Here is a 72089-nt window from a genome sequence, read left to right as displayed (position 1 = left end):
GAGGCAGCAATGAGGTTCACAACTGAAATGAGGTGGCAAAACCCACCAAGTATAGACATTTTTTTTTTTTTTGGCTGCGTTGGGTCTTCGTTGCTGCTCACGGGCTTTCTCTAGTTGCGGCGAGCGGAGGCTACTCTTCGTTGTGGTGCACGGGCTTCTCACTGCGGTGGCTTCTCTTGTTGCGGAGCATGGGCCCTGGGCACGCAGGCTCAGTAGTAGTGGCACACGGTCTTAGTTGCACCGCGGCATTCCAGGACCAGGGATAGAACCCGTGTCCCCTGCATTGGCAGGCAGATTCTTAACCACTGCACCACCAGGGAAGTCCCCAGACATTTAAAAATATCCAAATTCACCCTGTGAGTTGTCATCTGTAAAAGATACATGCTTTGAGAGCTGTGAGACACGTTGAATTTGAGACTGAAATGACTCACAGCTGGTAGCTTGTTGATGGGACAATATTGAGCTGGGCTTGGCAACTGCAGACTCAATCAGTGGGTCTCAAAAGCCTTCTGGGCACAGGTGCTACCTTCCTACTTAGATCATGGTGAGGGCTCTAAGGCTGGAGATGTGGTTGGAGATTTGGGTAAGGAGTAAGGCACGGTGGGTGGGTTGCTGAACAGATACGAGCTTGGGAAGCTCCTACCCATTCTGACACATTTTTTTACTTTGCTAAATCTTTAAAAAATAATCGAAAGTCAAAAACCTCCAGCCAATATGATGTCACAGTTGTACATCTTGATAAGAAAATTTGAACATACATAAGCCAAAAACTAGTGAATAACTCTGCACACTCTCTGCACTGCTTTGAGAATTAGATCAGTGTCACATCAAAAAATACTTTTATTTTAAAATAATAAAATTTAAAATAATAAAAATTTAAAATATAATAAAATAAGACATTTTATTTATTTATATTTTTGGTATGCGGGCCTCTCCCTGTCGTGGCCTCTCCTGTTGCGGAGCACAGGCTCCGGACGCGCAGGCTCAGCGGCCATGGCTCACGGGCCCAGCCGCTCCACGGCATGTGGGATCTTCCCGGACCGGGGCACGAACCCGCGTCCCCTGCATCAGCAGGCGGACTCTCAACCACTGCACCACCAGGGAAGCCCTAAAATAAGACATTTTAAAATAAAAGAAATCGTGGATGAAATCCTTCTGTTCCTGCCATGCAGCTGGAGTATAGGAGAAAGGTGTTGACCTGGAATTTTATATGGGATGATCAATGTAACTTTTAAATTTTATTTCTCATGGCTATATTTTTCTTGGCTCACTTCCATTTTGCAAACGCTTGAAGTACAGTACATTTGATGTGGAGGTAATAGGTAAGGATTCAGTTAGATTTAAAATCTACATCGTAGATTCCTTGGCATCTTGGCACTTGTTCAAATGAAAATGTATGGCAAAATGTGTTTTTCAAAGTGAGCTTTTGAAGGAACAGAGACCTGAAATGTAATGCATCTTGTGGAGAACAAATGGTTTAACAACTTTGCAAATTAATAAAATAAATTTGTTTCTTGATCATTAGGGTGGTTAAAAAAAGAAAAGGGGAAAGAAAAAACGAAATCTCAAACCATTTACAGATGCAGGCAGACAGGTCCACTTGGGACTCTCTGAAGCTATTTTAATATCTTACTATTCAAAGCGTGATAGGAGGACCAGCTGCAAAGAATCACCCAGAATTTTGTTAGAAATGCTGGATCTTAGCTCCTACCCCAGACCTTCTGGACCAGAAGCTTCATTTAGCAAGATACCTAGGTGGCTTCTATGAACATTATGGTTCCCTTGGCTTTGGTACTTTCAGTTCTCAGGGCTGAACTTTGGGAGCAATCCTAAACTAGATGCCAGACTAGACCTCTTGAGTCCTAAGGAGCCAGACCACTGATGTTCGGAATGATGGTTTAGTTCCCAAACACACAGGAGACATAGTTCTGTGAGTGACCAACTGTCCTTTTGTATAAGCGACTGCCTCTGGCGCAGGGCTGTGCGTGAATCAGAGCATGTGATTTATTGGACATATATTTAGAAAGAAAACGATTGCCCAAAGAAGGAGGGCGTGGGACTTCCCTGATGACACAGTGGTTAGGTATCTGCCTGCCAATGCAGGGGACACGGGTTGGATCCCTGGTCTGGGAAGATACCACATACCATGGAGCAACTAAGTCCATGTGCCACAACTACTGAGCCTGTGCTCTAGAGCCTGTGAGCCACAACTACTGAGCCCACGTGCCATGACTGCTGAAGTCCACGTGCCTAGAGCCTGTGCTCCACAACAAGAAAAGCCACTGCAATGAGAAGCCCACACACCGCAAGGAAGAGTCACCCCTGCTCGCTGTAACTAGAGAAGCCCGCACGCAGCAACAAAGACCCAAATGCATCCCAAATAAATAAATAAATAAAACAACCTTTCTTTGGCTTAAAAAAAAAAAAAGAAAGAAGAAACATGAAGAAACAATATCACTCATATCTGTTTTTCACTATAAAATAATATTGCTGGTTTGCAGGCTTTCTAGACTCCTTAGGGTATTCTATTGCCAATCTGAGGGGTTTTTTTCTTTTTACATATTTAGAAGCTATGTAATAGAAATGTTGCTGCATGAGAACAAAAATATTTGTCTCACAAAATGTTCCCATTCAATCAGTTGCCACATATTTTTGTTCCATGCGGCCCTTCATAAACTAACAGTATCTGTAGGCAATGCAATTGACATAGCATCAGAGGAGTAGGTTTATATGTTTAAAGTGGGTATATGATTTCATGTCCAGGGATTTATTTTTAGACAAAAGATCATTGATTTAAAAAAATTTTTTTAACATCTTTATTGGAGTATAATTGCTTTAAAATGGTGTATTAGTTTCTGGTATATAACAAAGTGAATCAGCTATATGTATACATATAACCTCATGTCCTCTCCCTCTTGCATCTCCCTCCCACCTTTCCTATCCCACCCCTTTAGGTGGTCCCAAAGCACCGAGCTGATGTCCCCATATGATGCAGCTGCTTCCCACTAGCTATCTATTTTACATTTGGTAGTGTATATATGTCAATGCTACTCTCTCACTTCGTCCCAGCTTACCCTCCCACCTCCCTGTGTCCGAAAGTCCATTCTCTACATCTGCATCTTTATTCCTGTCATGCCCTTAGGTTCATTGGAACCTTTTTTTTTTTTTTTTTTAGATTCCATAGATATGTGTTACCATACGGTATTTGTTTTTCTCTTTCTGACGTACTTCTCTCTGTATGACAGACTCTAGGTCCATCCATCTCACTATAAATAACTCAGTTTTGTTTCTTTTTATGGCTGAGTAATATTCCATTGTATATATGTGCCACATCTTCTTTATCCATTCATCTGTTGATGGACACATAGGTTGCTTCCATGTCCCGGCTATTGTAAATACTACTGCAATGAACATTGGGGTGCATGTGTCTTTTTGAATTATGGTTTTCTCAGGGTATATGCCCAGTAGTGGCATTGCTGGGTCGTATGGTAGTTCTATTTTTAGTTTTTTAAGGAACCTCCATACTGTTTTTCCATAGTGGCTGTATCAGTTTACATTCCCACCAACAGGGCAAGAGGGTTCCCTATTCTCCACACCTTCTCCAGCATTTATTGTTTGTAGATTTTTTGATGATGGCCATTCTGACTGGTGTGAGGTGATACCTCATTGTAGTTTTGATTTGCATTTCTCTAATGATTAGTGATGTTGAGCATCTTTTCATGTGTTTGTTGGCAATCTGTATATCTTCTTTGAAGACATGTCTATTTAGATCTTTCGCCCATTTTTGGATTGGGTTGTTTTATTGTTTGATATTGAGCTGCATGAGCTGCTTGTATAGTTTGGAGATTAATCCTTTGTCAGTTACTTAGTTTGCAAATATTTTCTCCCATTCTGAGGGCTGTCTTTTCGTCTTCTCCTTTGCTGTGCAAAAGCTTTTAAGATTCATTAGGTCCCATTTGTTTGTTTTTGTTTTTATTTCCATCTCTCCAAGTGGTGGGTCAAAAAGAATCTTGCTGTGATTTATGTCATAGAGTGTTCTGCCTATGTTTTCCTCTAAGAGTTTGATAGTGTCTGGCCTTACATTTAGGTCTTTAATCCATTTTGAGTTTATTTTTGTGTATGGTGTTAGGGAGTGTTCTAATTTCATTCTTTTACATGTAGCTGTCCAGTTTTCCCAGCACCACTTATTGAAGAGACTGTCTTTTCTCCATTGTATATTCTTGCCTCCTTTATCAAAGATATGGTGACCATATGTGCATGGGTTTATCTCTGGGCTTTCTATCCTGTTCCATTGATCTATATTTCTGGTTTTGTGCCAGTCCCATACTGTCTTGATTACTGTAGCTTTGTAGTATAGTCTGAAGTCAGGGAGCCTGATTCCTCCAGCTCCGTTTTTCTTTCTCAAGATTGCTTGGTTATTCGGGGTCTTTTGTGTTTCCATACAAATTGTGCAATTTTTTGTTCTGGTTCTGTGAAAAATGCCATTGGTAATTTGATAGGATTGCATTGAATCTGTAGATTGCTTTATAGTCATTTTCACAATATTGATTCTTCCAATCCAAGAGCATGGTATATCTCTCCATCAGTTTGTATCATCTTTAATTTCTTTCACCAGTATCTTATACTTTTCTGCATACACGTCTTTGTCTCCTTAGGTAAGTTTAACCTAGGTATTTTATTCTTTTTGTTGCAATGGTAAATGGGAGTGTTTCCTTAATCTCACTGTCAGATTTTTCATCATTAGTGTATAGGAATGCAAGAGATTTCTGTGCATTAATTTTGTATCCTGCTACTTTACCAAATTCATTGATTAGCTCTAGTAGTTTTCTGGTAGCATCCTTAGGATTCTCTATGTATAGTATCCTATGTACATAGTATCATCATTTGCAAACAGTGACAGGTTTACTTCTTCTTTTCCGGTTTGAATTCCATTTATTTCTTTTTCTTCTCTGATTGCTGTGGCTAAAACTTCCAAAACTATGTTGAATAATAGTAGTGAGAGTGGGCAACCTTGTCTTGTTCCTGATCTTAGAGGAAATGGTTTCAGTTTTTCACCATTGAGAACGATGTTGGCTTGTCATATATGGCCTTTATTATGTTGAGGTAAGTTCCCTCTATGCCTACTTTCTGCAGGGTTTTTATCATAAATGGGTGTGGAATTCTGTCAAAAGCTTTCTCTGCATCTATTGAGATTATCATATGGTTTTTCTCCTTCAATTTGTTAATATGGTGTATCACATTGATTGATTTGCACATACTGAAGAATCCTTGCATTCCTGAGATAAACCCCACTTGATCATGGTGTATGATCCTTTTAATGTGCTGTTGGATTCTGTTTGCTAGTATTTTGTTGAGGATTTTTGCATCTATGTTCATCAGTGATATTGGTCTGTAGCTTTCTCTCTTTGTGACATCTTTGTCTGGTTTGGGGATCTGGGTGATGGTGGCCTTGTGTAATGACTTTGGGGGTGTTCCTCCCTCTGCTGTATTTTGGAAGAGTTTGAGAAGGATAGGTGTTAGCTCTTCTCTAAATGTTTGATAGAATTCACCTGTGAAGCCATCTGGTCCTGGGCTTTTGCTTGTTGGAAGATTTTTAATCGCAGTTTCAATTTCAGTGCTTGTGTTTGGTCTGTTTATAATTTCGGCTTCTTCCTGGTTCAGTTTTGGAAGGTTGTGCTTTTCTAAGAATTTGTCCATTTCTTCCAGGTTGTCCATTTTATTGGCATATAGTTGCTTGTCGTAATCTCTCATGGTCCTTTGTATTTCTGCAGTGTCAGTTGTTACTTCCCCTTTTCCATTTCTAATTCTATTGATTTGAGTCTTCTCCCTTTTTTTCTTGATGAGTCTGGCTAATGGTTTATCAATTTTGTTTATCTTCTCAGAGAACCAGCTTTTAGTTTTATTGATCTTTGCTATTATTTCCTTCATTTCTTTTTCTTTTATTTCTGATCTGATCTTTATGATTTCTTTCTTTCTGCCAACTTTGGGGTTTTTGTTTTTCTTTCTCTAATTGCTTTAGGTGTAAGGTTACGGTGTTTATTTGAGATGTTTGTTGTTTATTGAGACAGGCTTGTATTGCTATAAACTTCCCTCTTAGACCTGCTTTTGCTACATCCCATAGGTTTTGGTTCATCATGTTTTCATTGTCATTTGTTTCTAGGCATTTTTTGTTTTCGTCTTGGATTTTTTCAGTGATCTCTTGGTTATTTAGTAGTGTACTGTTTAGCCTTCATGTGTTTGTATTTTTTACAGATCTTTTCCTGTAATTGATATCTAGTTTCATAGCATTGTGGTCAGAAAAGATACTTCATGTAATTTTAATTTTCTTAAATTTACCAAGGCTTGATTTTTGACCCAAGATATGATCTATCCTGGAGAATGTTCCATGAGTACTTGGGAAGAAAGTGTATTCTGTTGTTTTTGGATTGAATGTCCTATAAATATCAATTAAGTCCATCTTGTTTAATGTATCATTTAAAGCTTGTGTTTCCTTATTTATTTTCATTTTGGATGATCTGTCCATTGGTGTAAGTGGGGAGTTAAAGTCCCCTACTATGATTGTGTTAGTATCGATTTCCCCTTTTATGCCTCTTAGCATTTACCTTATGTATTGAGGTGTTCCTATGTTGGGTGCATAAATATTTACAACTGTTATATCTTCTTCTTGGATCGATCCCTTGATCATTATGTAGTGTCCTTCTTTGTCTCTTGTAATAGTCTTTATTTTAAAGTCTATTTTGTCTGATATGAGAATTGCTACTCCAGCTTTCTTTTGATTTCCATTTGCATGGAATATCCTTTTTCATCCCCTCACTTTCAGTCTGTATGTGTCCCTGAGTCTGAAGTGGGTCTCTTGTAGACAGCATATGTATGGGTCTTGTTTTTGTATCCATTCAGCCAGTGTATGTCTTTTGGTTGGAGCATTTAATCCATTTACATTTAAGGTAATTATTGATAGGTATGTTCCTATTACCATTTTCTTAATTATTTTGGGTTTGTTATTGCAGGTCTTTTCCTTCTCTTGTGTTTCCTGCCTAGAGACGTTCCTTTAGCATTTGTTGTAAAGCAGGTTTGGTGGTGCTGAATTCTCGTAACTTTTGCTTGTCTGTAAAGGTTTTAATTTCTTCATCGAATCTGAATGAGAAACTTGTTGGGTAGAGTAATCTTGGCTCTAGGTTTTTCCGTTTCATCACTTTAAATATGTCCTGCCACTCCCTTGTGGCTTGCAGAGTTTCTGCTGAAAGATTAACCTTATGGGGATTCCCGTGTATGTTATTTGTTGATTTTCCCTTGCTGCTTTTAATATTTTTTCTCTGTATTTAATTTTTGATAGTTTGATTAATATGTGTCTTGCCATGTTTCTCCTTGTATTTATCCTGTATGGGACTCTCTGTGCTTCCTGGGTTTGATTGACTATTTCCTTTCCCCTGTTAGGGAAGTTTTCAACTATAACCTCTTCAAATATTTTCTCAGACCCTTTCTTTTTCTTCTTCTTCTGGGACCCCTATGATTCTAATGTTGGTGCATTTAATGTTGTCCCAGAGGTGTCTGAGACTTCCTCAATTATTTTCATTCTTTTTTCTTTATTCTGTCTTGCAGTCGTTATTTCCACTATTTTATCTTCCAGGTCAGTTATCTGTTCTTCTGCCTCAGTTATTCTGCTTCTGACTCCTTCTAGAGAATTTTTAATTTCATTTTTTGTGTTGTTTATCATTGTTTTTATTTTCTTTAGTTCTTCTAGGTCCTTGTTAAATGTTTCTTGTATTTTCTCCATTCTATTTCCAAGATCTGGATCATCTTTACTATCATTACTCTGAATTCTTTTTCAGGTAGACTGCCTGTTTCCTCTTCATTTGTTTGGTCTGGTGGGTTTTTACCTTGCTCCTTCATCTGCTGCATATTTCTCTGTCTTCTCATTTTGCTTAACTTACTGTGTTTGGGGTCTCCTTTTTGCAGGTTGCAGGTTTGTAATTCTCGTTGTTTTTGGTGTCTGCCCCTAGTGGGTAAGGTTGGTTCAGTGGCTTGTGTAGGGTTCCTGGTGGAGGGGACTTGTATCTGTGTTCTGGTGGGTGGGGCTAGATCTTGTCTTTCTGGCGGGTAGGGCTGCATCCAGTGGTGTGTTTTGGGGTGTCTGTGAAATTATTATGATTTTAGGCAGCCTCTCTGCTAATGGGTGAGGTTCTGTTCCTGTCTTGCTAGTTGTTTGGCATGGGGCATCCAGCACTGGAGCTTGCTGGATGTTGGGTGGAGCTGGGTCTTAGCGTTGAGACGTATATCTCTGGAAGAGCTCTTGCTGATTGATATTACATGGGGCTGGGAGGTCTCTGGTGGTCCAGTGTCCTGAACTCGGTTCTCCTACCTCAGAAACTCAGGCCTCACACCAGCCCAGAGCACCAAGACCATGTCAGCCACACAGCTCAGAAGAAAAGGGAGAGAAAAAGGAAGAAAAAAAAATAGAGAAATAAAAATTTTAAAATTAAAATTAAAAAATATTATTAAAATTAAAAAATTAATAAAAAGAAGAAGAGAGCAACCAAACCAATAAAGAAATCCACCAATGATAACAAGTGCTAAAAACTATACTAAGATAAACATAAAAATCAGAAACAAGTCAGTTGCAGACAGCAAACCCCAAGTCTACAGTTGCTCCCAAAGTCCACCACCTCAATTTTGGGTGGATTCGTTGTCTGTTCAGGTATTCCACAGATGCAGGGTACCTCAAGTTGACTGTGGGGATTTCATTCACCACTCCTGAGGCTGCTGGGAGAAATTTCCCTTTCTCTTCTTTGTTCGCACATCTCCCGGGGTTCAGCTTTGGTTTTGGCCCTGCAGCTGGGTGTAGGTCTCCGTCAGGCTTCTGTTCCCACCCAGACAGGATAGGTTAAAGGGGCAGCTGATTAGAGGTCTCTGGCTCACTCAGGCTGGGGGGAGGGAGGGGTATGGTATGCATGGTGAGCCTACGCAGAGGCCAGTGTGACATTGCAACCGCCTGAGGCGTACCATGTGTTCTCCCGGGGAAGTTGTCCCTGGATCCTGGGACCCTGGCAGTGGCGGGCTGCACAGGCTCCCAGGAGGGGAGGTGTGGAGAGTGACTTGTGCTCGCACACAGGCTTCTTGGTGGCTGCAGCAGCAGCGTTAGCATTTCATGCCCATTTCTGCTGTCTGAGCTGATAGCCGTGGCTTGTGCCAGTCTCTAGAGCTTGTATAGGCGGTGCTCTGCCTCCTGTGGGCAGACAGGAAAGGAATCCCCTCTCTTCAGCACCCTGAAACAATGGTCTCTTGCTTCTTAGTCAGGTCCAGACTTTTTCCCGGATTCCCTCCCAGCTAGCTGGGGCGCACTAGCCCCATTGTTCACGCAGCCATCCCCAGTCGTCTCCCTGGGATCTCACCTCCAAAGCTGGAGCCTCAGCTCCCAGCCCCCACCCACCCCGCTGGGTGAGCAGACAAGCGTCTCAGGCCTGTGAGTGGTGGTCGGCACCGATCCTCTGTGCGGGAATCTCTCCGCTTTGCCCTCCGCACCCCTGTTGCTGTGCTCTCCTCCGTGGCTCTGAAGTTCCCCCTCCTCCGCCACCCGCAGTCTCCGCCCATGAAGGGGCTTCCTTGTGTGTAAACTTTTCCTCCTTCGCAGCTCCCTCCTTCTGGTGCAGGTCCCGTCCCTATTCTTTGTCTCTCTTTTTTCTTTTGGCCTACCCAGGTAAGTGGGGATTTTCTTGCCTTTTGGGAGGTCTGAGGTCTTCTGCCAGCATTCGGTAGGTGTTCTGTACCTGAGTTGTTCCACATGTAGATGTATTTTTGATGTATTTGTGGGGCAGAAGGTCTTACTCCTCCACCATCTTGGAAGTCCCCCAATCATTGATGTTTAATTTTTAAAAAACATACAGTGTTAAAGAGGAGTTCAAACTAAATTCCCCAAAAAAGCCTGCAGAGGAAGTAAATTTATTCATTCACTTTATTGACTCATCAAATTTACTGATTTTTTACTGGGGATACAAAGATGAATAAAACACTGTCCATGGCACTGAAGAACTCACGCTCTAGTGGCAGAGAAAGAAAGAAGACACCACAGGGTGATGAGAGCTTTCAGAGAGTACACGTGGGTGCTCTGGGAGCACACAGTAGGGGTTCTTAGTGAAACTGATGGGTGGGGCAGGAGCTGAGGGAAGTCTTTCCCGGAAAAGGTGACCTCTAGGTGGAAGCCACAAAGCTACTCCCTCAGTTCCTTCAAATCTTTTCTCTGTATCAGTGAAGTCATCTGACCATCTGTATCAAGAACAATAGTCACTCCAAACACTGTCTTCCTCCCCACGCTTTTACCCTGCTTTGTATCCTCCATGGCACTTATTACCATCCATAGTAGCCAGCCTCCAAGACAGACCGAAGATCCCTCTATCCTGGTATCCGTGCCCCCAGGTATTCCCCTCCCATATTTGATCATGGTTAAGAACGATATGGCAGAGGAAAAGGTATGCCGCTTCCAAGGTTAGGTTATAAAGGATACCATGGCTTCCATCTTGACCACTCTTTCTCCTGGGTCACTCACTCCAGGGGAAGCCAAGTGCCAGGTTGTGAATAGGTCTCCGGGGAGGTCCACATGGTGAGGAACAGAGCCTCATGAAGATGCCACATGAGTGAACTTGGAAGCAGATCCCCCAAAGCCAGACACATCTTCAGATCAACCCCCATGACGACTTGACTACAACCTCATGAGAGACCCTAAGCCAAATCACCCAACAGTCTCCTGACTCTCAGAAGCTATGAGATAATATACCTTTGTTGTTTTAGGGTACTAAATTTGAGGTAATTTGTTACACAGGAATATCTAACTAATATGTCATTATAAAAGTTTACTTACTTACTTGTCTCTCTTCCTCCGTAGGCTGTGACCTACGTGAGGAGAATCACTTTGCTTTGTTCACTGCTATACCTCTAGTGCATGGAACCCAAGCTAGATCACAGTGGGTGCCGAGTACACATTTGTTACATGAATGACTGAAACCTGCTGACGCTCATTCTAGTGACTTGAGTGAGGATTCATCATGTTTCCATGTATACGGGAGGTCCTCAGGATGGGAAGAACTAGCTTTATTTCTCTTCTGATCTAACTGGTTGGGCGTTTTGTAAGTGAGGAACCCCACAACTAACAGAAAGAACCCAATCAAGCTCTCCAGAGAGCAAAAGCAGAGGCATGATTTCAGCTTTCATGTTTCACATGTTTTTATTCAGTGACAATGCACAGGATAACTGACTTTTCCTGTTTGGGTTCTCTTCAAAGCCAGTGACAGCAAACCACTGTTGGGACTGGCCATCAACACAAAGTGGTAATGGAGCACCAGAGCTGGCTGCTTCCAGGGAAATATGGTCCCTGAATTATGAACCAAAACAGACTCCATGGAAACCAGAATCCAATCCCTCTCCTCTAACTGCCCAGCCTTGGGTCCGGTAGAGCTAGCGAGGGCCAGAGTTCCTCAAAGCTGGGGGAATGCATGGGCCAAATCTAAGCCGTAACTGTGGGAACCCAAAGGCCAAGAGTCCAAAGGAAAACATGGAAACTGAAGAAGCAGGGTGATAATGGGCAAGTTGAACTGACTAGGGTCTGGGGCAAAACGAAAGCAAACCAGGAATGCCTAGGACAGTCCTAAATCCAAACTTCCCATAGTCAGTAGTTCTTAACACTGCCTTCCCAATAGAATCACCTGGGGCAAACAGTTCTGGTTATTAATGCTTATTTCTTACCTCAAATTCACCCTTCTGTGCTTCACTTTGAAATGCTAGGACTGGGATTCAGCCAACAGTATTACTCCTTTGTCAGCTCTGCCAACAGGGGGCGCTAAAGGAGACTGAAATGATGGACTATGGAGAAAGGATTTTGCTCCATCCCCTTTGCTTTCTGTTCCTATCAGTGTCACCCTGGCCACAGCAGTTGGTTCTAGTAGCAAAAACTGGTTTCAGCTTCAAGTTTTGCCACAATCCCAGAACCATTTGTATCTGAGATACAAGCTCTAGCAAACCAGATACAAGCCCTTCTGAAGTCTGGGTTGTTTCATTCAGCTCCACGTGAGCTCAGACACCAGCAACAAGTGACAGCACCCACTCTTCCCAGAGGCCAGGGTCTCTGCACTGCAGGGACCCTCCTCTACACTCTAAGTTTTAATAGCCCTGACTTCATTCCTTTGTTTCTCCCACCTGTAGCGGTAATAGCTGCTTCCTGCATTCCTCACTAACTGGTTAAATTTTTAAAAAAATATTTTAATTAAGTTCTTTGTTTCTGGTTTTTGCGTCCTGAAAGGACCCTGATTGTAGGCACATAAAAATATATACAGTTGTCTGGATTCTCCCATAACCAAATGTTGATTTAATTCATCTGTGTGATCAGGCACGGGCATCTTAAAAGTCCACAGCTAACTTTAAAGTACAGACAGGGTAGGAAACCACTATACTAGACTGTTCTTGTGGACCTCTGTGGAATGGTCCAACTGACTTAAAGATAGAGGATCAAAGCAAGACTCTGAACTGTCCCCACTCTAAACAATTCCTTCAGCTGCCTATACTCATGTTTAGCAGAAACCACCTTCTTTTTAATTTGATGGAGTCCACTCATCCATGGAAGAGTAAGGGCCCTTTGGCTATTCACACATCCTACTCCTTAGCAGATGGTACCAACCATCTGGGGGGGGGGGGTTCCACCCTTTGGTTTCCATATTCAGAATGTCCCTGGACTTCAAAAATACCTCTGGATATCCCATTCTGTGTGGAATCAACTGAGGCAGGAAATTACTAAATGACTGTTTCCCTGTCACTAAAAACAAAACAAGGGACAGCTCTTGGGTATATGCAAAGGTCCCAATGTTCACAGAAGCATTATTTACAATTGCCAAGATATGGAAGCAACCAAAGTGCCCATCAACAGATGAATGGATAAAGAAGATGTGGTATGTATATACAGTGGAATACTACTCAGCCATAAAAAAGAATGAAATTCTGCCATTTGCAGCAACATGGATGGACTTGGAGGGCATTATGCTAAATGAAATAAGTCAGACACACAAAGACAAATACTGTATGATATCACTTACATGTGGAACCTAAAAAATAAGACAAACTAGTGAGTACAACAAAAAAGAAGTGGACTCACAGATATAGAGAACTAACTACTGGTTACCAGTGGGGAGGGGCAGAAGGGCCAATATAGGGATAGGGTAGTAAGAGGTACAAACTATAAAGAATAAAATAAGCTACAAGGATATATTGTACAACACAAGGAATATAGCCAATATTTTGTAATAGCTGTAAATGGTTAAGTAAACTTTAATAAAAAAGGGTCTTTAGAAAAAAACAGCAACAAACTTGCATTAGCATTCAGAGAATATCCATCTTACATAGGTTCTTTGCCCTGTGCAAATTCAATTCCCTAGCTCCTGATTTTCATTAAATAGTTCGTGTGTGTGGGGAATATTGTCAACATTACGAATGGGGTTTCTGTTTAATTCCTTTATATAACATCGCCAAATAAACTCCCAGAAAGGCATTCTGACCAACTGGATGGGACCTCACAAAGAAGGATAGGTTGTTTCTGCAAAGGGAATGATTTCAATTTCCAACAAGCAGGAGCTTGGGAATGTCTGGATCTGGTGACTTGGCAGGAAGAACTATGGAATGCAGTTAAAAGGATGTTCCCACCACAAAGGCTCCCTGTTTCAGGTTTCTGCATAATGTATCTCCTTGAGTCAGACAGGGAGATGTACTTCATGAAAATTACCACCTTCCCTCTGAATGAACTTTTGTCTGCTTGGTTGTCTTGCACCAGACCATGGAATGATGCTGATCTCAGATGGCATACATCTCAACAGATAGGAAGAGCATCCCCCCGCCTCACCCTATCTCAAATAACCATCTAACAGTTCAGAATAAAAGGCAATGAAAGGGAATAAACAGACTCACAGGAAATTGGTAAAATAACAAAAGATGTGCATACACACTCTAAATCATGCCACATGACACATTTTTTGACAGGCTTCTGCTCTCATCTCTCAGGGAGAAGCCTAGATCCAGCACCTGCTCTACTTGTTATTTCTTTAAGAAAATGAGATTTGAGGTATAATAGGCTATAAAAGAAGTGTGTTTACGCAAAACCACGTACAGCCTTTCAAGTACTTCTAGTTTCTGCTATTGAGAGAAACTTGGGAAAAATACTATCCAGTAAAGGAAAAAAATCTTGAAATGAATTGGGGATAGGAGGACATTTCTTTGATCTTCCAAAAGCTTTCTTTGGTTTGTTTGTGGTTTGGGAGAAGTAGCCTTAAGTGGGGTAAGGTTGTAGATTTCTAGAGATAGGAAGAGTGGCTGAACAAATCATTGATTTGAACTGTTGCTTTGGTGCCATGAATGTCAAATTAATCAGGAAAGCTTCCACCATGTTCTACTACTCAGAAACCTTCAATGACTCTTAAGTACCCACAGGAAAAATCCTTGGATTTGGATCCCACCACAATTTTGTACCAACTTCCTTTTTTCATTTCGGTCACTTGGAGCTATGCCATAAAAACGTTCCATTTTAGCCTAAGGATTCATGTCTTGCATTAATAATTAGGAGCACTCTTTTTCATATCTCAGCTCCCCGTATAGTAGCAACTGTGCCATCTTGGATAAGTTCCTCTGCCTCCTAACCATCCATCCCCTCCTCTGTAAACTGAGAATGTTAGTAAGATAGATCTCATAAGGTCATTGTAAGGAATGCATGTAGGTGACCAGTAGGCCCAGTTTGTATGCGGGACTCATGCTAAAATGGGAAAAACCCCCACACGCTGGGATGGGTTGGTCACTCTACACAACTTATTGTAAATGAAACATTTAGCACTGTGCCTGGTGCATAATAAATGTGATGATAGCAATCATTATATATATTTACTTCCTCTTTTCTAAACATCGCTTGTATTCCACCTCTCCAAGCCTTTGTCCCCTCCCTCCCCCCTGCGCCCCATGCCTGCCATTGGCATCTCTTATCATCTTTCCTTTGCTTATCAAAATCCTATTCATCTCATTTCCCTGACCAGACTGGACACTAGTGAGGGTGGGGCAGTCTTACTTAGACTTGTGTTTCCTGTAGCTCTTGGCAGAGTGCCTGCCACGTGGTCAGGGGGTGACCCATACATGTTTGTTGGTATATTAACTAATGTCTATTCTTCACCTTAGGAAAAAATCCACATCGGTAACTATATCACATGAGCAGAAAACACACTTGCCTGGAAGGTATTGTTGCCTAAGAAGTAAACTCATGCCACAGTGGAAAGATCTAATGTCAAAGTATCAAGTAATAAATGTATAGTTGCTGTATATTCACTTTCACAATTGCTATTGAGATGTTTCAATATTTCCTCAACCATCGCACTTGAAAGGGACAGACATATCATTCAGAGGAATCAGACTTCCTTTTTAGTTCCTTGTAAAATAGCTCAAGGAGTTTTTGTTGGCATCACCAGGAGAAATTCTGACACTGCAGGGTCATGCTTTTGCACTCAGTGGAATGTTTTAGAATGTTCTTTTTGGAAGAGATTGTATTTCACTATTTCCTTTGTGTAAATATAACAATTACCAACACAAAGAAACTATTCTCTGATGAGTAAATTGCTTATTAACAAAAGATTTGAAATGGACTTGAATTTCAAAAGGAAACAGAAGAAATTGAAGACATGTATCTTTTTTTTTTAACATCTTTATTGGAGTATAATTGCTTTCAAATGGTGTGTTAGTTTCTGCTTTATAACAAAGTGAATCAGCTATACCTATACACATATCCCCATATCTCCTCCCTCTTGCATCTCCCTCCCACCCTCCCTTTCCCACGCCTGCTGGAAGATTTTTAATCACAGTTTCAGTTCTTGTGATTTGTCTGTTCATATTTTCTATTTCTTCCTGGTTCAGTCTTGGAAGGTTGTGCTTTTCTAAGAATTTGTCCCGTTCTTCCAGGTTGTCCATTTTGTTGGCATACAGTTGTTTGTAGTAGTCTCTCATGATCCTTTGTATTTCTGCAGTGTCAGTTGTTACTTCTCCTTTTTTGTTTCTAGTTCTGTTGATTTGAGTCTTCTCCCTTTTTTTCCTGATGAGTCTGGCTAACGGCTTATCAATTTTATTTATCTTCTTTATTTTTCATTTTAACATCTTTATTGGAGTATAATTGCTTTACAATGGTGTGTTAGCTTCAGCTTCACAACAAAATGAATCAGTTATACATATACATATGTTCCCATATCTCTTCCCGCTTGCATCTCCCTCCCTCCCACCCTCCCTATCCCACTCCTCCAGGCGGTCACAAAGCACCGAGCTGATCTCCCTGTACTATGCAGCTGCTTCCCACTAGCTATCTACCTTACGTTTGGTAGTGTACATATGTCCATGCCTCTCTCTCGCTTTGTCACAGCTTACCCTTCCCCCTCCCCATAGCCTCAAGTCCATTCTCTAGTAAGTCTGTGTCTTTATTCCTGTTTCACCCCTAGGTTTTTCATGACATTTTTTTTCTTAAATTCCATATATATGTGTTAGCATACGGTATTTGTCTCTCTCTTTCTGACTTACTTCATTCTGTATGACAGACTCTAGGTCTATCCACCTCATTACAAATAGCTCAGTTTCGTTTCTTTTTATGGCTGAGTAATATTCCATTGTATATATGTGCCACATCTTCTTTATCCATTCATCCGATGATGGGCACTTAGGTTGTTTCCATCTCCGGACTATTGTAAATAGAGCTGCAATGAACATTTTGGTACATGACTCTTTTTGAATTATGGTTTTCTCAGGGTATATGCCCAGTAGTGGGATTGCTGGGTCATATGGTAGTTCTATTTGTAGTTTTTTAAGGAACCTCCATACTGTTCTCCACAGTGGCTGTATCAATTTACATTCCCACCAACAGTGTAAGAGGGTTCCCTTTTCTCCACACCCTCTCCAGCATTTATTGTTTCTAGATTTTTTCATGATGGCCATTCTGACTGGTGTGAGATGATATCTCATTGTAGTTTTGATTTGCATTTCTCTAATGATTAGTGATGTTGAGCATTCTTTAATGTGTTTGTTGGCAGTCTGTATATCTTCTTTGGAGAAATGTCTATTTAGGTCTTCTGCCCATTTTTGGATTGGGTTTTTTTTTTTTTGTTATTAAGCTGCATGAGCTGCTTATAAATTTTGGAGATTAATCCTTTGTCAGTTGCTTCATTTGCAAATATTTTCACTTGCAAATATTGTCTTTTGGTCTTGTTTATGGTTTCCTTTGCTGCGCAAAAGCTTTTAAGTTTCATTAGGTCCCATTTGTTTATTTTTGTTTTTATTTCCATTTCTCTAGGAGGTGGATCAAAAAGGATCTTGCTGTGATTCATGTCATAGAGTGTTCTGCCTATGTTTTCCTCTAAGAGTTTGATAGCGTCTGGCCTTACATTTAGGTCTTTAATCCATTATGAGCTAATTTTTGTGTATGGTGTTAGGGAGTGATCTAATCTCATACTTTTACATGTACCTGTCCAGTTTTCCCAGCACCACTTATTGAAGAGGCTGTCCTTTCTCCACTGTACATTCCTGCCTCCTTTATCAAAGGTAAGGTGACCATGTGTGCGTGGGTTTATCTCTGGGCTTTCTATCCTGTTCCATTGATCTATATTTCTGTTTTTGTGCCAGTACCATACTGTCTTGATTACTGTAGCTTTGTAGTATAATCTGAAGTCAGGGAGCCTGATTCCTCCAGCTCTGTTTTTCGTTCTCAAGATTGCTTTGGCTATTCGGGGTCTTTTGTGTTTCCATACAAATTGTGAAATTTTTTGTTCTAGTTCTGTGAAAAATGCCAGTGGTAGTTTGATAGGGATTGCATTGAATCTGTAGATTGCTTTGGGTAGTAGAGTCATTTTCACAATGTTGATTCTTCCAATCCAAGAACATGGTATATCTCTCCATCTATTTGTATCATCTTTAATTTCTTTTATCAGTGTCTTATAATTTTCTGCATACAGGTCTTTTGTCTCCTTAGGTAGGTTTATTCCTAGATATTTTATTCTTTTTGTTGCAATGGTAAATGGGAGTGTTTTCTTGATTTCACTTTCAGATTTTTCATCCTTAGTGTATAGGAATGCCAGAGATTTCTGTGCATTAATTTTGTATCCTGCTACTTTACCAAATTCATTGATTAGCTCTAGTAGTTTTCTGGTAGCATCTTTAGGATTCTCTATGTATAGTATCATGTCATCTGCAAACAGTGACAGCTTTACTTCTTCTTTTCCGATTTGGATTCCTTTTATTTCCTTTTCTTCTCTGATTGCTGTGGCTAAAACTTCCAAAACTATGTTGAATAAGAGTGGTGAGAGTGGGCAACCTTGTCTTGTTCCTGATCTTAGTGGAAATGCTTTCAGTTTTTCACCATTGAGGACGATGTTGGCTGTGGGTTTGTCATATATGGCCTTTATTATGTTGAGGAAAGTTCCCTCTATGCCTCCTTTCTGCAGTGTTTTTATCATAATGGGTGTTGAATTTTGTTGAAAGCTTTCTCTGCATCTATTGAGATGATCATATGGTTTTTCTCCTTCAATTTGTTAATATGGTGTATCACGTTGATTGATTTGCGTATATTGAAGAATCCTTGCATTCCTGGAATAAACCCCACTTGATCATGGTGGATGATCCATTTAATGTGCTGTTGAATTCTGTTTGCTTGTATTTTGTTGAGGATTTTTGTATCTATGTTCATCAGTGATATTGGCCTGTAGTTTTCTTTCTTTGTGACGTCCTTGTCTGGTTTTGGTATCAGGGTGATGGTGGCCTCGTAGAATGAGTTGGGGAGTGTTCCTCCCTCTGCTATATTTTGGAAGAGTTTGAGAAGGATAGGTGATAGCTCTTCTCTAAAGGTTTGATAGAATTCGCCTGTGAAGACATCTGGTCCTGGGCTTTTGCTTGTTGGAAGATTTTAAATCACAGTTTCAATTTCAGTGCTTGTGATTGGTCTGTTCATATTTTCTATTTCTTCCTGTTCAGTCTTGGCAGGTTGTGCATTTCTAAGAATTTGTCCATTTCTTCCAGGTTGTCCATTTTATTGGCATAGAGTTGCTTGTAGTAATCTCTCATGATCTTTTGTATTTCTGCAGTGTCAGTTGTTACTTCTCCTTTTTCATTTCTAATTCTATTGATTTCAGTCTTCTCCCTTTTTTCTTGATGAGTCTGGCTAATGGTTTATCAATTTTGTTTATCCTTTCAAAGAACCAGCTTTTAGTTTTATTGATCTTTGCTATTGTTTCCTTCATTTCTTTTTCATTTATTTCTGATCTGATTTTTATGATTTCTTTCCTTCTGCTAACTTTGGGGTTTTTTTGTTCTTCTTTCCCTAATTGCTTTAGGTGCAAGATTAGGTTGTTTATTCGAGATGTTTCCTGTTTCGTAAGGTAGGATTGTATTGCTATAAACTTCCCTCTTAGAACTGCTTTTGCTGCATCCCATAGATTTTGAGTCGTCATGTCTCCATTGTCATTTGTTTCTAGGTATTTTTTGATTTCCTCTTTGATTTCTTCCGTGATCACTTTGTTATTAAGTAGTGTATTGTTTAGCCTCCATGTGTTTGTATTTTTTACAGATCTTTTCCTGTAATTGATATCTAGTCTCATGGCGTTGTGGTCGGAAAAGATACTTGATGCAATTTCAAATTTCTTAAGTTTACCAAGGCTTGATTTGTGACCCAAGATATGATCTATCCTGGAGAATGTTCCATGAGCACTTGAGAAAAATGTGTATTCTGTTGTTTTTGGATGGACTGTCCTATAAATATCAATTAAGTCCATCTTGTTTAATGTATCATTTAAAGCTTGTGTTTCCTTATTTATTTTCATTTTGGATGATCTCTCCATTGGTGAAAGTGGGGCGTTAAAATCCCCTACTATGAATGTGTTACTTTTGATTTCCCCTTTTATGGCTGTTAGTATTTGCCTTATGTATTGAGGTGCTTTTATGTTGGGTTCATAAATATTTACAATTGTTATATCTTCTTCTTGGATCGATCCCTTGATCATTATGTAGTGTCCTTCTTTGTCTCTTGTAATAGTCTTTATTTTAAAGTCTATTTTGTCTGATATGAGAATTGCTACTCCAGCTTTCTTTTGGTTTCCATTTGCATGAAATACTTTTTTCCATCCCCTTACTCTCAGTCTGTATGTGCCTCTAGGTCTGAAGTGGGTCTCTTGTAGACAGCAGATATATGCGGAAGACATGTATCTTTAAACAATAATTACACAGTTGAAAATCATACACTGGACATAATTTTGCAGATTCAATTTACTTGTTATTAGAGGAAAGATAGAAGATTACTCTTATAAATTGAAAAGTGTCTGGATTTGTTTTTTTCATAACTTGACTTAAAATGTGATACTTCAGATTTGGGTGTTGTGGTCCTTATTCCACATCTCGGCTGGCAATTGGAGAGATAAGTCCACTTCTATGGTGACAGTCTCAGAAAAGTTTAAGAGCAAACAGTCCTTTTATTTTACTTATGTCTTTCCATCCATTACAATTGGATCCCTGTGGAATGCTGATTATTCAATTTTCAGAATCATGCTTATTATATTTTCCATCTCATTTCAGAGTTCATCGAATCTGAGACCCAACCGTAATATGCAGAAGCAATTGCTACTGTTTTCTCTCGTTAATGCAAAAGCATAGGTTATTTTCCTCTGCTGCGGTTCTTAAAATACAATTCACGTTAATAAGATCTCTAAGTCTGAATCCAGAATGACTGATGGGCTCTGAATGTGATATAGAGGGATGGCAATTCATACGAACAGGCCTAGGGGAAGAAGAGTTTATGGTCATCATGGTTTTGTCCCACTAGGGCAAGACAACCGGGTCATACAGGCTTGCAAAGATTATTTAATACCAAACATTTCCTCAAAGGAGGCAGGAAGCCACAGGCTCCCTGGGCCCAGGAATCCTGATTAGAGAATCTGTAGCTGTCATCAGCCACAGAAGATCTAAATAACCAGAGCCTTCTATGATCTGGAACAACACCCCACTCCCCTCCATCCCCACCCCTGCCCAGCCGCATACACATGCACCCATGCTCTATTTCAAGATAACGAGGTAAAGCAGAGGAAATCAAATAAAACAAAACAAAAGAACAAGAAAACCCCATGTAATCAAAAAAAAAAGAGCAAATTTTTCTTATGCTGAATTAAACAGACATTTAGTGTAATTGACACATTTTTCAATAATGTATGGCAGGATTGAGTCTTTGATAGCAAAAGAGGTGTTACAGAATACTGGTTAAGAATATGGGCTTTACAGTTGGACAAACCTGGGTTTAAACCAGGTCCTGCCACTAATTAGTGCTATGGTCTCGTGAACTAAGAAGTAGACTCTGCATTCAAAGATTTAAACTGATTGCACATTTCTGCCATTGCTTTTTTTTTAAACCATTATTTAAAAATTAATTTTTAGCTTTTCAAAATTATTCTTAAAATGGTAATTAATTACCTTCGATCCAACTAATTCTATGCAACTATTATTTTCATGTTTGCCTCCTCTTTCAATTCGTATTCATCTACATAGTTATACTGATATGGTTGCAATCACAATTCCCATATTATTTGGTAATTTTTCTCTCACGTGATACTTTAGCGTAAACATTTTCCATGTATTTGAATCTTTCTAATTATCCTTTCAATGAATGCATTATCCTTCATCATAGTTCACACACCATAATTTACTTAACAATTCCAGAATGCTGCACGTAGAGATTGCTTCCAATTTCTTCTTGCTGGTATTGATGATGTTGTTAACTAACATCTTTATGCATACTGCTTTTTTTTTCCCTGATGAGTTATTGACTCAAAGGGGAAAAAAAGCCCTCATGTATTCTGAAACTGACTGCTGGAGTCTGTGAAACAATATTTACATCCTTGAAATATGGCTTTGTGTAAGCTGCAGAGTTCCCTTTGGTTTCCAGCTAGAAAGGAAGGCTTGAGACCCAGATCTCAACAGCTGTCCCTTTTGAAGAGACCTTTTGAAAACTGTCCAGCGGCACTTGGGCAAGCCCATTTATTTTAGCGTTCCTCTTTTTTCTTTTAAACGCTGTGTTACAGGAGTTTGAGGGCAGAGTAACTAACTTTTAGAGAATTAGGTCCTCATAATGCCAAATCCAGGAGGCAAGACAGAGTAACCGCCCTCCACCACGTCAGTCCCTTACAAACCCGTGTTTTCCTGTAATAGTGCTGCTTGAATAACCACCCACGCAATTCCAAAGCAAAGAGAGAGCCATTTCTGTTTAAATGTAGTACATCAGACACTGCAAATATGACACTCCAAATCAGAAAGGCCTATGAACAATTTCAACCACATTTAGAAACACCCTTTTTAACAATGTGGCAAATGTTGCCAATTTCAGGCCCAAGGTCGTAAGTCCCTAAAGTCTGTATTGTTTTAAACTAAAAGTCAAAAATAATTGAGTGATTTTCATTTTTATGGGAAACAAGAGTTATTACAAAATGCAAAAAAAATCAAATGAAATGAAATTCCAGCGGCACCTACAACGATGCTTTAAAAGGGAAGACTGGAAGTCTGATGCTATTTACCAAAGACATCACCAGGCTTGGGTGGCTGAGCAAGTGTAGACTGAAAATGTCTCATGAAGCGCAATTTAGGTCATTTTTATTCATTGCGTTATGCAGAGTCATAGACCTCAGAAAAACACACTAATAAAACATCACGCTCAACCTAATGGTTTCCCCTCATTCGGCACCATAATGATAAATGAAATGCCATTAGCATAAGGCAAGTCCATTTGTTGTAGTCTGTGGAGCCCAGGACTGTGACAGAATTGGAATGCAGAGAATTGACTCTTCACAGTTCAAAGAAAAAATAGACCGTATTTCATAACCCCACGCCAAAGCCCAGATGGAAGTCCAAGCTCTGAGAAGGATCGGGCTCCCAATGCTGTGAACACGGAGTGCTCAGACCGAGGTACGTGGACTGGAATGTTGCTTGGAAAGATATTTTAAAGTAGCGTTTGAGAAAGACCAGAAAAGCAGAATGTTGGATGCTACCAAGAGAGTCTCCCTTGCCCTGCAAAGATCTTTTATTCAGTCATTATAAAAACACCTTTGTGTTATGTTCCTACCATGGGCCAGGTATGCCGCTGAGCCCTGGGAATACAGATAGATAGAAGAGAGACAAGATCCTGGTCTCCTGGAGTTTACATCCTTGAGAAAGACATTAGGATAAACAAGTTAAAAATGACACTTTTATAACACTTTTCACTGCCTGGAATTATTTAACAGGATAAGGGATAGGTAGGTTTGTTAGATTTAGCAAATAAAAATATAGGAAACCCAGTTAAATTTGAATTTCAGATAAACAGCAAATACTTTATTCAGCTTAAGTATGTCTCAAATGTTGCATGGGATGTGCTTGCACTAAAAATGATTCATTATTTATCTGAAATTCAAATTTAACTGAGCATCTTGTATTTTATTTGACAACCCAGGGAGTGGGTAGTTGGGTGAGTGCAACGTGAAATAGGATGGTCAGGGAAGGTCTCTAGTCCAAGACCTTTTCAAGTTGTGAGGAGCCTGCCTTTTAAATCTACGCGATAATAACAAATAGCAAACACACATACAGAACTTGCTTATGTCAGGCACTGCTCCAGGTACTTTACATAGTATTACCTTAGTTAATCTTCACAGCACTGTTTGACAGATAAGAAAACTGAGGAACAGACAGGGTAACTAACTCACCCAAGGTCACTTTAGTAAGTCCACCATTCTTTCTTTTCTTTCTTTCTTTCTTTTCTTTTTCTTTCTTTCTTTCTTCTTTCCTTTTCTTTTCTTTTCTTTCTCTCTCCCTTCCTTCCTTCCTTCCTTCTTTTCTTTCTTTCTGTGACAATTTAGCTATAATGCTACTTTTTAAAAAAAATTAGTATAGTTGATTTACAATATTATATAAGTTTTAGGTGTACAACATAGTGATTCACAATTTTTAAACATTAAACTCTATGTATAGTTATTATAAAATATTGGCTATATTCCCTGTGCTGTACAATATAGCCTTATAACTTGTTTATTTTATACATAATAGTTTGTACTTCTTAATCTGCCATCCACATCCTGCCCCTCCCTTCTCCTCTCTCCCCACTGGTAACTACTAGTTTGTACTCTATATTTGTGAGTCTGATTCCTTTTTGTTACATTCACTACTTTGTTTTATTTTTTAGATTCCACATATAAATGATACCACACAATATTTGTCTTTCTATTTCTGAGTTATTTCATTAATCATAATACCCTTAAAGTCCATATATATATATCACATCTTCTTTATCCATTCATCTGTTGCTGGACACTTCCATATCTTGGCTATTGTAAGTAATGCTCCTATGAATATCAGGGTGCATGTATCTTTTAAAATAGTGTTTTCATTTTCTTTGGATATATACCCAGGAGTGGTATTGCTAGATCTTTTGGTGGTTCTATTTTTAGTTTTTTGAGGACCCTCACTACTGTTTTCTACAGTGGCGCAGTGGTTAAGAATCTGCCTGCTAATGCAGGGGACACGGGTTCGGGCCTTCGTCCAGGAAGATACCACATGCCTCGGAGCAACTAAGCCCATGCCTACAACTACTGAGCCTGCACTCTAGAGCCCGCACACCACAACTACTGAAGCCAACAATGTACAAGTGTTCCTTTTCCTTCATATTCTCACCAACATTTATGATCTTTTTGACGATAGCCATTCTGACAGATGTGAGGTGATATCTCATTGTGGTTTTGATTTGCATTTCTCTGATGATTAGGGATGTTGAACTTTTTTCTATGCCTGTAGGTCATTCGTATGTCTTCTTCAGAAAAAAGTCTATTCAGGTCTTCTGCCCATTTTTTAATCTGGTTGTTTGTTTTTTGGATGTTGAGTTGTATGAGCTGTTTATATATTTTGGATATTAACCCCTTATCAGTCATATCATTAGCAAATATTTTCTCCCATTCAGTAGGTGGTCTTTTTGTTTTGTCAATGGTTTCCTTTGCTGTGCAAAAGCTTTTAAGTTTAATTAGGTCCCATTTGCTTATTTTTGGTTTTGTTTCCTTTGCCTTAGGAGACAGATCCAAAAAAAAAATATTACTACGATTTATGTCAAAGAGTGTTCTGCCTATGTTTTCTTCTAGAGGTTTTATGGCTTCTGGGCTTAGATTTAGGTCTTTAATCCATTTTTAATTTATTTTTGAATATGGTGTTAGAAAATGTTTTAGGAATTAACCTGCCTAAGGAGGTAAAAGACCTATACTTGGAAAACTGTAACACGCTGATGAAAGAAATTGAAGATGACACAAACAGATGGAAAAATATACTGTATTCTTGGATTGGAAGAATTAATATTGTTTAAATGACCATATTACCCAAGGCGATTTATAGATTCAATGCAATCCCTATCAAAATACCATGGCATTTTTCACAGAACTAGAACAAATAACTTTAGAATTTGTATGGAAACACAAAAGACCCCAAATAGCCAAAACAATCTTGAGGAAGAAAAATAGAGCTGGAGGAATCAGGCTCCTGACTTCAGATTACACTACAAAGCTACAGTAATCAAAACAATATGATACTGGCACAAAAACAGACACATAGATAAATGGAACAGAATAGCCCAGAAATAACCCACACACTTATGGTCAATTAATCTATGACAAAGGAAGCAAGAATAGACAATGGAAAAAAGACAGTCCCTTCAATAAGTGGTGCTGGGAAAACTGGACAGCTACATGTAAAAGAATGAAATTGGAAGCATTTCATTTTACCAAAATCATGGAGGTTTCTCAAGACACTCTTTCATTCCAGCCAGACGAGGAAGAGACTGTCTGCTCCCCAAGGAGCACTTCCTGCTCCTGCTGATGACATCTATAGGGTTATTTAACAAACTAATAGCACTTTTTATTTAAAATCACTTTCATATGCATTTTTCTTGGAACACCATCTAAACCCTACGAATGAAACTTTATCATTTTCTTCAGTTTACAGATGAAGAAACGGAGGCTTGGAGAAGTTAAGTCACACACGTTATCATGATCCCATGGTAATAAGCAGCAGAACCAAGGCTTGACTTTAGATCTGTAAGATCATCCTCCTGGCATCAAGCCTGCATCTACCAGGTGCTCAATAAATACAATTTGAATTGCATTGAATATAGTGTGCTTGTAGTGTAAACACCTGACAATTAGCTTTTTTGATTGTAATATAAGCACATGATATCAACCTTTTGATTGCCAAGCAACCACTTCAAAGACATCTGTTTGGAAAAAACCACATTGCCACCTACACAACTAGATAAAAAGCCAAGCCGCCCCATCTGTGAAGTTCTCCTTTTAGAGAGACCTAGCTAACCTAGATAAGTGGCCTTCTGACTGCCTGCTTTTCCCTTCCTGTGCTTCAATTCCCAATCTTATGTTTTAAATTCACCAATAAAGAGTGAACCCGCGAAACCCTAGGCACCCCAGCCCCGACCCCAATAAAGGCAGGACCCAAGGTCCACACTCTTTTTTTCTCTACCCACGACCTCACTGTGTGGCCTTGGGTGTGTCCTGTACCTTCCAGGACTTGTGAGTAGTTAACCTTGTCTTTTCAAAGCTTCCTGATGGTTGTTGCTGAGGTGTATCTTGCTATCATAATAAAAGCCACAAGGGTTGGTCCAGCCACAGCACTGGCTCTGGTTGGGGAAGTGCCTTTGGGGGCTCCCACAGGTAGTATGGGGCCCAGGTGAGTGCCCACAGTCATTTCTAGCCAATAGCATCACTATCAATAGGCTGAGACTGACATAAAACAGTGCTTCAACAGCCCTTCGCTAGGTGTTTTCTTTGCAGAGGGGCTGGGTATTTCTTTGCAGAGAATATGGTGTTGGCCCCGTGAAGACCAGTTGCTCAAGTGACTTCACAAACTCAGATGCAGGTGGTCCAAAGGCTGGATGCCCAGACCTCCCACAGAAGTTTAAACATGTTAGGGCAGAAGTGGTACTCTTACTAGTTTTACACACATGTGAATAATGTAATCCCCTGCCCTTTCTCAACCAAATGATTTTAGGGCTGCGAAGTACGGTGCCGAAAAAATCACCCAGATGTGAGGCTGGATTTATGTCCATCATTAGCCCAACTCCTAAGACGATGAGATCTGTGATGATTGTAGCCCTTTCCCATTTGCCTCCACAGATGTCAGCCTTGGTCTCATGTGGGATGGGTTAGCTTTTTGGTCACTGAGGAAAATCTCCTTGATTTGGTGTGGCCTTTCTGGGTAAACCCCTTTTTGCAGAAGAGCCATTTTCTTTGCTTCCCTATTGGATTGAGTCGGTGGCTGGATTTCTTTCCCTCAGGGGCCACTGTGATTTCAGCAACCTAAGGAGGTCTTCTCCCCAGGGCAGCAGTATTGTTCTTGGCCAGATTTGGATGAATGAAGAGTCTGAGGGAAGTCTGTGGAGTGGGTGGGGCAGAAGGTGGGACCCCGGCCCTTTAGAAGGGGTGGGATCAGTGATTCATAGATAGCGAAATGGGGTTGAAAATCCGAAGTCCCCTACCCCTGCCTGCCCCTACTCTATATCCTGTGGGTTGAATTGCAATGTGTGGGATCCTTTATTCTAAGAACCACAATGATAATTGCTTTCTCTTGCACAGATCCTGTTCCATCGATCATCTGGTGTGGTCCCCACAAAAGCTCTGGGGTGAGCCGGGGTGGGGTGTTGACCCATAACCACATGAGATGATGATTCTGAGAGACAGGAAAGTCACGAGACTTGCCCAAGGCCTTGCAGTACGTAGATCACAGACAGTGCTCAAAGGTAAGTGTTCTAACTCCCAGTTCAGTGCTGTTCATTTCTACTTTAAAAAGGTGATTACAGGTACGTGGACAGGGGCCGATTGTCCCAAATCACACACTCACGCCTGCACTACAGAACCACCCGGCACTCCCCACAAGCATGCCCTTCCCCCCTTTACGAGTTCTCTGTGCAAATGGCACCACGCTCTCATCCCAAATCACTCCCCCTTTCCTGCCCCCAGCCCCAGTCTTGGATTTTGAAGCTCTTATGGTACCTCCATTCCGGAAAGCTTGGTCAGCCAGCCCCAGGGTGGCAATCTTGGTTGAATCTTCCTCATGGAGAGAAACTCCCCATCCCCGTTCTGATCTGCAGTGTGGTGGACACCTCTTTTATGCAGGGATGGTGGACAGAAATGCCAGATGCTTGATGAGTGGTGGGCATCTCTTGTAAAAGGTAAAGGATGCTGGCTGGGTCTGCTTTGAATAAGTGTTTACTGTTGATTTAGAAAAGCAGCACGGGCTAAAAATGCAAACATTTGGGGTGTGAGCCATAGGCCAATGCAGAAAAAAGAGGCAAAGACTTGAGGTCATGTTCAGGCATTTATCACAAATATGAAATGTCAGGTAACACTGCATTAGCTGCTGTGGGCAGAGGGAGGAAAAGAGAAACGAATCGGAAGCCGATGAGGGTAGAAAGAGCATTAGCTTTAGAGTAACAGAGACTTAGGTTTGAGTTGAGGCTCTGCAGCATATTGGCTGCGTCATACAAGTCACCTGACCTTTCTCAGGTGGGTTTATCCTCGTTTTACAGATAGTTGTTACGAGTATTCATTCACTCAACAAGTACACCGAGTGTCTGCTATATGCCAGGCTCTGTTCGATGAAGCGAAATACAAAGAGAAGATACCTCTTTCAGAGAGCTTACATTCTAGGCAGGAGAGACAGACTAAAGAAAAACAGGAAGTTATCAGGCATTGGTGGGATACAAAAATTAAAAGGCTGATGTGATAGAGAATGGCTGGGAGGTCAAGAAAGGCTTTTCTGAAGAGTCAACATTAAGAAAGCTTCCATCCAGGCCAAGGTCTGTGGAGTAAGTGCTAGGCAGTCAACAGCTAATGCAAAGACCCTGGGGCTGCAGAAGCCTTAGGGGGCGGCAGGGTGCAGCAGGAGGGCAGGGCAGGGCTTTGGGGCACGAGGTCAGAGCAAGGGGTTTGGACTAGATTCTAAGTGTGATGGTAGCTGTTGCAGTGTCTTGACTAGGAGCGTAACCTGATCTGATTTGCATTTTTAAAAAGATCTCTCTGGCCACTGTGTGAAGAACAGATCATAAGCAGCAGAAGCAGAGAGCCTGACTGGGAGGTGATTGCATGGTGGTGATTTGGTTGTGGTTGTGAAGATGGAAAAAAATGGGCAGATCACGTTTGGAAGATCAAGTGCCCAGGACATGCTGATGGATTGGATGTGATGGTTGAAAGCAGAGAGATCAAGGATGAAATCTGAGTTTTTTAGTTTAAACAATTGACAGTTGATGCCATGTGTTGAGGAAATAATGTATGTGAAAGCAGTCCCGAGCCGCAGTTAACATCCTTGTGGATGACTGAGTGAGTGGGCTGGGTATCAGGGGCAGGGAGGAGACCAGACACACCTGAAAGGAAAAGCTACCCGGGTGCCATGAGAATACATGTAGAGGCGCCTGCCTCAGGCTGGCTGAATATGCCCACTTATTACTGCGGCCGGGCTCCATTCCCTACAGCCCGGGACATTAGGCAAAATTCTATGGGGAACTGGGAAATGACCTGATTAATGAGAAGCAGGAGGGGGCGGGGGATTTCTGGAGCTAAGGATCCAGCAGAGCATAGCCATGCACATAAATAATGTTAGGTGGAGGCTTTCCCAGTGCAAAGCAGACAATCTCTGAACCTGTATGGCTAACTCACACACTTCTAGTGGCGATAGGAAAACGCCAAGCTCCAAGTGGAGGAAAGTAGTCACATGACTCTGGCTCATACTTCCAGGTCCTCCTTCCATCTGAGCCCTGCTCTGAGGTGCGGCGGAGCAGCTAGTGGAAGCACATTAGAGTCAGGGGCTGGACTCATCCGGAGACTGACCTTCCAGTCCCAGCTCGGTTCTGTGCTGGGCAAAGTACTAGATGTTTACATCTTTTCTCACTTTCAGTCTTCACTACAACACTGTGAGATGAATGTTATTATCCCCACTTCATTAATAAGCAAACTAAGCCTCAGAGAGGTCAACTCATTTAGCCAAGGTCACACAGCCTCAGTTCATGGTTTTGCTCTCATCGAGTTTCCAGCAGATCATCCTGTCTTATTCCTTATTGAATCCCCGAGGTCTTGCACACAGCAGGGACTCAGTAAATATTTGTTGAATGGATAAATAGTGGCCCCAAAGCTTGTGTTTGATCACAAAGCCACACCGTTCCCTTTGAAGTGTAGATTGAAAAACTGCCTTCAACCCAAGCTTCTCTACGTGGTAATGAGATAAATCTGCTCCCTGGAAGTCCAACTCACAGGTCTTAGAAATGTTTAGAAAGACAGACTGCCTGGGGGCTCATTCTCACTGAGACCCACCCAGGTGAGTCACTCAGGGGTGATAAGGTCTTACGAGAAAGGCAGGTTGAGCTCACTAGTTTCCAGAACTCACCAGGAGATTGGTACCTGCAGCCTTGGTGTTTATATTCGGATTACATTTGATGGCACGCTGAATTGGCGACTAATTACAGCATGCCCAAATAAGGTACTTTAATTGTAGCTTCTTTAATTCCAACCAGAGCTCTGCTTGGAAAACAGGAGGATCAATCGGAATTACCAGGCAAGTCAGTGGTTTATTCCATCAGCTCCTCATAGGACACTGCTTTGTAACTGCTGGGGAAGCTTCCCAAGGGAGGGTCTGCTTGCAGTCTTTGCAGCCTGATTACTAAAGCTGGTGGCCCGGCCAAACCTGGGGGCACACGTGGGTGTGCCGGGAGGCTGACCCTGGCCTGGGTTCAGCCTCCTTGCTTCTTCTCTCTGGGAACAACTGCCCAGCTGTCACGGACATTTCTGGAGAGCTTTGCTCCGTCAGCTTGAAAGGCAGACTCTGTGCTGTTTTCTGTTGGAAATCATTTCCTGATCTCTGCCACCTCTTGAACTGTACAAATCCAGTTCAGAGCTTTTTGAATAGAGGCTTCCTGGCATTTACAGATCCTTTGACCAGCCTTCTGTGTTTATGTAATGAAATTCCTCCTGTCCCCCAGCTGCTAGGCTACCAATGTTTTAAGGAAAACTAGGTCAGTTTGGTGGTAAAGTTGATTGTTGGTAAATATCTTATTTAAATCACTTTTAACTCTTTCTACAAGATGAATTTGGGAAGGCCATGAATTTCAGCCACTTGTTTTTGCTTCCATAGTAGCCTTAAGACCCAAAATCAGTTACTTTTAGGTTTCCATTGAAGACAAGAAAGTCTTTCCATAGCCCTGGCTCCTTCTTGTCCCCTGCTTTTCAATGTAATATTTCCTCCAAGCAGAACTATGTTGGAGTTCTCTTGGGACTTTTCTACCTGTCACTATGGTTGTAATGCCTGTAATGAGAAAACCTTGCCTACAGTGTCAGACAATTGCATGTAAGTGATCTCACTCACTCCTTATAACCAGCTCCAGAAGGCAGGCAAGACGGCTGTTGATACTCTCATACTGCAGCTGAGCTCAGAGAGGTGAAATCATGGCCATGTCATCCAGTCAAGTCTAGGGTCTGCGTTATCGAATGCCATCCCCAGACTCTTTTCTACAACGCCTGTCAACACCTTGTTTTAAAAACAGTACACTGTTTCTCAGCAGCCCACGGTGTGTGCACCTCAAGCCAATGTTCAGAGAAGGCCTCCAGCTGATTCTTGCTGTTTCATTTTCAAACATGTATGTTGGGTTAGAACCTAGACCCATTTAAATGAACAAATATCTATTAAGTGCCTATGTGTGCCTGGCTCTGTGATGGTATTCAGGGCATAGAGAGACGGTTGAGAGAGTAGAAAGCATATCGCCTATGGATTTAGATTCTGGACAGACCTAATTCAAATCACAGCACTTCCAGGGACTTTGATCAAGCTACTTAAACATTCAGAACCTCACCATTAAATGAGATAATGTAAGGTGGCCGGCACCTTGGAAGTGCTAAATTAATGGTAGCAATGCTTTATGTACAACATCTCTTTAATCCTTACAACACTCCTTATGAGGTAGATATTATTCTTATCCCCATTCCATAGATTGGTAAACTGGGGTGACTGGCCAATGGTATTACAACTGCATTTTGCCCCCAAACACCGCTGGGGCTCTTAATGACTGTCATGAACTGCTTCTTGTGATGAAGACAGGGACTGTCCTCTTGTGCTTGTTGTAGGTATATGACACTGTGGCATAAGTTGGATTAGGGGGAGGGATCTCTGTCATTTAGACTCATTCCTGCCACATACTGGTTGGGAATAGAGGGTGAAGGAAAGAAACAATATTTGGCACATTCACTGACTCCTGTTTACTGACTGTATGCTGATGCTGGTACAGCTGGCCTTCCATATCCACAGGCTTCCGAATCCACGGATTCAATCAACTGTGGATTGAAAATATTAACTAACAAAAGTCCAGAAAGTTCCAAAAAGCTGAACTTGAATTTACCGCACATTGGCAACTATTTACATAGTATTTACATTGTATTTACAATTATTTACCTAACATTTACATTGTATTCGTTATTATAAGTAATCAAGAGATAAAGTATAGGATAGGTTATACGCAAATGCTAGACTATTTTATATAAGGGACTTGAGCATCAGCGGATTTTGGTATCTCAGCTGGGTCCTGGAATCAGTCCCCCATGGATACTGAGGGAAGACTGTATAATGATTAAAACACAGATTCACTTGAAAACAGGCCTGAATTCAGAGCTCCTTTTGTTGTGTGTTTTTCAAGTAATAGACTCTGAAATCCCAACTATCTCCCGAAAGGAGGTTGAAAATTCCGACATTAAAACCCAGGCTCTCTTGCTAAAAAAGACTGAGAACCACTGTACCAGGGCACTTCTTTTTCAGGTGAACCATCTAGACGGGGAGCTGTTTCCTTCTGGGAGAATCACAGGTGCCTTTGAGAATCTGATGAAATATAGCTATTCTCTCCACACACAAAAAGGCTATATGCACACACCCACACACAGCTTTGCATACAATTTCAGGTAGTTCACAGATATCTCCCCTCCCCCAACTCCCCAGGCCATTTCCAGACTGGAATTTGGAGTCCGCAGGTCTGTGGTTGAATCTGAGTTATCCCTTGCTTAGCTTGTCTGAGGCTCGGCAGCCTCATCTATCCATCTGGGTAGGAGTGAGCATGAAAGTAGGTGACCCCCAAGAAGAGTCCGATGCCCCGTACCTGCTTAATTTGCACCAGCCCAGCACCCGGACAGCTAGACAGGAAAACAACCAAAGAACTAATGCCAAAAGGCCACTCCCATGCAAAAGGGAGACTCCCGTACCCAGATGAGCTCCCACTCCCTGAGTAAGTGCCATTTAACTGCTCATTTTATAGGCTTTTTCATTACCCTCAATAATATACACTTTGTGGTGCCCTTGAGTGAATGTGGGCAGGGCTATTGGAGCGACCTGTAAATGTGAATGGCTCCTCGGACCAGCTTCCCTCTGGCTAATTGCTGGTGGGGATTGATGAGCCAGCAGGCCCCCACCTGCCTTTCCAAGCTGAGCTGAAGCTGCCACGCTGTGCATCCAACCCTACTTGGTCCTGCCCATTTCCACTGAGGCAGGGAGACTGCCCACCCTGTTGCATGGGCTACACCTTGATTTAGAGCCTAGGAGGGCACTTTGCAAGGGAGAGTGGGGGAAAGATCACCACCCCGTGGGCTCTGAGGGCTTTAATACCTTGCTAGAAAAACTGTGGTCTGTAGACCATGGGGGCTAATTAGAAATGCAGAAACTAAGGTCCCACTCCAGGCTTAGAATTTTTTTTTTTTACATCTTTATTGGAATATAATTGCTCTACAATGGTGTGTTAGTTTCTGCTTTATAACAAAGTAAATCAGTTATACATATGTTCCCATATCTCTTCCCTCTTGTGTGTCCCTCCCTCCCACCCTCCCTATCCCACCCCTCTAGGCGGTCACAAAGCACCGAGCTGATCTCCTGTGCTATGCGGCTGCTTCCCACTAGCTATCTATTTTATGTTTGGTAGTGTATATATGTCCATGCCTCTCTCGCGCTTTGTTACAGCTTGCCCTTCCCCCTCCCCATATCCTCAAGTCCATTCTCTAGTAGGTCTGTGTCTTTATTCCTGTCTTACCCCTAGGTTCTTCATGACATTTTTTTCCCTTAAATTCCATATATATGTGTTAGCATACGGTATTTGTCTCTCTCTTTCTGACTTACTTCACTCTGTATGACAGGCTCTAGGTCCATCCACCTTATTACAAATAGCTCAATTTCGTTTCTTTTTATGGCTGAGTAATATTCCATTGTATATATGTGCCACATCTTTATCCATTCATCTGATGATGGACACTTAGGTTGTTTCCATCTCCGGGCTATTGTAAATAGAGCTGCAATGAACATTTTGGTACATGACTCTTTTTGAACTATGGTTTTCTCAGGGTATATGCCCAGTAGTAGAATTGCTGGGTCATATGGTAGTTCTATTTGTAGTTTTTTAAGGAACCTCCATACTGTTCTCCATAGTGGCTGTACCAATTCACATTCCCACCAGCAGTACAAGAGTGTTCCTTTTTCTCCACACCCTCTCCAGCATTTATTGTTCCTAGATTTTTTGATGATGGCCATTCTGACTGGTGTGAGATGATATCTCATTGTAGTTTTGATTTGCATTTCTCTAATGATTAATGATGTTGAGCATTTTTTCATGTGTTTGTTGGCAGTCTGTTTATCTTCTTTGGAGAAATGTCTATTTAGGTTTTCTGCCCATTTTTGGATTGGGTTGCCAGGCTTAGAATTTGCATTTAATAAGATCCCTGGGGTGATTCCTGTGTGCCAGAAATCTTGGGAAGCATGGAGGAACAATGCTCTAATAAAGGAAGTCCCCCCCCACACTTCCCCGGGCACTTGGAGAACTTCATATGTCCCTTGGGGAAGATTTGACTCTAAAAATAATTCAGTAGGAATAATGAGTACCGACACGTTTCCTGTGTTAATGCTGTACAATCCACAAAGTGCTTGGGTGCATGCCGGACTGACTGTTACGTGCTTTTATTGCAGCTCCATCCTCCTTGCTAAAATCCATCCCACCTCTAGTTTCCTGGATGACATCTGTTTTAAGAAGAAAACACTTGTGAGTTTGAATCCCGGCTCTACCATTCACCGGTTTCATAACCTTTTGTAAGCTCCTTATCCCTCTAAGTCTCCGGATTCCCATCTATAATGGGAATGATGACAATTACCTTCTTCCTCGCAGAACTGTTGTTAGGATGAAATAGGAAAATACACGTGTGACAGTTAGCTCAACACCTGGCCTCTGGTGAATCCTTGATAAATGGCAGTTCCATGGTTTTGTTTCTCTGGTTCCTATTCTTTGCGTAAATTCCCACAAGACCCAGCTCTGCAAGGGCAAAAGCTGAGGTTGTCTTCTAAGTGCCCAGCATGCAGTAGGTTTCTTAAAATGGAATGAATGCTTGATCTTCACAACACCTAGCAAGGTGAGCCAGGCAATATTTTCCCCATGATATGCCTTAATAATCTCAAGAACCCTGAGAGCTAAGTTTTATTTCTCCCAGTTTGTAGATGGTAGCCTGGGGCTTCTGCAATGGTAGGAAATTTGCCCGGGGTCACACAGCTAGCTACCATCTCAGGCCATGTGTCCCCCTTAATTCTTTAAGGAAAAGAATTTATCATCTACACAAGTCCAACTTGCTACCCTGAAAACCTCTCCGTACAGAATATTGTTTCCCAAATTCTAGTCTTTGACCCGCCGCTTGCACCATCTGGGGCCCATCTGATTACCACCCATGCTATTTATTTTCTACTTTACCATATCAACTCACTTTTTTTACTTAAACAAATGTAATTTAAAATGAAACAGTGGAAATCTAGCATCACTTTCCAATAATAGAAAGTAACAATAACAATACATACAATGCAAACAAAACAATGTTTTTTAATTCTAGGCAGACACTGTTGCTGGCAAAAGACTGCGCCCGAGGGAGGCCTTCGTTGTTTTCCTCCAAAGTGAGATTAATAAGTGATGGTTAGTACCAGTATGTCCTTGACATCTAAGTTTGCTTTTTGACATAATTAGAAGGATTGGGAAACAAAGAACAAAGCAGTGAAAAGGAAATGCACTTATCACCATGTGATTCAGTTCGATTTAATGCTCTTAAGGTATTGATAAATCATTTCATATGCCCCCAGGAGTTCCATTGCCTGGTAAACACCATTTTAGTACACGCTATTCCATTAGATGCTGTTGTTACCCGATAGCACCTATGGTTATCCAGTAGCATCTAATGACATCAAGAGAGGTGTCTTCCAAGACAGTGACATACCCCAACTCTTCCTGCCCTTGGGACTCTCCCAGACCTTGCTTTGTGTATCTCTTTATTCGGCTGTTCATCTGTATCCTTTATCATATCTTTTAATAAACTGGTAAACATAAAAAAACCCAAAAAACAAAAAGACAGACATATGTCTTGATTTGCCAAGCAGTCAGTCTAGCACACAGGTAAAGAAAGGATCACGGAATCTGGAGCACTCTGCCTGGGCTTCTGTCCCAGCTTAGACACTTAATAACCATTGACCTTGGAGATGTTACTTTGCCTCATTTGCCTCAGTTTTCTCATCTGTAAAAAGAGAACACTGGTTGTAACTATCTTAAATAAATGTTGTGAGGAGTAAACGCATAGTGAAGCCCTTTAAACAGCGCCTGGCGTATAGTAAGTGCCATATCAATAAAGACTGGTTCTGTTGCTGCTGCCGCTTCTGCCGCTGCTGAAGTTTTGATGTGCCGGGGCCAGAATATAGCAAGTAAGTCCTTGCCTATGATTCATGTAATAACTCTTCACCTGCTTGAGGAGTACTGTCCAGGTTTCTTCCCCTCCTGAGTCCCCAGGCTAAACAGTCTCCAATGCTGGTGTCTCCTCGCAAAGAGAGGAGCTGGGAGGGAAGGGTTCCAAAGGATGGCGATGTTTCTCGGGAGGGAGCTGGCATATGCGTGGCTTCTGCTGTGTACCAGGCACTTGGACATGCTGGCTGTGGACTCTCTCCCGTAATCCTGTGCTATTGGTGCTATTCTCCAAATAGTTCCTGTTCCCTGCCTTCCATGAACAAGATAAGAAATTAGGTGTAGCCATGTGAATGTGATTTTCTGTGGCCAGTGAAATGTGAGTAGAAGTAATGAGTGTCAGAAGAGGCAGAAATGTTCAGAGCTAGGGAGTGAGTCGCCACCTCCCCTTTTCCCTGCTTCAGTGACCATGGGAATATGGAGTTCTAGAGTAACTATGACTTGAGTGAGAGCACCCAGCCAACACATGATGGAAAGTGTGGCAGAGAAAAAACAACTTTATTGTTTTAAGCCACCAAAATTTTAATACTCCAGCAAAAGCTACCCTATCCTGGCTGAGAAAAACGCCTAGGTGCTGACACATCTAGCAAGAATTTGCTGTCCTTGAATCCAAACTAGAGCCTGAGTCCAGGTTTCAACTGGGGGGCAGGGTGGGGCATGTAGTACCTATAACCACCCTGACATTTTTTACCTCTGTCTCACTTCTTCTCCCCTGATCGGGATCTAATAAAGAAAGTGAGGAACTTGGACTCAGAACCCTTCCTCAGCTGCCATCTCCTTGCAGAAACTTGAGAAACTATTTCCCCTTTGGATCTGTTTCTTGCTGAACCTCTGATTCTTGCTGAATCTCAGGGAAAGAGAGAACACCGTAGTCATTGTCTCAGCCTCCTTTTTGCCATCTGAATCTCCTTTACCTCATCTCCTTATCTAGCTTGTGCCTGAAAAATTCTAGAGACAGGAAATTTACCAGCCTCATCACTAATGAACGTAAATCTGGGCTATGAGATGTGTGACTTCCTATGCTATTGGACTGAACACTTATCTGAAAGGTGAATGATTTTGAAGATCCTTGCTTTGTAGGTTGATCATATAATTTATCATTCTAACCAGGACATGCTTAAGAGTGAAAGGGGGTAATAGTAACAATTATGCTGGAACAATAGTTTTAAAATGGAACTCTCTTGGGCAAACCTGGATGGATGGTCACTTGGCTTCTATGATTCTATGGCCACCAGCAAATGGCACAAATTAAATTCCATGGGTAAGACTGGGTCCTATCTTTGGTGACTAACCATGACTTTTGGTCTACCCCTCCCCAAAACTGTCGACAACCAGTCTCCTTTGGATAATCTCCCATTCTCTAACCAACTCTCCTGTGAGAATTTTAGTCCCAAAGCCATTTCCGAGGGAAAGCACGTACATATAGCTATCATTTCAAGCAATTTCCCCCATAGGCGCCTCCTATTCCTAACTACTCTCGTGATCAGATGCATATTTAATGCCTTCTGATGGAGACACAGATGCAAACTGCTCAACCCTTCCTGGAGCTTTAGAATGCTGTCAGGTCCCAGTACAGTTGCTGTGAGAACTACCGGAACGCCTGAAGCTACACTCTCAGTGTCCCCACAAGACCCGGACTCTCAGGAAACTTACTCACGAGGTAATAGAAGAAGATGCAGTGCTTATTGAGTTTCCTTCTGCAGGCTGTTTGATTGCATTTCTGCCCTGGGCATAGGCTTATTTGCATAGCTGACTTATAGCTTTAATTTGAATATTACAGTTACTTCACATAAACCATTACTTTGGTCTCTCTTTGGATTTTTCTTTTAACAACCCACTCAATACCACATGAAACTCAATGAGGCCAGGAGCCTCTAATATGAGAAGATTAACCTTCCTCTTTCCATTGGGACAGAGGAGTACGGAAGGTGGAGAACAGAGAATGGACAAACTGCTAAGTTTCAGAAATGGTTGCTTGATTCCTACTCCAGGGCGCTCTGACAGTGACACACAAGTCAAGCACATTCAGCCTCAGGAACCTTTGATAATTGTGATTTGTTTTTATTGCTGCTTCTCTAAGGGACACTTTCTCTTAAAGGTGCCTCTTCTCTTCTTTCCTTTGTTTCCAAAACAATAGCTAAAATTTACTGAATGCATGCTGTGTGCTAGGCACTGAGATAATCAGATTAGAAGGGTGCAAAAGGCAACCTTTTCCCGGCCCTCAGGGAGATCATACTCTTGCCAGACAAGTCAGACATCTAGAAAGAATCACACATTTAATTAATTATTTATGCCAAACATCTACTTTTTCCACTCCTTCAGAGGTCAGAGCCTCAGTATATAGTATGTGTGTGTGTGTGTGTGTGTGTGTGTGTGTGTGTGTGATACGGTAACCAAAGAGAGGTCTTTCATTTTTTTTCTGGCCGTGCCACGTGTCTTGCGGGATCTTAGTTCCCTGACCAGGGATCGAACCCAAGCCCTTGGCGGTGAAAGTGCGGAGTCCTAACCACTGGACCTCCAGGGAATTCCCAGAGACGTCTTGATCTCACATCTCTTCTATGCGGGACACTTTGAAGTTGTTTTTTAACATATGATATTCTGCTTGGTTTCTCCCAGGTCTACTGTGGGACCCTGCTCAATTTACAGCTGTTCCTTTGGAACTGGGAGAAATGTCTCATTCATAGGAGGCTATGCCGTCTCGATATACATTAGAGACCAGATTATCCTTTTGCTTTGCTGAGTCTTTTCATTCTTCCAGTTTACATTGGTATGGATTTTTTTACTGAAGATTTTCCTGAACATCTATTTTTTAGATGATAAAAAAATACGGTATTATGGCTATTTAGATGGCTTGTGACAGATCAATACTCTCACCAAGAATGGTAGGAAAAGTTGGGTAAAATTTTTAAATATAATCTATTTGGAAACACTGGGGAGATTCTAAGGTTACAAGAACTTGAGAGGTCAAGATGCAGGAATGTGAGTCTGACATATTTATTCCCTTGAGCCATTTACCATTTTTTTAAAAGCTTGCTGGGGGGTGGGGATAGAGAGAGGGCTTAAGGAACATAGCAGAATGTAGCTGAAAAGCTAAGTGGCACTTTCAGCAATCTGACATTACAAAAGAGATAACATTGAAGTTCAAGACCCTCTAAGGGTGAGGAATCATGGAAAATACCCAAGGACTCTTCAAGAACTACAAGATAAAAGTAGCACTGAATCAAAGCTAGACCAAGCCTTACAAAGTCTAAAACTGAGCCTCACAGAAGTAAATCCCCTCACTGGATTGAGGTATTATGCCCCTACTCTAGCTACCTGCCAAGAGGATAGGGTGAATATATTCGCAATTAGTGAACTGGAAGGAATTTTAATAGAAAGCATCGAAAAATAAAGCATAAAGCATAAAAGTGGAATAAGAGACATATAGGGCATGGCATATAGTCTAACATTCATGTAATTCAATGCACAAAAGGGCAGAAAGGAGAAAATGGGGGCAGACACAATATTTAAAGAGAGAATGACAGAGAATTTATCAAAGTTGATTAAAGACATCAAGCCATAGTTTCAAGAATCTCTGCTAACCCCAAGCAGGATAAAATTAAGTGACAGCACATATCATAGATACAAGACAGTGAAAAACTGCTGAAGACTAAATGAAACAGAAAATATTAAATGTGATTGGGAAAACAAATCACCTTTTAGGATCAACAATGCATGACAGCTAAGGTCTCTACTGAAACAGTGGAAGCCCCCCAAAACAGAATATTTTCATCTTGTTCTTTTGTCTGGAACATATTTTTCTTCTGTGTCACTTTTTTTCTAAATTTCTATTTGTATTTTTATGTATGTGGAAGGTTAGTCATGTTTCTTCACGTTGGAGAAGTGGCCCTCTGTAGGGGATGTCCTATGTGTCCCGGCAGTACACTCCCTCTCGTCACCCAAGGGCCAGGATCCAGCTGGTCCCAGGGTAGGTTCTGGTCAGCGTTTGTGGACCCGGTTCCTCCGGCTGCCGGATTGTACTGAATAGTTCTCTTCCTTCTGGTTTCTGCCCCCTGGTGGGGAAAGCTGGAAGCCGCTGCAGGCTTCCTGGTGGGAGCGGCCAGTGCCTGCCCACTGGTGGGTGGAGCTGCATCTTGGCTCTCTGGCGTGGAGGGCCGTGTCAAGGGGCGTGTCTAGAGGGCTGTCTCGGGAAGTCTTTAGGCATCCTGTCTGCCGATGGGTGCGGCCGTGTTCCCACCCTTTTGGTTGTTTGGCCTGAGGCTTCCCAGCACTGGAGCCTACGGCGGGTGTCGGCTGGGGCCGGGTTCCGGCCCCCAAGTGGCGGCCTCCAGGGAAGCTCACGCTGATGATTATTGGCCAGTACCTCTGCCGCCAGTGTCTTTGTCCCCGCAGTGAGCCACGGGAGACCCCTGCCTCTCCAGAAGACCCTCCAAGACCAGCAGGTAGGTCTGGCCCAGGTTTATATGCGGTCAGTGCTTTTGCCGTGGGTCTCAGCGTGCCCGAGAACTTGTGTGCGCCCTCCGAGAGTGGAGTCTCTGTTTCCCCCAGTCCTGGGGTGCTCCTGTACTCAGGCCCCATTGGCCTTCAAAGCCGAATGCTCTGGGGGCTCCCCCTCCTGAGGCCAGACCCCCAGGCTGGGGGACCTGGTGTGGGGCTCAGAACTCTCTTGTGGGAGAACTTCTGCAAGTAATGGTTCTCTAGGTTGCGGTCGCCCACCTGGGGCGCATGGGGTTTGATTTTATTGTGAGTGCACTCCTCCTGCCGTCTCATTGGGTTTCTTCTTTATGTCTTTGGATGTAGAGTATCTTTTTTGGTAGGTTCCAGTCTTTTCAATCGATGGTTGTTCAGCAGTTGTGATTTTGGTGCGCTCGTGAGAGGTGAGCTCAAGCCTTCTACCCTGCCCCATCTTGTCCCAGTGGAAGAATCTGAGGTTGGGGCACAGGGGCAAGGAAGAGAGCAGGTGAAACCACGCAACTCAGATTGGGACTTGAACCCACTGTCTGTTAATTGAAATTACACACCTGATCTCAGGACTTAATGAAGCTCAGGTTCTTTATGTCTTGTTGCAGAAACAAGTCAGTAAGAAACAAAATGATAAGTAAGGAATGGATTTATTTGGAGAGATACACATTCCAGAGACAGAATGCGGCTCATAGGTGAGAACGGCTTTGGGAGGAACACACTCCACAGAGTGTGGGCCATCTCAGAAGGCAAGAGGCCCCAAAATACAGGGTGATTCGTTTTTGTGGGCTGGGTAATTCCATAGGCTAATGAGTGGGAGGATTATTCCGACTATTTCAGGGAAGGGGCAAGGGTTTCCAGGAATTGGCCACTGCCCACTTTTTGGCCTTTTATGGTTAGCCTTGGAACTGTCAGGGCACCTGTGGATGTGTCGTTTAGCATACTGATGTATTCCAATGAGCGTATAATGAGACTCAAGGTCTACTGGAAGTTGAGTCTTCTGCCATCTTGGGCCTAATTGGTTCTAACCAGTTACGTCGTATCCTCAAAGCTGTATCATTCTTTTAAAGGTTGTGCCCTGCTGCCATCTTCCCTCTTGTTTCACAGGTAATATCTGGATGTTGCTTGACACTTTACAGCCTGTTCTCAATGGATTTCCCTTTGCTGAGCTTCAAATCTTCCAAGATCTTGGCAGCTGGGAAGTGAAAGGCAGAGGGAGGGAGCACGGGACATGAGCAGCACCTGGGTGTGTGCCCACGGGGGTGGCTGCCTGAGGGACCCGGTGCTGCTGGGCAGGCCAAATTAAAGGTCCGGGTTCTTGTTCTACCTGTCTAAATGAATTTGGACAGGGAATGCAAAGGAGTAACATACAGAGACTGAGGCATAGAGAGAAGCAAAAAAGCAATTTATTAAAGGGCCAAAGTGAAAGTATGCACTCAGAGAAGAGTATGGGCAACCTTGCCAGTGGGGAGCACCTCTAGGGGTTTTCTGACCCCCTTTTTATTTCATTTTAATTCCTTGACCGGGTGGAGGTTTCTTAGATTAGGGGTGGAATATTCATTAATGGGAAGGTGGAGGCAGGGGTATGATTTCACCTGTTTACATCAGCTTCCTTTCTTGAGCGCTGGGCTCCTGAAGCCATTGCACATGCACTCGAAAAGCTGTTTTCCCTTAACTTTTCCTTTACTAGTCAAACGCCACACGTGGAAGGTCTTATAGCAGTCATTGCAGCCTGGGAAGCTCTGTTGCGCATGCTCGGCCATGTTCTGCCGGTTTTATGGCCAGGGTTCCCTATTCGGGTGTCTCAAAGTTTAATTTACGTTCCTGTTGCTGACGCCATTCCTCCATGTTCATGACCACATTAAGTGCAAAACAAGGGGGTGGCTTTGCCTTTTGCCTAACGTCTGTGTATGAGGAGGCTGTCCTTGGGTCTAGCCCTGTCTTTCCTGCCTTACTGAGACCAGAATAATCTGGTCTAAATCTGCACTAAATCTGTACTACAGTACTAGATCTGTACTACAGTACTACACAATCTGTGGTTCATTGAATCTGTGGAAACAAAGCCATGGATAAAGGTCATGTTTTCAATTGCATGGAAGGTTGGGACCACTAACCCCTGTGTTCCTTAAGGATCAGCTATATACAAATACCTCTTAAAATTCAACAATAAGAAGAAAAAAATCCAATTTTTAAAAAATGAGCAAAATATCTAAACAGACACTTTACCAAACTAGATATACAGATGGCAAATAAGCATATGAAAAGATGCTTAACATCATATGTCATAAGGGAATCAGAAATTAAAACAATGAGACACTACTACATACCTGTTAGAATAGCTAAAATCCAAAGCACTGACAATACCAAATGCCAGGGAGGATGTGGAGCAACAGAAATTCTCATTCATTGATGGTGAGAATGAAAAGAATGCTATTTTTAAAAAGTTAAACATAGTCTTATACATTTCAGAAGTTGTGCTCCTAGATATTTACCTAAATGAGTTGAAAACTTATATCTGCACATGAATAGCAGCTTTATTCATAATTGCCCCAACTGGAAGTGACCAAGATGTTAGACTGATAAAAAACAATCTATTCAGTAGGTAAATAAAGTGTGGTACATCCATTCAATAGAGTATTATTTAGCAATAAAAATAAATGACCTAGCAAGCCACCTAAAATGCACACTGCTAAGTGAAAGAAGCCAGTATGAAAAGGTGCCAGCATGGTCGGATTCTGGTGATAATTCTCTTCCTGGCTTGCAGATGGCTGACTTCTTGCTGTGTCCTCACATGGTGGAGAGAGAACTTGGGTATCTCTTCCTCTTCATATAAGGGCACCAGTTCTATCAGAACACATCTTATAACCTCATTTAACCTTAACTACCTCTTTAAGGCTGTATCTCCAATACACTCACATGGGGGTTATAGCTTCAACCCATGAATTTGAGGAGGACACAATTTAGTTCACAGCATCTGCATATTTCGTGAGTTAGCAATTCCACTCCTCAAATGTACCCAGTAGAAATGTGGCACCAAAACACTCATGCACTTAAGTATGTTCATAGCAGTAGTTTTCATATTAGTTACAAGTTGGAAACAACCAAATAGTGCATAAATAGTAGTGCCATTAAATTATTTGTGGTCGTTGCTACAGTGGTATTCTACACAGTAATTAGAATGAATGAACTATTGCTACAGGCAACAACATAGATGAATCTCACAAATAAAATGTTCAACAAAGGAAACCTGACCCAAAAGAAAATGATAGTTTCACTTATACAGTGTTCAAAAACAGAAAAAAATTAATCTGTGGTAGTAGAAGTTAGGATAATTATTATGTTTTAGAACTCTAAAGATATGATTCGATTGAATCATGATTTCCATAGTTTCCATTACATAGGCAGCTGTAAAATTTAATACTCCTTTGGAGTTAATGCTTTTTTCTCTTTCTACTTTTAAGATTTTCTCTGTTTTTCATTTTTGACAATTTGACTTTGATGTTCCTCACCTGTCCACTATGCTGTTTTGTGTTTTAAAAAATCATCCTTAGTTTGTCCTGTTTTTCCTTTCTTCCAGTTAAATAACCCTGTCTTTTCTAGATCCAGTATTCTTTTAAATCTATTCATCAAGTTTCCAATTTTATGTCCATTTGATTCTTTTTTAATAGATTCCAATTCTCTGATGAAATTATCTACCTTTTTTCAGTTTTTCTTTATACTTTTGAATATATTAATGATAGTTATTTTGAAGTCTTTGCTCACACTCATAGAGTAGATCCTCAATTGTGGATTTCTTTTGTGAATCTGCTTACTTTCTGAAATTTATCTGTAACCCCCAAATCAATACTCACAGCACTTTCATGGTCATTTGTGGATAGGTGCAGAGGGTGAAAAGTTTGATTCACTTGGTGCACACATTCCCAGCTAAAGTAGAAGAAGGCAATGCTCTGCCTTCTTGTTTCACCTCTCATACTGTAAACAAGTGTGCTTTTTGTGGTTTATTTGCTATGTTTTTTACATTTTTGTGGTTTATTTGGCGACTTAGCTATTTCAAATGGCCCCCAAGCATAATGTTAAGGTGCTGTTTAGTGTTTCTAAGTTCAAGAAGGCTGTGATGTACCTCATGGAGAAAATAGGTATGTGATACAAACTTTGGGCACGAGTTCTAGTGCTACAGGTTGTGAGTTCAGTGTTAATCAATCAACAATATGATACATCTGGGAAAAGAAAGAGGAAATTTGGTAATCCATATGTGAAGCCACTCCAGAAAGTGCTAAATAACATTGATAGTACATGACAAAGTTATGGAAAAGAAGCTAAAATTGTGGACTCAAAAGTATAGTGAGAAGCACTATTGTGACACTGAATACCAGTGAAATTTACTGTCACATTACTCATGGTCAGGAAAATGTGAAATAGCTACTCCTGGTGGCTCACACGTTTCAAAAGGCTATATGGCATGAAAAATGTCAAACTTGTGGGCAAGGCAGGTTCTGCAGATAAGGAGGCTGTGGAAGAATTTTAAGACGCTTGCTAATTGTTATATAGGAAAAGAGTTACACGGAAGAGCGGGTTTCAGTGCCAGTGAGGCTGGCTTGTTTTATAAGGCTATTGTCCATCAAATCTATATAATGCAAATGGCATTTTGATTGAAAACAATTACCAGAGGCTGGAAAGGAACCTATCTGCATATTTTCACTTGGAGAAACAGTTCAGTATTCAGTACTCAGTGTTCATGGTAACTTTATGGAACAGAGCTACTACACATAATGAGAATTGATTGTTTCTGGATCATCCGTGGATCTCCTTTTATCATTTGTTTTTCCCCTTGGCTATGTTACATGGTTCTGTTTCTACATGCACAGTAAATTTTAATTAAATACCTTAAAATACTGTAGAGTTCCAGACGATGTTATCTTCCACAGGTAAATTCACCCTATCCTTTGATAGGCAAATAGTGCCTATCAAAGGGGCTAATCTGGACTTCCCTGGTGGCACAGTGGTTAAGAATCCTCCTGCCATTGCAGGGGATACAGGTTCGATCCCTGGCCCAGGAAAATCCCACATGCCGCGGAGCAGCTAAGCCCGTGTGCCACAACTACTGAGCTCACACTCTAGAGCCCGTGAGCTGCAACTACTGAAGCCTGCACACCTAGAGCCCATGCTCTACAATAAGAGAAGCCACTGCAATGAGAAGCCCACGCACCGCAATGAAGAGTAGCGCCTGCTTGCTGCAACTAGATAAAGGCTGCATGCAGCAACGAAGACCTGACACAGCTAAACAAACAAACAAACAAACAAAACGGTGGGGAGGCTGCTAATCTCCTTAATTCAGTCATAGGTGCATGGTTCAAGCTGGGTCACAGTTTTGTTAAGTCCAAGTTTCAGTCTGATTCCTTCTTGTTGTGGCCATCAGGAATTTCAGTTGAGAGCCTGACTTTCCTTAAGCTCAGTAACAGCAGAAAATTTTGTTCCAATCTCTGGAGATTTGTGGCTTGGCTTTTTTCTTTTCTTCCTTTTTTTTTTTTTGCCGTACGCGGGTCTCTCACCGTTGTGGCCTCTCCTGTTGCGGAGCACAGGCTCCCGACGTGCAGGCTCAGCGGCCATGGCTCACGGGCCCAGCCGCTCCGCGGCACGTGGGATCCTCCCGGACCAGGGCACGATCCCGTGTCCCCTGCATCAGCAGGCGGACTCTCAACCACTGCACCACCAGGGAAACCCTGTGGCTTGGCATTTTGATTCCCCACCTTTGAAGCTTCAGAATTTGGCAAATATACTGACAAGGAGACTGGTAGTATGTTCGAGGCTCCTCAAGTCTTAAATTTTGTCATTTCAGCCTAATAAAACTGCCAAGACTTGCTGTGCTACTTTATCTGTCCCACAGAAGTGGCCCTCTGCCAGAGGCTAAGCCTGGATTTGCAGACTTAGGGATGCCCAGGTCAGCAAGTGCCCTGGGAAAAGCAGCTGCCGGTAATCAGTGTTGCCTCACCAGGGCTGCCATAACAAAGTACCACAGACTGGGTGGCTTAATAACATAAATCTTCTTTATCAGTTCTGGAGGCTGTAGCCTCAGATGAAGCTCTGCCTCAGATGAAGGTGTCAGCAGTGTTTGCTTCTTCTGAGGCCGCTGTCCTTGGTGTGTAGACGGCCGGCCGCCTTCTCACTGTGTCTCCACATGGTCTTCCCTCTGAACATGTCTGTGTCCTAATTTCCTCTTTTTTTTTTTTTTTTTTTGCAGTACGCAGGCCTCTCACTGTTGTGGCCTCTCCCCTTGCGGAGCACAGGCTCCGGACGTGCAGGCTCAGTGGCCATGGCTCACGGGCCCAGCCGCTCCACTGCATGTGGGATCTTCCCGGACCGGGGCACGAACCCGTGTCCCCTCCTGCATCGGCAGGCAGACTCTCAACCACTGCGCCACCAGGGAAGCCCCTAATTTCCTCTTCTTATAAAAACACCAGTCACATTGGCTTAGGGGCCCCCTAATGGCCTCATTTTAACTTAATTACCTATTTAAAGACCCTATATTCAAATACAGTCACATTCTATGGTACTGGAGGCTAGGACTTGAATATATGAATTTTACGGGGACATAGTTCAGCTCATAACAAGGACTCTCTACTCCTGTCCATAGTTCTCAGGACCCTTCCTCATAATGACTTTTTGTCTCTTAGGCAGTGACAGGCTATGGGAAATTCCACTGTACTTTTCTGATTTGGGGCTCAGGCCTTTCTACTCTTGCTCTATGCAGCTTCAAGATTCAGCAAATGTCTTAAGAGAAAAATGTCATGTGTTTGAAGCCCCTCAGTGTTCCATCTTTGTCACTCCCTCCCTGTGTCTGCCAGAAGCTCTGTCCCACCAGTTCTTCTGCACTTGTCTCAGCATCAGTGCTCTTCCCAGGCCAAGTAAAAATTAGCAGCCATTGGCTCATACCCAGAATTCGCAAATGCCTTCAGGGGCAGCTGCAAAGCCTAGCTCACCTGTGCTGTTTTACCCCTTGGAATCTCAGTCCTTCCAGTCCTCTTCCTTTCTGCAGTGCTCTGATGCCTTTAAATGCATGGCTTTTGCAACTAGCCTATCAAGGTTTTCTTATTTTCCATGGGGAATGATGGTTTGTATGAATTTTTCTATCCTTTCAGGAGGCCAGGTCAGTGGTTTCCTTTAAGGAAGGAATGGGTTGTGACTGGTAGGTGATACGCAAATAGTCTCTGACTTAACCCGGGAGTTGACGTTACAGCGGTATATTCATTTTAATAAAAATCATTGAGTTGTATACTTAGGTAAATATGTTCTGCCATGTATATTATATTTCCAATAAAATGTGTTGGTTTTTTTTTTGCGGTACACGGGCCTCTCACTGTGTGGCCTCTCCCGTTGCAGAGCACAGGCTCCAGACGCGCAGGCTCAGCGGCCATGGCTCACAGGCCCAGCCGCTCCACGGCACGTGGGATCCTCCCGGACCAGGGCACGAACCCGTGTCCCCTGCATCGGCAGGCGGACGCTCAACCACTGCGCCACCAGGGAAGCCCTAAAATGTGTATTTTTTAAAAAGGCAAAGACAACACACAAAAGGAAAACGCAAAGTTATGTGCTGAATACAATTTTTTCAAAACTCAGTGGAGAAGTAGCTTTCGAGGCAACCCCTTCCTAAAGGGGTTCCGGTTCTTTCGTCAGTTTCTCTGCCCTTGCATTCCTCCTCTTTCTCTGTCTTTCCCTGTGAGGAACTCCACCCCTCTTAATGTGAGGTGATTTGCAACCCAGTTCCCTCTGTCTTATTCTCATTGTACAATTTCCGAAGGCTGAGTCCTTGTGTCAGGAATGGTGTCCTAGAAATTTGGCAGGACAAATGGAGATAGATACCTGTTGACATTCCAGTATGGGGAAGGAAATTGGAGGCTCTAGGTCTCACAGGCTTGGGGGGAGGTAGATAATATCCTTCTGCACGGTTTTTCTGACAGGATGTTTTGCAGATACATCTGCTTAATTAACTTAGTACGTGTTGATCCATGCGCATACCTACATCTCTGAGGACATTATTAGTTCTCAAGGACAGTACATTCTCAAGCCATGAAAGGAAGAAAGTAACTTCTCCAGTACCTGTAAGCTGCATAGCTTTTCCTTTCCCGTAAAGTTAGTAAATCCAATTATTATTCTTTCCTCCTTCCAGATTGAAACCTTTGGGGCCTGCTGGAATAGGAAAGACAGCAAATGCCCCTTCATAAAGGCGCTCTCAGTTATACAAAGAAAAACTGAAATGCCTAATCCAGAAAGAGGTCTTTTTCCTCCACTCAGTCTCCATTTGGGGAAAGGGGTGAGGTTTAGTTACAACTGTAGTAAGTGCAGTACAAGAGAAATATGAAGTGTCATGAGAGTGAATTAAAAGGGGTGCATTAATGGGAGACTGTCATGTTGGGCCCATTTGTGACCTCCGTCTATGCTCCCATGGCCACTGTTCATGTGCCCGTCATCCCAGTTCAGGGGTGGTTGAAGTAGAAGTGTGGCTGATGTCAGTGGCTGAGTCACTTAGTCTACTTGGATGCTCGGGCTCCTTCTGTGGTGTATGCTTTCTGGTTGGCTTTAATGTGAGATGCAGATTTCTTTGGGTCCACACCAGTAGGTCCATCCACATATCTCTACTATAAGCATCCTTATTTTTTTCAAAAAATTAATTAATTTTTGGCTGCGTTGGGTCTTCTTTGCTGTGCGCAGGCTTTCTGTAGTTGCAGTGAGCGAGGGCTACTCTTCATTGTGGTGCATGGGCTTCTCATTGCGGTGGCTTCTCTTGTTGTGGAGCACGGACTCTAGGCGCGTGGGCTTCAGAGCGCAGGCTCAGTAGTTGTGGCGCGCAGGCTTAGTTGCTCCAGGGCATGTGGGATCTTCCCGGACCAGGGCTTGAGCTGGTGTCTCCTGCATTGGCAGGCAGATTCTTAACCACTGTGCCACCAGGGAAGCCCCATCCTTTTTTTGTGTGTGTGTTACAATGACATAAGAAAATATATTTTATTTTTTATGCTATTTTTTTGAATTTTATTTTATATTTTTAATACAGCAGGTTCTTATTAGTTATCTATTTTATACTTATTAGTGTATATATGTCAATCACAGTCTCCCAGTTCATCGCCCCCCCTTTCCCCCCTTGCTGTTCATACGTTTGTTCTCTACATCTGTGTCTCTATTTCTGCCTTGCAAACCGGTTCATCTGTACCATTTTTCTAGATTCCACATATATGCGTTAATATATGATATTTGTTTTTCTCTTTCTGACTTACTTCACTTTGTATGACAGTCTCTATGTTCATCCACGTCTCTTGGACATCCTTATTATCAATCTTTCAGATTTTTTCCTTCCATGCTTCTGAGCAGCCATCCAAGAAATATATTCTCACCTTGAGCTACTTCTTTTTCCACACAAAGTAGATAACCAGGTACACTGATCACAGTTTCACCCAGTGACATTTTCACACTTCACTGTCTTTCAAGGCCACTCCTGCAGTGTAGCCATTGCCCATTATTTGCACGCACCCACGTACCAAGCTGACCCACCTGTATTCTAAACTTGGCTGTATAGCTCCTTCTCTGTGGCCATAAGTGCAGCTCAAGGGGCCACTCATCCGACTGTGGTGGGTAACATGGGGCTTTGGACTACCTGCCTGTGAAGATTGTTTGTACCCCTTGTCCTGTTCTGTCTGACTCAAACCCAGATGTATCGTTCCTATATTATAGATGGACTTCTACTGCATCCGAGTCTATGACTTGTTGCATCTAGCATAATCTAGCTCAGAGTGGACAGTTATGGACACATGGTCATTTGATGCCCCATGGTCAACCATTCCTTCTCTACCAGGACCCAATAACGTGAGAGGAGAAGTTTCTCCTAATGTATATAAGTTTCACTGCAGATGTCATGGCCATGTTCCCAAACCCCAGGGGCTTGAATTGTGGTTTTCCCACTGGTGCCTTCTATAACATCCACACAGGATCATTTCCCCCACTGTAGATGCATCTGATCCCACAGGGTCTGTGAAGCCACGTGGCTCAATTTACAGGAATGTTTGTATTGCAGCCTGGATGTGCTGCAGGGCTCTTTCCTGCTGTGGCTCCACTCAAAGCTGGCATCTTTCCATGTCATCCAGTATACAGCTGGAGCAATGTGCCTAGGTACAGAATGTATTTCCCCCAGAAATCAAAGAGGTCTACTGGGTGCTGTGCTTCTTTGTGGTAGGTGATATAAGATGAAGCCATTTGTCTTTTACTTTGAGGGGATATCCTAGTATACTCCTGACCAGTAGACACCCAGAAACATTTCTGAAAGGGAAGATCCCTGAAATTCATAGGGTTTATCTCCCATCATCCCTAGCAATGTATCTTACCATTGCCTCTAACACTGGTACCACTTCTCACCTGTACTGCTCAATCAACATGATGACATCAGTGTAATAGATCAATGTGACATTCTGTAGGGTATCCCCAAAGTCCAGATCTCTTTGGACTGTATTATTACAGAGGGAAAGAGAGTTAATATAGGCTTAGGGCAAAACTGTAAATGAGTATCATTGTCTGTCCGTCCTCTGCAGAAGATAAGAACTTCCTTTAAACTACCAAAAAGGCCCTCTGGCTCTCACACTCAGTCATTAGCTATTTTTTTGACCACTTTTAGTTTCTCTTCATCCCCTGCAGGGCATCAGTACAACTTATTGGTGTCTAGCCAACTCTGCTGTCCTTGTACGCAGTGGTTTCCCCCATATCTTTGAAGTGCCTGAATTATCACACTGGCAAGGGCATCCTTCTCCATCAAGATGTTTTCTCAGGTTGCCTCGGTGACTCTTCTGCAGTTAGGTCGCCACCTTGTGCCAGGGGCTATTCATATCTCATGTCCCACTCAGGATGAGATCCTCATTACAAGCTGGGTAGTGAATGTGCCCATCCACAAACTTTCTTGGGGATGAGATTTGCTGGAAGAAACAACTGTGAAGAAGAAAGGAGCAGCAGAGGGCAGATTAAGCCTTCAGACCATGATATAGGGCTGACATCTGAGAAAGGAGAGGGGAGAAAGGAGGATTAAGACAAAAGAGTGTTAGACAGTGAAGTTCTGGCCAGACCCATGAGGAGTCCCTGAGCAAGGCTGCCCATTAGAAGAATCCTTGCCTAAGGCCATACAGCCAGTACTCTTGAAGTTGAGATTTGAGCTCAGAGTCTCCAAAGTCCACGCTGTTCTCATTCCATACCTTATAGCGTACCATAGCTGCTATAAGTTTTCATCCACTAGTTAGAACGGGCAGTTCTCTGACATTTAGGGCTTCTCCCTGTGGCTTCCACAGGGACTGGACTCAAGGTTGTATCTTTTTTCAAGTTCTCTAGTGTCCATCAAATCCTGGATCCTGTGGATTAACTAACTCAGCCATGTATTCAGCTCTCCTGGTCTCCTGCAGTCAGGAGACTCTAGAAAATTTAGAAAAAGAAGGTTGAGAAACATGAGAATGGTTCAGCCCCAGGTTAGTGATAAGGACTGAGCTGACTCAGGAAAAGAAATAATATGGAACTTGAGTTTATATTCTCTATTCCATCACAGATACGCAGCCCTAGAAACATCTCTGCTCATTCTTTACTCAGTGAAGTTAGGCTCTAGCGGCATTCTGAGTGAGGGTAGGTGGTTCTATAGGGTCTAAAGGTTCTAAATCTCTCAGCACCCCTGCAGGATGGAAATGATGTCTTCAAAATCACAAAATAGTTACAGATGTGGAAATTGGGGTACAAATTAGACAAGTAACTTGCCAAATTCACCCAGCTACTCAATGATGGATCTAAATTCTAGCACAAGTGAAATAATCAAGTGACCCCAGCACCTACTGTCCTAAGACTATCTCCCTTCATATCCACTGCACACTTCATGGAAGGTGGTCTTATAGAGAAGAAGAAGCATAAACTTTGGAGTTAGGCAGGCATGGGTTCTAAATGACTGTCAGTTTCCAAACACATGTCCTCGGGCAAGTTAAGTTCTCTGCCCTCAATGACCTCATCTGTAAAAGCGAGTTAATTATACCTAATCTATAAGATTGACAAAATATTTAAATTTTTGCATGCAAAGGCAGCTAGTACAGGCTGAGCACGTGGTAGGGGCTTAACAATATTCATTCCCCTCTTTGGAAGAGATTGTTTTGATGGACAGATCCCCGTCCTCAGTCTCCCAAGGCAGTGAGCAGCTTATCAACAGAGGCCTTCCCTGACCTCATTTCTCAAGGTGCCTCAGTGAATCTGAGAAACTGAGGCCTCACTGTGTGTCAGCCTCGAGGTTGCCATTTGGAGGGCAGTTGTATCAGTAGCTATTAATTTCCTCATTCCTACTCACATTCTGTCAACAAGACTGCTTGCGACATTGTAGCCATTCTTCATCCTTAATAAAGTCTCCTTCCTGTCTTCTCCCTTCTGTTTCACAGTTGAAAACATCTTAATCCTGGAGAATTGAAAGAATACGGGAAAATAGAAAGTAGAGAGCTCATTTCTCCACTCTCTCTAATCATAATTACCCCCCAAAAGAGGAACTGGCCTCTCCTGTATCCCTGGGAGGCAGGGACTTAACATTCTCTGCCTTGTTCGATCTTCACACCAAGGTTCCATGTCAGCTCTGATTAGGTTATTCCCACTTTGGACGTGAAGAAACTGCTGCTGAGAGAGGTTATCTCCTTTGACCAAGATCACACAGTAAATTTTATCAGAGTCAGTATTTGAGCCCAATCTGTCAGATATTAAAATCCATGCATGTGTTAGATATGTGTCATTTCAGCTTAAACCCACACACACACACACACACACACACACACACACACACTTCTGCACACACAATTTACCACCTCCTGTTTCTGGTCTATTATATAGAGAAGAAAGCACCCCCCTTCTCTGTCAGCTTCTGTTCTCCATGCTTGAAGCCACTGTCTCCCACTGATTCCAGTAAATGCTCAGGGAACAGTAGTTGTGAATTAGCCTTATTTCTTTGTAGACAAGAAAGGTGTTGTGTTAAATACAATCTAAAGCATTTCCCAGGTCAGTGGGCGAGCTCAGAAACACTAATAACGTTATTTTAGGATGATTGGAAGAATCAAAAGCTCTTTGTGGGTGGAGACCACATCATTTACTTTCTCTGGATCCCCACAGAGCTGAGCCCTCATGAATTAATGAAATAAAAGACAACAAATCAGGGAGCACCATGGTGCTGAGAAAGTTCTCACAGAAGATTGGGGGACTCATCTCAGCACTGCCACTGAGTTGCATGTGACTTGGCTTCACTGAGCCCCAGTTTTCTCATCTCTAGAATGAAAAGTTGAGCAGGACAGCCCTCCAGGTCTTTTAGTCTCTGTCTATGGCATTCAGCTACGCCTTTGGGACTGTGATGTCTTCTAGCCATGTCTCTATGCTTGGGGACAGGCTACTGCATGAGTATGCAAGTCTCTCACCAGTCATTCCCATTGGAGGGCAAAAACCCCTTTCCTTTTTTCCCTTTTCTGATAGTGCAAATTTTAAAGGCTAGAGGAGCCTCTTCCCCCATTTACTCTTTTTGCAAATAAATAGGTTCTTCTGTACAAAGAAGATGAAGTCTACTCATTTTGAGACATCTTCCCCAAAGATAACAATATATATTACTTTTCCTAAATATTTCAGAATTCTATGTCTGAGTGGGATTCTGAAGGTTACTGCCAAGTAACCCTTCCTTCAAAGAGCTCTAATGGGCAAGGTTGAGTCAATGCTACCTCAATCAGAGTAAAGTCTATTTTGGGGTTCGACTGCAGAGGAAAAAGATGTTGAGAGGCAACCTTAGCTTTCCTTGGGGTTTCAGTTCTGAAGGTGAAGGAGTTTATTGCTGGTGTCTTGAGGCCATGTTTGTCACAGCTGAGAATCAACTTCCTGAGCAGTTAAATGAGCTTTAATTACTAGGAAAGAATGCACATGTCTCTTAAGCGCATCTAACTGTTCAAAGAGCCTTTGGTCAGAGATGGAGCCAAACTCTGAAAAAGAATGCAATATATCAAACACCTCTTCTTCCTGAAGGGGAGAATAAGTGATGATTCCTCATATACATCATGAAGGTGTTATCTAAATGGTAATGAGGCATCACTAGGTAAATGCTGGCTGGAATTATTGGGAAACAAAACATTTCCATGCAGTCCAATCCAAGGGCATGGATGACTTCAGAGAAGAGAGACTAACCTGAAGACAGGGGTACCAAATATACCTAGTAAGGATAAAGTGCTGGGGAAGAAATTCCAGATTTGGTTAGATCTGGTGAGCCTCAGACTGGGGAGAGGCTGAGAATATGCCACTTCCCTGAAAAAGCAGAGAAAGATGCTTCTACTTAATCTCCTACTTTACTGTTCTCGTCCCAATCTTTTGCCAACGTACCATGAAGAAGAGTAACAGTAGAAGAATCTGGCATGACATTCCTGTCGATATAGCAGCCAAACACAGGAGGCTCACTGTGTGAAGGAAGGTCCTTCCCCCAGGATGGCTCTAGGACCCAGTGTCTTGTGCAGGATGCAGTCTGCACAACCATGCATGGCAGCCCTGGACCCTCACAGTCCCTCAGAGGTGCCGTGTTTCTCTTGAATTAGGAACTTATACCAGCCTGGAGCGCTCTCAACCCCTCCTCCTGGCCTGCTACACATTCACCTCTCAAGCGTCTGCTCAGACATCGCCTCCTTGAGCTGCGGCCTGGATTAGATGCCTAGCTGAGGTGTCCCCACCTTACCACTTGTAACTGAATTGCAATTGCCTATTCCTTGGATCTTCCCTGTGAGTTGGGAGCGTTTAGAGACCGCTGATGGTGTGCTTCTCTCTCTTCAGGGCTATCCACAGGGCTGGGCACAGAGGGGACACCTGGTAAATGTTTGCTGCAAACTGAAGAGAAAGGGGAGGGATGGAGGGAAGGAGATAAAGAAAAGGAAGAAAAGGGGAGACAGAGAGAAAGGAAGAGAGAATGAGAAAAAGGAAAGAGGATGTGGGAAGGGGAGAGAGAAGACAAGAAGAGACAAGGAAAAAGGAAGAGAGCAAAGGAAAAGGAGAGAAAGAGGAGGGAGAAATGGGGAGAGAGAAAGAATAAAAAGAACTTGGTTGCCCAGGAGGTGATGCGGGGCTTCCCTGCAGGCCCTGCCTGTCTCAGTGGCTTTCTCCTTCACCCCTTCTTACCTTCATCATCACACCCCATTTAATTAAAGTCTGCGTCTCCAACAGAACTAGTTTGGGCCAAACCTTTTCACCTCCGAGAAATGTGGCAAGCCAGGGCCCTGCTTCTCTCCTCTCCCAGAACTATGTGCTGGGGTTTCCATCAACAATGCCAATGTCCAAACTGGGGCAGTGGGCTCAAGCCAGCTAACAGCCCTGGTCATGAGGGTCTCCTCATTTGAGTTTGGCAAGATCCCTGTAATCCGTGGACAGCTAGGAGGCTGCTGCAGACGGTGTGGGCTGCAGAGTCAATTGTTTTCCAAGCTTATTGAAAGCAGTTCCTTGGGGAAATATCCTCTTTCTGCCGGAGTTGGGCGTCACTCTGGGGCCTCCTGTTTAGTGGTATGTTTTGGAAAAGGGTTTAGGGTCAGGGGTTTCCTATCAGGCTGATGAAAGAGAAATTCTCTTGGTTGCTGGGGGGTTGGGAATTACTTTTAAGTTTTCATTTAAGCTTGGGACTATGGGGAGCTTGTGTAAAATGAGCAGTCCCAGGTTCCCAACTCCATAGATTCTGATTCAGTGGGTTTGGAGAGGGCCCTGGGATTCTGCCTATTGAACAGCAATCCTCCTCTTGCTTAAGTCTCACGCGGGGCCTCAAGGCCTTAGGGAGGGCCTGGCCCGGGGGAAGGCTGTGGTCTGGGAGCTCTCAGCACAGTGACTGACTTGGGTCCCATAGGAGCAGGAAAGGGGCTGGTGGAATCTCCAGCCGTGTAGTGTCTGGGGAGGGTACACCGACCACTTTTCACCCGGTGGGTTTAGAGTTCTCTGCGCCTTAGTTTTCTCTTCTTCTCTGGGACTGTGCCTTCTTGCAGAGACACTGTCTCTGGGAATTGGGCCACACCACATCCCCCTTACCTTCTAAAGCGACTTCACGGGGCGGGGGCGTGGTCGGATGCAGCCGCCTCCCGCTGCGGCCACAGATGGAGGTGTGTAAAGTAACAACTCCACGCTGAGCCGGCTTCTCCCAGGGAAGCTCACAGTTAGACGCTTTGTTGGAGAAGCGTGTGAAGGTGGTCGAGGCTAAGATGCTGAAGATCCCTCTGGTGGTCCCTGAATGTGCTCCGGCAAGGACAGGCTGAGTGGCGGGGCGGAGGTGGCAAAGAAGGGTGGGAGGAAAGCGGAGCTGAATCCCGGCGTCCTTATCCTCTCTCAGCGGCTAATTAGCTGTGGGACGAGGGACCATGGCTTCCACTTGCTCCTGCAAAGTGAAGAACCTGCGCCCGGGGAGCGCTCAGCGTTGAGTTCCTTTATTCCCCACACGTGTGTTCTCGGTGCTTTTTGCTGTTGGCTTGTTTTCTCTTATCTCACATGCTCCGCCCCTCCACCTTTGTTTCCTGTTTCCCAGAGACTGCCGTTGAATTAGTGAGTTCTTTTAAAAAAATAACTCTTGAAAAGTCGTGTGCCCTTCCGCAGACAGGGTATTTAGTCAGTTCTTTATTGCTTCCCCTCTTTACAAAAACCAAGTGAGGTGACAGAGAAGAAACCGGATCAACCATAAGACCTTGACTCTGGCAAAGTGAGCAGAACATTCTTTCAAGGCACTTTCTGCGTGGTCTGCACCATTCCTCCAGTGTGTCTTCCTCTATGTCCACTCCTGCCTCCTGGGCCTCCTCCCTACCTCTGGCCTCAGTATTTTCACTTGCTTCCCTCTCCTCTTCCAGTGGCACCAAGGTTATCCGGCTCTCTTGGTTCAGTTGGGTCTTAGCTCAAACGTTTCCTTTTTAGAGAGTCCTTCCTCGATGTCCACGTCTCAACAGTTCTCTCATTGCTCTAGATTCCCCTACACTGCTTTATTTTTCCTTCAGTGCACTTGAACTTGTGATTCTCAAAGCACATTAGAGCCATTTGGGAAGCTGGTTAATCATGTGGATTCCCAAGCTTCAGTCCTTGATTTTATTGGTCTGTGGTGGAGGGTCTGGTAGTTTTTTGCAAAGCTCTCCAGGTAATTCTTATGTGGAAACGGGGTTGAGAACTTCTAAGCACTGTTTCTGGTTTCTGTTTGTTTTTGTTTTTGAGATATAATTGGCATGTTAGCTTCAGGTGTACAACATAATGTTTTGATATTTGTATATATTGTAGAATCATCACAATATATCTAGTAGTATGTGTCACCAGGCACGGTTACAATTCTTTTTCTTGTGATAAGCATTGTTATATATTTGCTGTTTGTCTCAACTATTCCAGTACACAGTAGATTGCAATAGAAATGGCCACAAGTGCTTCCCCAAACTGTAACCATGCCATTTGCAATGTATCTTTGAAGCATCTTCCATCAAGACATGGAGTGTCCCTTACAACTGGGCAGGCCTTGTGACTGCCTTTGACCCACAGAATGTTACACACATGACGCCGTGGAACTTCCGAGGGTAACCTGCTAGAGGAAGAGCAGACAGAAACCCTCTAGACCAAGCAGCTGGTAGCTAGCACCCCCTTCCAGATGGGAGTCAAGCCATCTTAGACTATCCTGTCTCAGTTGAGGTGCGAAATGACTAAAGTCGCATGAGTGACCCCAGATGAGACAAGCAGAACAGCCCAGCTGAGCCTGACCCAAATTACTAACCTGCAGAATTTAGAGAAAATGGTTATTGCTTTAAGCCATTAAGTTTTGGTGCTACTTGTTATGGAGCAACAGAAACCTTGCGGTTTTGCTGTTGTTGTTGTTTTTTCAGTACTCTATCCCCATTACCTAGCTCAGAGCCTACACAGGCACATGGCAGGTGCTCAATAAATATTTTCTAAATGGATCAGTGATATCTGATAGGGCTTTACAAAGAGCTGTTTTGCACTTTGCTAAGAGTCCAGTTGGCAGTATGGGACACTTAGTACTTAGAGTCAGCTAGTGAGATGGAATATGACTCCTCTCTCCTCTCCCAAGAAATCTCTTAAACTGCTACAGTGAGTCTCTTTCTCAGTGGGTCATTTCATAAGAAGGTTGTTTAGCATAAATCTTTGCTGATTCGGGAAACCTGTTTTCGTTTTAAGTCCTCAGATTAAACATTCCTTAGTTCAGAGATATTACAGAAATTGACTGCTTCCTCCAGTCTTTTCCCTGAGAAGAGCATCAAGGTAACCAGGGGTGTGAGGACCCCGTCCTGAGCAGGTGTTCAGGTTGGTGGTGGAGCTGGGGGCAGTGGAGAACAAGGTAAATACTGAAAAACTGGTAACTGGCTGGTGACACTCATTTAGTTCCAGTCCCTGTTTTAAGCAGACTGGGTGTTTTGATAATAAACCCTATTCAAAAGCCGAAGGGCTGTCATTATAAGTCCCAGTGGGAAGAGAGACTAGTGCTGAGCTAGTGAGCTGGGTTCCCCCTGAAGCAGACCCTGAAACTGGGATTCGGGTGATCTCAGGAAGCACAAGTAGGGAAGTGGGGATGTGAGAGAGGAAAGGGAATAAAAAAGGACGTGTTAATGAGTAGATTACTGTGTGGGCAACTGTAGTTCAATCCTGCAGGGAACTCTGGCGCGTGGTGGAGACTGTGCTTCAGACTCTCCCTGCTCCAGGAAGCAGGGAAGCTGGGGGCGACATCTACCTACCTCAGGCTGTTCTATGTAGGAGCCTCCGCTGCTCCTCCGGCCAGAGTGATCCCTTAGGTAAAGCATGACGGGGCTGAACATGGTGAGCTCAGGGGGCGTGAGTGGAACAGTGACAGCCTCGGCTGTAAGGACAGCTGTTTCCAAAAGAGTCCATCCTGAGCAGCACAGCTCCTGAAGGAAACCAGGTAGCTGGTGGGTGGGATCTGCCTGACCTGGGAAGTGTTCATCCAAGCTTTTGGCCCAGTCTTCCCCCGATGGCTACTTTCCCTTCTTTCTCAAGGTACCAGTTCTGCCCCAGGGTTCTAGTTCTCAGGTCTTTAGAGCTGTCTTAGGGCGGCAGGACTGGGGAAGAGTGGATTTAGGAGGACGCAGTGGCATCGTCATAGCTGATCTCGCCGCCAGCACTTACTGAGCGCCACCTGTGTGCTAAGCAAGGATCATGTCATTTAATTCTCAAAAACGTCATGAGAGGGATGTTGTCATGAGACATCTTTTGAAATCTGAGAGAACAGGCACAAGGAGACAAAATAATTTGCCCACATCACACAATTAGATCAATTCAAATGCCAGCTCTGTCCCCGGATCCCACCACACTCTTAACGTTGCCCGATATCGCCTCCTGTAATAACAGGAGATAACAAAAACCAGGAAAATAAGAAAAAGTTAGAGGTCAGACCTGAATTTGTATCCTGGGGCACTCTCTGAGTATCTGATGACTCTGATCAAGTCATTCAGCTTCTCTGAAACTTAGTTTTCTCATCTATAAAATGGACTTAAGAATGTATCCTGGTGGGGCATGTGGGAGGGGTAAACGACAACGTGTGTTTTGGGGGCTGGCGCTAGAAGGCCCTCTGCGAAAGTGTCCTCTCTTCCTCCTGCTATGGCTCAGCCTTCTTATTCTCCTCGGTGGTGCTTTGTGGGGCTCCCTGAGTGTTGCCCTGACTTTGTGCTGCGTTGGGTTTCTTTCCGTTCAGAGTTCACGTAGATCTTACTTCCTAGCTAGGCGGTGAGCTGCTTGAGGCAGGAAACTAAGTTTGGCCTCAAGTTAGTGTTGTCCTTGTATTCTCTAGAACATGGGGCTAGTGCCAGGACCCAGTTAGTGCTTGATAATGACTGCTGATGCTTCTTTTGGTTAATACGAACATTAAATAAGAAGAATTTTGAAGATAGAGAAATGTACAGACAACCCAATTCAGGTATCTCCGGAGGGCATTTTCTATCAATGCTGAGCGCTGCACTAGCCCTCAACCTGTGTTTGGGGCTTGTGATCAGCGTAAGGACTGTCACCAAGCTGGACTCTTGTCATAAATTTTAGTCTTTGCCATCAACTTAATGAGTTTCCCCAATTCTCCTAGAGCCAGCAGCTTCAGCAGTAGGGGTACTGCAATAATATGGATAGCAAGCAACATTTTTTGAGCGCACTATGGTAAATACTTTATAGATAATGCCTTGTTTAATGCATACCCAAATCCTAAGATATAGGCAGTATTATTACAGTTGAGGCAACTGAGGTACAGAGAGGGTAGGTAACTGGCCCAAAGTCACACAACTGGGAAGGGGTAGAGCTTGATTTGAAATACGTCTTTCCTATGGATTTTTTGTGGGCTCTGCTGATATCGGGCTCTTAAACTCTTCCTTTTCCATTCTTCTATAGCTACCCAACCTCCTCCCCTCCTGTTGGGTGACACATTCAATCCTATAGGTGAAAATGGGAGCTTGCAGAGCTGGTAGGTATCCAGGCTTCTTAGGATGACTTTGCAGATCTTTGATCAGAACCACTGGGTCAGCTACTAACTGACATTATTGTATATTCATTCATTTGGTTCTTTTCTCTCTTTCCTTATTAGGATGTAAGCTCCAGAAAATGTTTATTGGGTTCAGCACTATATCCCACTGTGTAGAACAGTTCCTGCTACACATAAATATTTGTTCAGTGGATGAATCCATTGTTTGTTGACTTCATAGCTTAATTATCAGGGAAGCCATCTTGTTTCTAAGCTATTTGGAGGCACCTCACTCCTCCTTATTCTCTTCCTGCAAATACACCTCATCACTACACTGTATCCTCATGAGATTATCGTGCTTAACTGGTGAGATCATATATGTGAAACCATAAAGCACTTTAGATGTGTAATCCTCATAAAAGGGTCCTTATACGGCCCATGCTCTATGGAGCTGTGATCTGAGAACCCAGTCCAACACAGAGTATTATAAGATACTCTGTGTACAAGTAAAATTGTACACAAGTACAATTTTTACTTGTGTCCCTTGAAGAACATCAAAGTTGATCCAATTCCTAATCTATAGCAATGTTTCTGAAAAGTGTCTTGTCTTTCTTTCTTAAGTCTTTCCCACTTGCTGTTGCTCTGGTAACCCCAAAGTCTCTCTTCATGTCCAGCCCATTTGGCTTTTCTCTTTTCTTCCTCCTTCACCCCTCCCAGGGCTCTATTATGTGGACTCTCTGAACCCAGTTGCCTAAATCTTCTGGTCTTTCCTCTAGCTTCTCTATCACTTACAGGCTGTGTAACACCAGGAATGCAAGAGACTGTTTCTACATCCGCTTTCTTGTATATAAGGTGGACATTTAATCCTGTGAGGAAAGTACTATGATGATTACTGAGTTCAAACTTATAAAATACTTAAAACAGTGCCTAGACATGAAAAGATGCTCAACATTGCTAATCATTAGCGAAATCAAAACTACAATGAGCTATCACCTCATTGTAGTCAGAACAGCCATCATCAAAAAGTCTACAAATCATAAATGCTGAAGAGGGTGTGGAGAAAAGGGAACCCTCCTACACTGTCAGTGGGAATGTAGATTGGTGTAGCCACTATGGAGAACAGTATGGAAGTTCCTTAAAAAACTAAAAATAATGCTACCATATGATCCAGCAATCCCACCCTTGGGCATGTATCTGGAGAAAACTCTAATTTGAAAAGATACATGCACCCCAATGTTCATTGCAGCACTATTTACAATAGCCAAGACATGGAAACAACCTAAGTGTCCAAGGCAGGTGAATGGATAAAGAGGATGTGGGACGTATATATACAATGGAATATTATTCAGCCGTAAGAAAGAATGAAATATTGCCATTTGCAGCAACATGGATAGACCTAGAGATTACTATACGAAGTGAACAGAAACAGACTCACAGACATAGAAAACAAACTTACGGTTACCAAAGGGGAAAAGGGAGGGGGCCATAAATTAGGAGTTTGGGATTAACAGATACGCACTACTACATATAAAATAGATAAACAACAGGGTCCTACCGTATAGCACAGGGAACTATATTCAATATCTTGTAATAACCTATAATGGAAAAGAATCTAAAAAAATGTGTATATATATGTATATATATATAACTGAATCACTTTGCTGACACCAGAAACTAACACAACATTGTAAACCAACTATACTTCAATAAAACAAAAACAAACAGTGCCTGGTACACAGTAAACATTCAGTAATCTTAGCTGCTTTTGTTATTATTACTAGCAGTAGTAGTAGAAGTAACATCATCTAACTCCTAATTGCACACCACTAGGTATCTGAGAATCAACTGACTAAAACGGAAACTCTGGAGACAGCAAAGGGAAGGTATGAATCTTAGTGGACAAGGTCAAATATCTCTTTTTGTTTCATATATGTATGGGAAAGTGATGCATAGGAAGAGGTGGAGAAAGTGGAAACTTCATTACAAAATCCTGCACCTGTCAACCAGACGCCAAGTATTATAAGCATTTAGATATTAGAAGAATTCTCTTTGCACTGCAGTCCATGGTACCTATTTTCAGTTTTGTCTATTCTTAAAATGATGCCTCTTTTTTTGAACCAGCCATCTTCAAGTATTTTAAGTTTTCACCTAATACCACCTTGAGACTCCCCTGCTTGTACTGTCTGACCTTCTCTTGATTTTCTTCTTCCGTTTTTATAGCTTTCCCACGGATCACAGTGTTAAGTCTCTAAGAGACTCTTCTGAAGGTCTCTTCTTGGCAATTTTCTTGCTCCGTGATGCCAAAAACATCTTTTGCAAGCCCTCTGTGGCATTGGGGAGAGGCAGGATGAGGCCAGTTCAGTCTGTTTTCTTTTCACGTATGTTTCTCATTTCAGCTATGACAGGGCATCGGGTGAACTGCACGGAGATAATTGCTGGAACTGGGGCAGCTGCCTGGGCCCTCAGCTCTCCGACCACACCCATGAAGCCCACCAGAGAACTGGTGCGATTGCTGTGTGCGTGAGGGAGGGCAGGGCTAAGAGACCTAATTTGGTCTGAGCTCAGGGTGGAGACTAGATGAAGCCTGATTTGGAAAGGACTATAATCGAGTCTGTCTGGGCTCTGTTTGCAACGTATAAATTGGAAGCAATTTAATAAAATTTAGCATTTCAGGTTTAAAAGATATAGTCAGGAAAGGGGCTCGGATTTTTGCGTTATAAGCCTTGAATATCCTTTTTCTCTATAGGTTTTCTTTTTCCTATCATATTTTTCTCATAACACAAATGTGATCTGATTTAGAAAGAAGGGGTCCTGATTTAAGAAAATCCAAACTTAAAAATAAGGTAAAATCAGGAAGTGTTGATTTGCTTCTTCATTTTAGTCTAGATTTTAAAAAGGCTCTTTTAAAGTTGTGAGCTCTCCTGGGTGCCTTGCCTGTCTGTCTCAGCATTAACTTTCCGCTCAAGTCTTGCAGAAGTTTGGGTGATGTGGAGGAAAGAACAGAGAAACTGAAAGCTAAGGCAGTGGGAACCACTGCCAACAGAAGCTCAAGGTGAAATAAAGATGCAAGTGTGTCTGAATTTTAACTTAATGCAAGAGGGAAACACAACAAGCTCCCAGGGGGAATTTAACGCACATCCTTGTTAGCCTTGCAAGGAGAGGCACAACCTTAAGGCTGGTCCCTGCCTTAAGGGACCTGGTAAACTTTCAGAGACACGTTGTCTGGAGGTCTGGGAAGCAGGTGGGAGCAGATGGAGGGCATGAAGGTAGAGAGATAGTTCTTGGTGAAGTGACCCAAGGACACCCAACTAAATCCCTATCCAGGGTCATCAACGTAATGGGCAATACCATCCCTCCTTAACCTGACAATTTCCCAGGTATCTCCTGACCCTTTCACTGCATTGTCACACCCAAGAGGCAATAGAGGGATGTGGTTAAAAACTCAGGTTCCGGGCTTCCCTGGTGGCGCAGTGGTTGAGAGTCCGCCTGCCGATGCAGGGGACATGGGTTCGTGCCCCGTTCTGGGAAGATCCCACATGCCGCGTAGCGGCTAGGCCTGTGAGCCATGGCCGCTGAGCCTGCAAGTCTGGAGCCTGTGCTCCGCAATGGGAGAGGCCACAACAGTGAGAGGCCCGTGTACCGCAAAAAAAAAAAAAAAAAAAAAAAAAAAAAACTCAGGTTCCGTAGCCTGTCAATCTGGATTTGAGTCCTGCATACATAGATCACAGTTTGTATCACCTTGGGCAAGTTATTGGTAAAATGGGGACACTAAATACTTCACACTGTTCTTTTGAGCATATAAAGCGCTTACCACAGAGCCTGGTACTGGGTAAATGCCGCCATTATTACTTTTATTATTATTATTAATTTTCCCTGGAACACGTAAGAGGATTTCTCTTTGAAGAGTGGAAGTTTCCACGACTGTTTCTAAGTATGGACTTGGCTTGCGATCCCATTTACCTCAGCTGGTGCTCATGCATCCCTGGAAACCTGAGCTGCAAAACCCCAGTTCCTCAGTCTGCATCTGCCTTTTGCAGGAAGAGGATCTCTGCTGAGATAACGGTGCCTTTGCTGCCACCGGATGAGGAGCAGGTGACTCACCCCTAGTCATCGGCTACTCACTCACTTTCACCGAAGAGGAGCTGGGCGCCTCGCACATAGTCCTGCCCCATGATGGGGCCGGGCCAGGGAGTGAGCTCAGTGGGGTCAGAGCTGAACTTGGGAAGCCCAGCCTAGGAGGAGCCACTCCCTGTCCACAGACCAAGTTCTCCACGTGTGTTCCCACCTCTGCTTGTGTCTGTACTAGAGTCAGACAGACGAGGCCACAAGCCCACTTCCTAGATCTTTGAAAGTCATGAGCTCATCTGTGAAATGAAGGTAATAATGTCATTTACCTTAATGGCTTGTAATGAATATCTGATAAGATCTGGAGCAATGTAAAAATTCAGTTAATAGTAATAATTATTGTGTTGGTCCTTCGGCTTAGAATGCCCCCTCCCCTCCCCTCTCTCCTTCCCATCCTCCCTGTCTGGCTTGTCTTCCCCGGATGACACTGGTCACAGTGAACATCTCTCCCCTTACTTCATTCCATTCTCTTTGTGTCTCTCATCAGTATGTGTGGAACTCATGGCAAAAGTGCTCTTGTCTATTGCTTTTACTATTTTAAACATTATCAAAATTTATATTCTGAAAATATTCATTAAGTAATGAATTTGTTCATTTATTCAAAAATATGTATTGAATATCATCTGTATATGCACACTTCCATATGCTGATGATCTGGCAATAAACAAAACAGGTAAAGCCATGGTACTTGTTATAGGGGATGAGATAGACACAGGCACACACATATAAAAGTGTCTGCAAAATAGGTGTACAATTTAAAGAATAAGAATAAGGCAGGCCACTAATTTGAAAAGATACATGCACTTCAGTATTCATAGCAGCACTATTTATAATAGCCAGGATATGGAAGCAACCCACGTGTCCATCAACAGACAAATGGATAAAGATTGGTATATATATTCAGTGGAATATTACTCAGCCATAAAAAAGAATGAAATAATGCCATTTGCAGCAACATGGATGGACCTAGAGAATATTATGTTTAGTGAAATAAGTCAGACAGAGAAATATAAATACTGTATGATATCACTTATATGGGGAATCTAAAAAATAATACAAATGAATGTGTATAGAAAAGCAGAAACAGACTCACAGATATAGAGAACAAACTAGTGGTTACCAGAGGGCAGAGGGGAGGGGCAAATTAGGGGTAGAGGATTAAGAGATAGAAACTACTATATATAAAATGGATAAGCAACAAGAATATATTGTACAGCACAGGGAATTATATCCATTATCTTATAATAACTTTTAGTGGAGAATAATCTGTAAAAATACTGAATCACTATTCTGTATACCTGAAACTAACATAATACTATAAAGCAACTATACTTCAATAAAAAGAGAGAGAGAGAGAGTGAGAGAGAGAGAGAGAGAGAATAAGACAGACCACTTGGCACCTGCCCCTCAAGTGAAGACGTAGAATGTTTTTCCCCTAGAAGGACCTATGTGTCCCTTCTCAGTCACACCCTGCTCTAGTTCCCCCAAGCCCAGAGGGACCAATCATCTTGGTTAGTATGTTAATCATGCCCATGCTTTACCTTACAGTTTTACCACCTACATATTGAACACTCAATCCTATTTTAATTCAGTTTTGCATGTTGCAGTGTCATATGGGTGTATTCTATGCATTTTTCCTGTGACTTCTTTCACTCTACATTATGCTTTGGAGTTGATCTTCACTGATACCTGGGGCTGTAGTTGACTCAGTTGTCACTCACTGCTGGGTAGTGTACCATGTATTGCTTTCCCACACTGAATGTATACATTCTATTATTGATACATATTTGGGTTATTTCATTTAAAAACATCACTTTCATGCTGCATTGGCCATTTTTGAAACTGTCTCCTGATTCCACATGTAGGAGTTCTTGCAGGAGTGGCAATTCGGGGTTGTTTTTCATCTACTTGAAAATTTCTAGAGGATGGGGCCTCTTCCTTTGGGTCCTTATTGCTGCCTCTCACAGGGAGGATGGTCAAAGTTGGTTTAAAGGACAGGGATAGGTGGATCCATGCGGTTCAAATCTGTGTTGCTCAAGGGTCAACTATAATTCAAATAGTTTAAAGACAAAATGAAGTTCCCAAGTATCTCAAAGTCACTATCGTTGGTAGGAAGCTGTGGGAATAAGAAAAACAGCTGAAGGAAAACCTATTTCTTGTTGATATGTCAGCATAGGTTACCGGGCTAAATCAGGAGCAGGTTTACATACATCAACTGATTCCTTACTGTTGGGCTACTCAAAAAGATCTTCATATTTCTCTAGGTCAAGAAGGGCAACGCCAGGAATCCCCTTCCATCCTGACACCCAGAGGGAGAGCCTCAGAGTCCCTCATGCCCTGGGTACTAGACTGCGGTTTCTGGCACCAGCAGTGGCAGCAGACTGCAGGCTTCAGGCAGCTCAGAGGCAACGAAGCCATCTGTGCAGCCAGGCAATAAGAAAGGGATTACAGGGATTGATGGGCTGTGCAGAGAAGGCCTCTGGCAGAACAAAGTGGGATCTGGAGACCTCGCCAGGTCACGCCGAGCATTTTACATCTGTGATCCAGGTCAGACAGGGCTGCCGGAGTTTGCTGTTGCCCTGGCTGTGCCAGCACAGAGGAAATGAGCCTGGCTTGCTGGCCGCCTGAGCCCAGTGGAGTATCCCATCCTGAGGTTTAGGGCTGATAAACTCTAAAGTCTTCGTTGCCCTTTCAGAGAGGCCAGCAAATCCTTTCATCCCTGGAATGGGACTTCTTCAGGGAAACTGTGTCCCTGGTGTCTCTCCGTAGGTGACATCCACTAACCAGGCTAGCGAGAAGACTGCGTGTTGGCTCAGAGGGATGTTTTCCCACTTCGGAGCTTAGAGGATAGGTCAGAAAAGCCCTTCTTGATCTCAAAGTATCTTGGGAGCATCACAGATGGGATATCTTGGCCTCACAGTTGCTCTTTAAGCATTTGCCTTGTTTGGAATAAGGAACAACAGAACAGCTTGGCTTTCAAAGGACAGCCAAAGACTGGTGGAGAGGTTCTCCAGATGGTGGCAAAGCAGCCAGCAGCAATCCCAGCATGGGGCTTGGTAGCTCAAGCAGCTTGGATATGCCAGATCACAGAGCACCAAGAGCTCCAGCCTTCTGTTGCCTCTGCTCTCTGGAAAGTCTGGATGAGTCCTCCCTGTAGGATGGAGGAGCTACTCTGGAGCCTTCTGAGGCAGCTGTAGAGAGGATGGTGATACTTACTTCATCAGATGATCCAGGAAAAGTCATCTTCAGTGAGAGAGGAAGCACTCCTGCTCAGCTTCAAGGCCTCCTTGACCTTCGGGTCTGCTGTCTGTGGTGTCTCTCTTACTCCCAGAGCCCTGCTTAACAGGGCTTGACTCCCTCAGTCCAGAATTGCCCTTCCCCAACCTCTCCCCCACTATGAGGCACCGGTGAGGACCTCAGCACCCAAACTCCCAAGCCTTCTCACTCCAGGGAAAAGCCCTGCCGTGATGCCCTGAGGCTGGTCCTGCAGGAGCAGTTAATGCACGCTGGCATCCTTAGGCTTGTGTGTTTGACCTTGGGGGAGTAGGTGGAGCATGACCTTGGTGGTTACAGAGCATGGTGAGAATGCTGGCCGTGCCACCTCCTAACAATGTGTCTTGGGCAAGTCACTCAATGGTACAATAGAAAAAGACTCATGAGCTTCTTAAGTTGTTGTGAGGATTGAATGAGATTTTTCCAGAGAGAGAATGGGAGAAAGAGAGAACGAGCTAAGCACAATGCCTAAGTGCCTAGTTGGTAGTAAGTATTTGAGTAGAGGAAGCCATTATTATTCTGATGGAAAATGCTTAAGTGCACAAGTTTTTCAAAGGTTTTAAATAATTTCAAGAGAACTCTAGGTTAAGAAGCCCGAGTACAGGTCATCAGATCCAATGACTTTATTTTTTTAGATTAGGAAAATGTGGCTAAACCCCAAGAGAAGTGACCTCCCCATGGTTGCTTAGCCACTTAGGAGCAGAGCCAGCGCGGGGAACTGGGACTCCCGTCTCCAATGCTCTCTCTCTCTGGCTGTTTGCCTTACAAGGACCCAAACATGCCTCACGGTATCACCTACCATCTGCTAAATGAGAGTGGTTGGCAAGAGATTCTCCTTACACTGCAGGGAACAGAAAATTGCTCAATTCCTTTTCTTGTAGACAGTGGTAAAAATCTCATTCAGGAGAAAAATGGGAGTGTGTGGGCGATCAATCTGGTGCTCCCCTGATCTTGTTAGTCCTTGTAGAGGACAGCCTCAGTGTAATGCTTTCAGCTCCTTTGGACTCCATTAGTGCTGGACATCTTCTCTTTGTCCCTTCAGATCTGCTCTCCATCGTCCCTACCCAACTCTCTGCCCCTGGAGGCTGACCTGTGTGGACCACACCAACAGGCTTCCTTGCCCTTTGGCTTATGGTTCAGTTCAACCATTCAGGAGCCCCAGCTCCTTACATGGTGACCTTTCCTAGATGACTCTCTACTTCAGGACTAACGTAACTCTTCCTCCCCTTGTCCCTTTGGACTTCTTAGGGGTGGTGACTGTCTTTTCTTATTAACCTTGGGATGTTGTACCATCCTTTGTGGTTTTCTTATAGCCTGTCCATGTCTTTGTAAATACTCCCTTTGTAAATGAACGATCCTTGGAATTATCCTGAGTGTACCATCAACGTTATTTTGGGACTCTAACTGATATACTGGTCATCACCTTGTGTCAAACCAAGATCCAGCTACAGTCCCCCAGGTGATGACCAGTGTTGGTTAGGAAGAAAATTCCATATAAAATAACACTTGTCTTTCTGAATGTGCCTCCATTCTCGCTATACCTTCCTTGTTTAGCCCTCTTAGGAAGCTGGCTAGAGCTTTGTTGATGATTGGAATGGGGTCTGATTTATCTTCCATGCTGTGAGAGAAGAACATGATATCAGAAGTGACAGGTAAAAGTGAATAGAGTGGGGGACTTGGTCATCTGGTCAACCTCAGGCTCTTTTTATCTTGTGAATTTCATGGGACTTCTTTTGGGTTCTTGACAGGAGCTGAGCTTCACAAAAGCAACCTGAAAAGCCATTAAGTACAGTGGCTTTATAACCTAACCCTAACCCTAAACCCAGTCTCGGTAGTTAAGAAAACTGAGTCCTCAAGATACGAAGACACGATCAGTTAAAATAGAAACCCTCATTATGGTTGGTAGAGTGAGTTGATGGTGAGTCAAGAAGCTAACCTTGAATCTACAATCATTGAACTTTTTGTTCTTACTCTACATTTTCTTGCTTTTGTCCTCCATGAAAAACTAGATGGTAAGCTCTTTGAGGACAAGAAATATGTTTTTAAAAACTAATTAGTTAATTTTTGTATTTACAAGTATTTGGCACCTGCTATGTGTCAGACACTAATCTGGACACTGGAGAGGCAATGGTTACTAAGAAAGATATGATCACTATAGTTAAAGGATATACAGTCTAACCCAAGGCAAACTATGGCTGTAGGCTGGCTGGCTGTTTTACTAATAAAGTCTTATTGGAACACAGAAATGCCCATTTGTTTACTGGTGTCTATGGCTGCCTTTGAGCTACCAGGCAGAGTTGTGTATTGCAACAGGGATTGTATATATTGCCCAGCCTGTAATATTTACTGCTTAGCCTTTTGTAGAAAGTTTGCTGACTCCTGGCCTACCCATATACCTTCCAGTACCTGGTGAAGAGGTAGCCACACTTTTTTTCTCAACAAATACTTTATGGTTAGGTTAACAGATTATTCACAGCTGAAAGCATCACCATTGTTCAGATATAGGAAATAATCCTTAGTGGATTATTTTTAATCTTTTCATCTTAAAAAATTTGCTGAAACTTCTAGATGTTGTTGACATATGAACAATTTTCTTGCCTTCTTTTGGTGGATCAGTGTGAATTCAATACACCTATGCAACTGTGCAAGAAGTTTCAAACGGGAAGATATTCTCATGCATGGGGTGGGTGGGAAGGATTGAATAGAACCTTGATTGCTACCATTCCAGAATGTGTCATCTGGTTTTCTGCTGCTCTTAGCCTTCTCTAAATGCACTTATGCTGTGAAATTTTTTTCAACTTTTTGTTCATAAATACTCGAAGAAAAGCAATGAACTCAGAAGTCCCTCTTAACCATTTCCTTCTCATTGGTATTTGACAACACTAATGTGTGGCTGGGGGATTC

Source organism: Phocoena phocoena, chromosome 16, assembly GCF_963924675.1.
Source record: "Phocoena phocoena chromosome 16, mPhoPho1.1, whole genome shotgun sequence".
Classification (NCBI taxonomy): Eukaryota; Metazoa; Chordata; class Mammalia; order Artiodactyla; family Phocoenidae; genus Phocoena; species Phocoena phocoena.
This window is presented reverse-complemented; position numbering follows the sequence as displayed.